This window comes from Dermacentor variabilis, chromosome 6 (genome assembly GCF_050947875.1).
Source record: "Dermacentor variabilis isolate Ectoservices chromosome 6, ASM5094787v1, whole genome shotgun sequence".
In the NCBI taxonomy this organism is placed as follows: Eukaryota; Metazoa; Arthropoda; class Arachnida; order Ixodida; family Ixodidae; genus Dermacentor; species Dermacentor variabilis.
Genome location: NC_134573.1, coordinates 73,765,418 through 73,826,365, shown reverse-complemented (window position 1 = coordinate 73,826,365; position 60,948 = coordinate 73,765,418). Strand labels below are relative to the sequence as shown.

The 60,948-nt window shown below is 47.5% G+C and overlaps 1 protein-coding gene across 1 annotated transcript; it reads right to left on the bottom strand.

Annotated features, from left to right (window-relative positions):
- Positions 1-747: 747 nt before the first annotated feature.
- LOC142584219 (uncharacterized) lies at positions 748-36,212 on the bottom strand. The gene is made up of 5 exons (XM_075694377.1): positions 36,019-36,212; positions 27,079-27,230; positions 14,628-14,695; positions 14,085-14,168; positions 748-963 (listed from the first exon to the last, which is right to left on the bottom strand). The coding sequence occupies exons 1-5, from the start codon at positions 36,154-36,156 to the stop codon at positions 830-832; spliced, it is 576 nt and encodes a 191-aa protein (XP_075550492.1). The 5' UTR covers positions 36,157-36,212; the 3' UTR covers positions 748-829.
- Positions 36,213-60,948: the final 24,736 nt, after the last annotated feature.

The window sequence follows — 60,948 nt, the reverse complement described above, 5'->3', positions numbered from 1 at the left end:
TGGGTGGCGATGGATGGAAGAGTCTGCTGGTCGGCATCCGACATGACGGAGGGTAGCGTCTGAGAATGGAGTTCCAGGACGGTAGAATGGAACGTTACCCCGCACGGCTCCACCACTTATAAAGGAGGCTTATTGGGGCTCGTAGCGACCGCCTGTCCTAGGATACACCGAGCAGTTTTCGAGCTCGAGCCTCTGCTGCGCGCTTGATGCTTCCGATGCTGCTGACTCTGTGCGCACGTTCGTCATCTTCCTTGCAGTATTTATATTTGCATATATATGTATATATATGCATACACATATATAATTATGTGACTATAATTCAATTTCAAAAACTTAGATTCCGATGACTGCGAGCAATATGCCATCGGTCACATTCATCTATAAATTGTGCCACTATAAAATTTCGTTGGAGGCATTTGGCACCCCTGGTACAAGGGCTACGCACTCAACTTGGCACACTTCACAGTAGGTGGTAAATCAGGTGAAATAAACGAAGGGTATAGGTAGCAGCCTCTAGTTGGGGTGTTTTCTCAACACCTTAAATTTTTCACACATAAACACCCTTGTAGGGCTTGCAGAAAAGCACTCATTTGAAAAGATGAACATTTTAAACGCTTAAGGTGTCGTCTCTGCGACTACCCGATTTACACCCTTTTGGGTGTAAGAACTTTTATTGTGCAGGTGGTCCCTTTATTGCTTTAATGCTTTCGTACATTGCAATCCTGTGCCTCGAGAAGGTTTAGCAGGTCTTACGAATGCTGCGCAAGCTGCTTTTCATTATTTAGTAAGAACATCTACGTTTGGCAATAACTGGCCGTCGCAGAATAATTTATTGTAGCTCGCCATTTGCGCACATCTCTTTGTCATACAGAGAGACGCTTTCTCCGCAGATGTCGGCGTACTGCTGGAGACACTCTTGAGAAATTGAGTCCTTAGTTTCGTCGGACACCCACAATGTGCATTCTGAAAGAAAACAAAACACAAGGTCGTTTAGAAAAGAAGGGTGTTTGAGCCATGTATTTGAATACTTAACCAGACCGCAGTGGGGAAGCAACTCTCGATCATTGGTGGTTCTGAGCAAGGCGACGCTGAAAGAATGCTACCCTACTATGTATCAGTACTACAGAAATTATCCCCTACGAGCCACAAGGAAACTTCAGATAATAGGGGACGACTGTGGGCTGACATTGCTTGGCCGTCTGGAAATTTCCTTCGTAGGAACAGTAGCCGAAGCTGAACACCTGGCTTTCGGCTTACTGCTTTTGCAGCAGCATTTTGAATTCCTCTCAGACATGCTCTGTGTACATTGACTCACTATATAGGTCATATTTTGCGAACTCGTGCCAAGTATCTCTTGGAGTAGGGCATCGAAAACATTGCTACCACAATTGCTGCTGAGATATCGCAGATTATTTCACGAACTCTTCCGTCTCAGACACTGCCACCTTCCGAGTTGTACCACATTTTGGTGCCGTCCGTGCCAAATGCCTCTTGTCTGGACCAATCAAACTGCTCTCTAAATTCGCACAGAGTTCTCAGTCATAACTCCCATTTTCATGGATGACTCTATTGCGATGCGAAATACGCACTGTGATCTATGCTGTGATAAGTGGACAGATTGCAACTGTTTTTTTATCTCCTCGACACCGTGGAAAACATATTGAATGTCCCATGTAACGCAATAAGACGTTCTGCCTTGAGCGCTAAGTAGATGTCTTGTTAGGGCAGCTCAGGTACTCGAGCCTGCCCTTAAGAACAATGACGGGCGTTGTACTCATTGTTCAATTACTCTTAAAAATAATATTGAGCAGAAAGCTTAAATAACGTAAATTTGGACATACTGGCTTTCCGTTACTGCATCTATAGCGCACAACACAAAACAAAAACTGAGTGAAAACCGATGAACACGGTCGCTTGTCTTCGTCGCATAGCGCCTGTCTTCATCGACTTTCACTCTATCCTTAGGTTGTGTTGTACACTACAGACTCAGTTATTAGGGGAAAGCTTTCGCCAAAGTTCGATTCCTGATGTATGCATGGCTAAATCTGTCGCCATGGTCTGACCTGTATTTAGTGTCAGCCTTACTTACCCATTTTGGAATTCTTTTCGCATACGGAATCATTTATTACTCTTGCTTCTTCCTAGGCAGAGCAGCACCTTAAATGTCACACGCACGCCTGCGCAAACCCCTACCTTCTACTAAAGAGCTTTCACTTCATAATATCACTTTACCCTCGTTTTTCTCTTCAACGTTATTTTAAGCGCTTGTTACGCTTTTTTTTCACTGTGCTTCGATGTCGCTGCACTGGCGCCGTAAGAAAGATAGTAATGGCCGGAATAATGGCTACACAGCCATGGTGGTATGCATGCACGCTGCATAGAGGGGGGACGCAGTGTTTTCAAGTGATATTCATCTTTGTTGGCGGCTTCAGTTTTCCATCAGAGAGGAGCCATTTCCCGATTTTCCCTAGACGCCGTGCGAGGCTTGTACTCAATCTGCTGCGAATAAAGCCTTGGGGCCGAGTCGCATTAAATGCAGGGATATGTGGCTCTCAAGTCGACAAAAGGTTTGACAGCAGAGCGCTGTGATATATTTCTAAATCCTTCGGCAGTGCCGACTTGTTTTTATACTAACGCATCAAATGACTCATTGAACGAAAACTCCACCATCCGGCGTTTGTACAAGCGAAATGGCACCTAAATTCCCGTAGGCTACGACGACGCTGCACGAGCGCGCCTCGACAGAGCACATCACAGAATAAAGGAACACCCGCAGTAGTGTACCAAGTGTTACGTAAGGGGAGAGGACATCGCCGCTATCGCTTTCAGAAGTCTGTGTTATTCGCACGCTTCTTGTCCGCGCAAATTCTGGCATGTGTTTTAACTGCGGCTTGGTAAGGCTAAATAAAAACGCTCCAAGAGTCTCAGCGCGCTTGCTTGCCTGCCAGGAGTTCATGTCTCGAAAGACCGTTCAGCGGCGTTCAGTTGAACTTTGAAGCCTTCGAATTCACAACTAATAGGAAGTGCATATGTGTCCTCGGATTTCTTATTTCAGTGAATTGACGTAATTGCACTGAGTACTGAAAGGATGTCTGTGCTTGATGCATGAAAGAAGACGAAGAAGTGGGCTAGGGAAAGAAGCGAGGGTGTGCGTAAGTGTTTGGGAAACAACTCAAGACGAATCATTAGAAGCCAACAAACACTGTCACCAAGGACAACATAAGGGAAATTACTTGTGCGAAGATGGTGGGATCGTTGCCCACCTGCGGCAATGTATTGTTTCATCCGCTTTCTTTTCTAATAATTTGTCGTTTCTTTATTTCATTTATTAATCACAAGTCATTTCCCTTATGTTGTCGCTGGTGTCAGCGTTTGTTGGATTCTTATCATTTGACTAATAAAAATCAGGCCTCTTGGTTAGCCCCCTTTCTCCTCGTTTATTACATAATGATGGTCTCGAATCTGGCAACAGTGATGCCTTCAGGTAGCATGTGTGGGTTTATTGACCGGTTGTCTTCACCCAAAAAGATCACGTTGTCGTGACGCCTGCGTCAGAAAGGATGTTTGACGTCCAGCGCCAAGGTCTGTGAGTGGTGGCCCTGGCTAACACTCCCAGGGTTCTACAAGGAAACATAAATACCCAAGAATGTGGACGGGGAAACGGCGCCACGGTAGCGCATTCGGTAGAGCATCGCACGCGAAATTCGAAGGTAATGGGATCGTTCCCCATCTGCGGCAAGTTGTTTTTCCACCCGCTTTCATTTCCATTAATTTATCGCTTCTTTATTTCAATTTTTATACACAAGCAATTTCCCCTTTGTTGTTCTTAGTGTTGTGGCGACGAGCGACCACGTAGACCGTTAAAGTCTCGGGCTCTCGCAGGAGAGGAAGAACCGACAGTCCGTCTCTTAGCGTATCATTCTTTTTAATAATCTCCTTCGGAACGCTAGCCCGTGCCGGAGCGCCAGCCGCTCGAGCCTCGTGTAGACGCGAGCGTCTACGTCATCCCTCGTGCGACGCCGATGCTGCTGCCGCTACAGAGGGCTCCCCCCCTAGAGAGGAGGAAAGTTCGACGAACGATGGAAAGTCCACGTGACGCGGCGTGTCTTGGCGTTGGTCTTGGGTGTCACGTGCACTGGCGGCGGCGAAGGATGCAGCAGGGTCGCGTCGCATACTGGTGGAGCTGATGGCGTGGGTGCTTCTATGTAGGCGGGTTTGAGACGTTCCAGGGCAATTGTGTCTGATCGGCCGTTGACATTCACAACAAACGTCGTCGGACGACGCTCTAGAACACAATATGGCCCGGAGTAGTGTGGTTGCAAAGGCTTCCGCACGGCACAGTTACGCACGAAAACGTGGGTAGCAGAGCTGAGTGCGGGAGAAACGTACGGGGACCTTGCTTCTTGTGAACGTGTAGGCACGGGGCGCATCTGGCTGAAGAAAGCTTGCAGTTCGGCAACGTAGTCGGCAGGTGATGGCATAGGCGTTTGGGGGGTGGCGACAAAGAAATCGCACGGAAGGCGTAGGTGGGTGCCGTAGACTAGCTGAGCACAGGAGCAACCTAGGTCACTCTTGAGTGCGGCTCTGATGCCAAGTAAGACAAGGGGCAAATGTAGGACCCACTTCTCCGGCGATTCATGTGCCATAAGGGAGGCCTTGAGATGCCGGTGAAAACGTTCAACTAGTCCATTGGACTGAGGGTGGTAAGCAGTTGTGCGAAAACGTGTCGTTCCGAGTAGTTTGAGTAGCTCGTTGAAAAGTGCTGAGTCAAACTGCCGACCGCGATCTGTGATTATTGTGGATGGGCAGCCGAACCTTGCGATCCACGTAGACATGAAAGCTGCTGCAACAGTGGGCGCTGAGATGTCAGATATAGTAGTAGCTTCTGGCCACCGTGTATAACGGTCGATGCATGTCAGTATGTAGCAGTAGCCTTTCGAGGGTGGGAGAGGGCCGACGAGGTCCGGGTGTATGGTGTCAAAACGAGCATCCGGTGGAAGAAAAGACTTGGCAGGCGGAATGGGGTGACGCTGGATCTTCGAACGTTGACACGACAAACAGCAGCGAACCCAGTCGCGAACTTGGGCGTTTAGCCGAGGCCAAACGAAACGACTGGAAAGGAGCTTCTGTGTCGCGCGTATGCCAGGGTGCGACAGGTTGTGCACGGTTTCGAATAGACGTCTGCGAAGGGATGCCGGAATGTATGGTCTAGGTGTGTCGTTAGAAGTGTCGCAGACGACGGATGTACCATCTGGGGTCACAACGACGTCTTCCAATTTCAGGGACGTTGAAGAATTCCGGAGTGTACGAAGTTCAGTGTCGTCACGCTGTTGACTGGCGAGTAAGTCGGCCTCGATGATGAAAGGTTCCGATGTCAACGTGGAAACGACATTGACACGACTGAGGACGTCGGCTGGAACGTTGTCGGTGCCCTTGATGTGGCGGAACGTTGTTGCAAACTCGGAAATGTAGGAAAGGTGTCGAACCTCGCGGGGCGAGTAACAGGACGCCGAACGATTCATTGCGTGCACAAGGGGCTTGTGGTCCGTCAAGACAGTGAATGCACGGCCTTCGAGGAAATGGCGAAAATGCTTGATAGCCAGGTAAACAGCGAGTAATTCACGGCCGAACACGCTGTAGCGGGACTGCGCAGGCTTCAGTTTCTTGGAGAAAAAAGCAAGTGGATGCCACGCATTGTCGATGAATTGCTGCAGAACGGCACCAACGGCGTTGTTGGAAGCGTCGGTCATGATGGCAGTGGGTGCGTCTGGCTTTGGGTGTCTAAGCAGCGTGGCGTCGGCGAGGGCAGACTTGACTCTTGTGAAAGCGTCGGTGGCCTCTTCAGTCCACTGAAGCACTTGTTGGCGTTTGTTTACCAGGAGGGCGTCTAGCGGAGCCGTAAGTCGTGCGCACTCGGGAATGGATCGGCGGTAGAAATTGACGAAACCGAGAAATTGGCGAAGCTTGGTGAGTGTGGTCGGTCGGGGAAGGTTTTCGATGACGCGAATCTTGGAAGGCAGTGGTCGAATGCCGTTAGCGTCGACGATATGACCGAGGAACTCGAGTTCAGGTTGACCGAATTCACTCTTGGCGGCGTTGATGACAATTCCTTTACTGGCAAGGCGTGAAAACAACAACCGCAAGTGGTGAAGATGTTCTTCTGCCGAAGAGCTTGCGACGAGAAGGTCGTCAATGTATGCAAAAACGAAAGGCAAACCTCGGGTGACGGAATCGATGAAACGCTGAAAAGATTGGCCCGCGTTTCGTAAACCGAAAGGCATGCGGAGAAATTCGAAAAGACCGAAGGGTGTGGTGATGGCGGTCTTGGGAATGTCTTCTTCAGCGACCGGTAGTTGATGGTAGGCGCGAACGAGATCGATCTTAGAAAAGATCGTCGCACCGTGCAACGCTACCGTGAAGTCCTGAATGTTCGGTACAGGGTAGCGATCAGGAACGGTGACGTTGTTTAGTGCCCGGTAGTCACCGCATGGGCGCCAGTCTCCCGTCTTCTTAGGCACCATGTGAAGTGGTGATGCCCAGTTACTGGAGGAAGGGCGGATGATGCCAAGTTGCAGCATGTGTTCGAACTCCGCGCGAGCGATCTTGAGTTTCTCCGGGGACAATCGCCGGGGTCGGAAGTAGACCGGTGGGCCGGAGGTGACGATGTGATGGCACACGTCATGTTGTACCGGTTGCGTCCAGTCCGGCAGGCGCGTCAAAGTGGGAAACTCGCGTAGGAGCGCGGCGAAAGGTTCGTCCAACATGGCAGAAATAGGCGCTATGGGCGATGTGCCTGGTGATGGGACGCCGGGAACGGATAGCTGGGTCACGGAGTCGATGAGACGGCGTCGTTGGATGTCCACAAGGAGTCCGTAGTTATGCAAGAAGTCTGCTCCAATCACTGCATGACGGACGTCTGCAACCAGGAAGATCCAGCGGAATGCTCGTCGAAGGCCAAGGTTTAGCATGACGGAGCGTGACGAGAAAACTGGAATCCTGGTGCCGTTGACGGCTTGCAAAAACGACACAGGAGTCGCTTTTCGGTCGGAGCGCTGGGCGGGGAGAATGCTGACGTCAGCACCTGTGTCGACTAAGAATCGTTGTCCCGTAACTCTGTCCGTCACGTAGAAAAGGCGACTTGTGTGTTGGGCCGGACCACTCGTCGCCGTTAGAGGTCGGCCGGCCTGTTTCCCTGCCAAGCGCAGGGACGCCGACAGTGACGAGCGTCGTTTCCAAAACGGCGGTGGTAGTAGCAAACGCCAGGCGCTGTAGTTGAGGTTTCATTTTGAGTGCCCGTGCGTCTTGATCTGCTGGAACTACGGCTGCGTGGGCGATGAGACGCGCGGTGATGTTCCGCTCCACAGATGATGCGTTCCAGGCGCTCACACAAGGAGTCGAGCGGAGATTGCACTGCGGAAGAGCAGGGAAGAGTTTGCAGAGCGGTTGTATTGTCACCCGGAGACGGTGACGTGGCTGCGATGGTTGGGGTGGCTACTTCCATGACTTTGTCGGCCAAAGCGGCAAGTCCGGTAAGGTCCATGGTAGAGGCTGTCACCAGGACCATCTGCACGTTAGCCGGGAGTCGTTGCAAAAACAGTTCGCGCAACAGCGTGTCGTCGATGGATCTCGCGTTGTTTCCGAGCAGCTGGCTCATTCGGCGAAGAAGTTGACTAGGGCGTCGGTCGCCGAGTTCTTCAGCGGACAGAAGCTGCTGGATGCGAGAACGTTGTGAAGCTGCTGTGCGCTGTAGCAGTGCTGCCTTGAGACCGTCATAGGCGGCGGCAGACAATGGGGAGTTCAGCAAATCTGCCACCTCGTCAATGGCGGCGGGCGAGAGCGCTGCGACGGCGTAATGGAACTTCGAGGCTTGAGAGCGGATACCAGAGACTTGAAATTGCGCTTCGGCCTGAAGAAACCACGCCGAAGGATGCTGGTCCCAGTACTGCGGGAGGCGGACAGCGATGGCGGAACAGGAGGGCTCACCGCGTTCTTCGGAAGGGTTCTGGCCTTGAGCTCTCGTAGCGTCGGTCTGGTCCATGGTCGTCTCTACCACAGGAGCGTATGGCAGTATCACGTCCGGAGTCACCAAACTGTGGCGACGAGCGACCACGTAGACCGTTAAAGTCTCGGGCTCTCGCAGGAGAGGAAGAACCGACAGTCCGTCTCTTAGCGTAGCATTCTTTTTAATAATCTCCTTCGGAACGCTAGCCCGTGCCGGAGCGCCAGCCGCTCGAGCCTCGTGTAGACGCGAGCGTCTACGTCATCCCTCGTGCGACGCCGATGCTGCTGCCGCTACAGTGTCAGTGCTTGTTGGCTTCTTATGATATGACTAATAAAAATGGGGCCTCTCGGTTAACCCCCTTTATTCTCGTTTAAGGCAAGAAGAAGGAAGATGAAATGGTGGACGACACGCGTCTCACTGAGATTGTCTGTTCTACAGCCGCTCTAGATAAGAACGCTAGATTGTGGCGAAGCCGAAAGCTCGTGTAGAACAGACATGTGGGTGACATTTTTCGTGGACCAGGCGTCATCAAAGTCTGTTGCTTTCACCCGATACCAAGTGCACAGTGAGCCAGTGACGGACCTTCCTCGCGAAGTCAATTCTACCGGTCTAATTAACGTGGTGCTACAAGAAGCTGCAATCAGCCGCCTAGCGCTGGCGCAAACGGGATCGGTGACAGTGAATCTACAGCTCCAGTCACTGAGCAAACGCGTCCTGAAACCCACACACCGTGGTACCCTCAAACAGGAAACATCTGCCGAAGGAGTCAGCCTGGTCTTGACTATTATAGAACAAGCGCGAGGGCACATGATTTGAGAGAGTGAATTATTGATTGGCTTTGTCTAACCGCTTAATCAAGAGAAATCTGCCGGATGCATTGTTGAGCCGGATGTTTTTGAAGGAATCTCGCATAGTGCGCACTGCTGGCTGTGGTTTTTCGAGTACGCCTGTGGCAAGAATATGTGGAAACCAGCAGACACAAATATTTTGAATATGCACCGCTATTTGGGTAATGTCGACAGAAAATCTTATGATGGGTGCAACTCATTGATCATGGACCAACATGTTGGGAACTGTGGAAAAGCAACTTTATTGCCGATTTCCAGGGCAATGCAGTAGAAAAATGGGATACTGCCCTAGGGTTCAGATATAGACGTGGTCCTCTGCTTGAGTACTGTCTTGAAACGAGTCGCCTGTTGTATTTTGCAGAACCGAAGCTGCCGTCTCCTGCTGCTGAAGCTTTAGTAACGCAGGGGTTGTGGATCAACATCCGTAGTCAAGTCAAGCTCCAAGGTCCAAGAACATTTGATAATCTTCTGGGATTTCTACAGACCTCAGTGCCAACAATTACATTTGCAAGACAGCTAAGTGGCAGAATAGAACTTGATTCTCATAAGCTGAGCGAACACCCAGAGTCGTTGCCATCATCTGATTGTTAAGATAGCTTCATAAATAAACCCATGGGGAGCGTCGATTATGACTGTAATGATGATGAAGGACCAGTTACCGTAGTTCACGACACTCTACTTCCATATAAATTGACCACCGCTGATGACAAGCCCGAGAAAAGAGATATAGTGAGACCGTGTTATTGGTGTCTTCAAGCTTACTGTATGCCCCCATTAAGGTAGATGGCGTTGCAGTGAAAGCCCTCGTTGACAGTGCGGCTTCTGTATCAGTTATCGACAAGAGTCGAGTGGATGCCAGTCCTCTGCTGCTGGTGGAACATTGCGTGTCCAAACCAACGGTGGGTCAGTGACTATATGCATAGCGAATGGGTAAACCTGGCTATTGAATTCCAAGGACGTTCTATTATCTATGACGCATTGGCAATTCTCAATGTCGCCTATAATTTTTTGTCCCGCCCACACATGAAAAAAAGACGTAAGATAAAGCTCTATTGGGATTGCAAAGTAATGACCGAAGACAACATAAGAACACAAGACCCTAGCGTATCAAGGCTGATTTTCAACCACAAAGATATCAAGACAAAATACCCAGAGCTTAGACGCATGGGGAGCTATCCTGCAGCGATGAAATCAAATACCGTTCCTTTAGTGCTCGCAGATAAAGCAGTGGTCCGTAGAGCCCCTTGTAATATGTCAAAGATAAGAAGGTGTGGCTGAAGAAATAGTTCCAAGAAATATTGGACGTAGGTATCACGCAGCCTTCTGTATCTCCATTTACTTCTCCCATAACTATTTCACCAAAAGAAGACGGAACACTCCGCATCTGTACTCACACTGGGCTTTCAGTCGTTAGACTGAATTGAACGCTAATAGCTGACATCATTGAAGAAACTGGTGGTTGGTATTGTTTTTCAAGAATAGCTCTCTGCAAGGGCTTTTACCAGATTACACCAAGTGAAGAAGTGAAAATTATACCACGTTCATAACCCAATTTAACTCGTTTGAGTATAACGGGCTACCATTTGGTTGGAAAAGCTATCTGCGTGGTTTCAGAAGATTATGATGACATTATGAAACTTTACTTGGGCAGATTTTGAAACGCGTACATCGAAGACATCATCATCTATTTAAACACAAAGGTAGAGCACACTAGTCGTCATTGAAAAGGTCTACATAATCTCAGCTTCGCCCAACTCAATGCTAACTTCAAGGAAAACGCGTTCTTTCAAGATAAAGTAGTATTTATTGCTAGGGTTCTTGATGGACACAATAAAAGCAATAAGCAAAAATCGGTAGAGAGAATCTCCGTGCTGATAAAGCCTTATGACGTGCACTCCCTACATGTTTTTATTGCATACCATGACACTTCAGGGCGTTTAGCAAAGATTATGCACTTAAAACAAGTTGCCTCAAAAGTTTACCCCAGAAAGACGTACTTTTCAATGGGACGATGAGTGCGAAGGTGCCTGTTGTGAGCTGGTAAACCTAATATTCTCGTGCCTGTCTGGTGAATACCGGATTTCTCTCTGCGTTTCGAGCTGAAAACGGACGCATCACACTATGCTACCAGTGCAGTTCTGTACGAGAAACTCTCAAACCAAACTGTTCAAATGAAACACCACGTTTTCGGGTACTATAGCTATACGTTGGAACCCGCTGAAATCAGTTACTACACCACTAAAGAGGAAGCTCTGGTAGCCTTAATTCTGTACAGTACTTTCGTACTTAGCTGCAAGTGGCCAAATTCATGCTTTCCACGGACCCTCAAACACTAACTCAGCTTCTGAGTATGACCCAAGGGAGAGGCCGCTTTGCCAGATGCGTGAACTATCTGCAATAGTTTGATATTTCGTAATTTCGCACCATCCTGGCCTGGTCCTTAGTGATGCTGACGCACTATCAAGGTTACTTCCACACGAACCAAGTGAGAATCCAGAAGTAATGCATTATATTAAGCTGCGGGAACGTACAGAAAATTTCCAGTTTATCAATGGAAAGTATCATGTACCACCAACTATAAAGGATTCTTCATCTATACTACAATACACTTGAATAACGCGGACATAATGATTTCTGACGCACGTGTATGAAATTGCTCATTAGAGTCACATGGCTGGGTATGAAAAACCACATGAGCATTTACATCCGCACATGCCACCTCTGCCAGGTGAGAAAAGATATATTCAAGGAATCGGCAGACGTTATGACAAGCCCTGAATACTCAGGTGTCCCGTTCGAAGTAATTGATTTCGAGTTCTCCGTGCTCAAAAGAAAGGAAGAAGGAGTCAAACCAACGCAACTTTTACTGCGTTCTGTTGACGAGTGCTCAAGGACAACTGCAGCGAAAGGTGGTAAAGACGACGCAAACAGCTTTACTGATCTCTGCTCGGCTGAATGTTCTGAACACGAAGATGCTAGTCTGCCACAACGGGCCAGCTTTCCGGAATGAGAAGTTATCAAAGTGGGCACAGGGCATCATGTGCTGCCACGAGGCCCATGTGAAACATCACAATAGATTGTACACAACTGATTTAGGCTGCAGTCCCCATTTTGCCACTTTGGGCACAGCGCCCAGACTTCCTGCAGATCGTGAGCTCGGCCTTCTAGAAAACCTCGACCTCGCTGAAATCGCAAAAAATGTAAAAGAACAGCAGGTTTACAAGCGCCGCATGAAGGGAAACATTGATAAGAGGGTACTGACATACTACCTGAAGACTATGTCCTTGCAAGGAAAGGAGTTGTACCTTCAATTTCAAAATTTTATGGGCCATTTCAAGTGGTTAAGACTGCGTCCCTGCTTAGAATATTGAAGAACGTCTGGTTCACAGGAGTCTCGTGTCAAACGGAGTGTACCTCTATTGGGAATACATTAAAGTATTACACCAGGAGGTGTAATCAAAAGAAGCCCGAAGAGTAAAGTCGTATGTGCTGGATGCACGAAAGAATATGAAGAGCTGGTAGGGAAGAAGGGAGGGCTAAGAGGTTAGCTTAAATGACACATGACTCCCTTCTCACTAAAATTATGTCTTTTCTACAGCCGTCTAGTTACGGGTGCTACATTGGCGGCCTCAGATTTTTTTTCAATAAATTGACGTGATGGCACTGAGTTCCGAAAAGAGACAGAATACGCTGAATGCAACCACTATAAGCTTAAGCGCCGCTCGCAAGCATCTGTAATTCGGTGTGAATATAGGAATACGTGCGTTCTTGTTATTTCTACATCTCTGAATTTGCAACATTGTGTCGTAGCGACGTTTTTCGGGACGCCGTCTTCCTTTAACGGTCTGACAGCATTTTTGTTTTAGTTATGGGGCGTTTTCTTTCATCGTGATTTGATTGCAATGACAGGTTCTTCAAACTCGTAATTCGTAGTTATATACTACACTGAATTTTTGAATAAGAGCCGCATTGGCAAGCGCAATAACATAGCCGCATGATAGGCTGGACCATAACGAGGATGCCTTCGGATGCGTGTGGAATGTGCGAAGTACCCTTAGTCCTTTGGCGCCCTAGATCACGTAGTCGAGACCGTAAAACATCAAATCCGAAACCAGAAGCATGCCGTGAGGGTTAAGAAAAAACACAGGGTAGTGAATGTACCGTGAGCGACCACATGAGGAAATACCGAACTGAACAACATGGGCATGCAGGGTACTTGGAGAGCACCCGAACGTACAGCCTGTGCAAAGTGGCAGTACCCTACGAAATTCTCTTCATGACGCATTCTTGCTCGCTGAAACTTAGCAAATTCCTTGCATGCAACAGCTGCAGCACTTCACTTCATACTGGGAGCCACTATCAGCGGCCACAGTGTCGGTGTACATCCGATACTGCGGCCGCTGATAGTGGCTGCCACGAATTACATAACGGCTCTATTGAACCAGATCGCACCAGGCGTTCCAGTCGAATTCCGGCAGCAATAACCAAGAACGATAGCAAAAACAAAATAAAAATCGTGTTTGTCTCTAACAAAACACCTAGAAAAGGCAGCAGTAGGGAGTCATGGTTAGGAAATTTAGCCAAGTTTCCATAGAACTGTTAGGAGCCAAAAACTAATAATTCGTGTATAATTGGTAAATTAAATCGTAAGATTGAAATTTACAGAAAAAAACGCGGAATATATTTGAGGGAGTTTCTGTCAGACGTTGAAAATAGTTACGCCGCTTTAAATGAAGGTTCACGTAATCGACAGTGATATTGTTGTCTGACGCAGAAAGCATGTTGAAGAGAAATAAAAAAGTATTCTAAAAAAGAAAGATAACGATGATCCCTAATGATAACTGTCATGAACAGTGGTGAAATTGAATTCGTCATCGCCTTTATTCCGTCCCCTTTGCACGAAACGTATTTCGGCCACAATCAAGTATACTTAGGAAATCTAAGCACCAAGCTGTCTAAGAAGAAGTCCTTTTCGGAATAGCAAAGCAAGGTTTGTCACCCGTTATGGTACAGACTTACACGAAATGACAGGTCAAGGTTACTTAAAATGCAGTCAGCGGGAACAAATTTTTTTGAGAGTAGTACGGTTTTAGGCAGCTTATTAAGAATAGTCCAGTATTTTTTATAATGAACGAGATACTTGAAGGTGAAGACAAGCCTGTGAACACGCCACAACAAATATCAAAAATCAAATGAGCTTCTATGAAAGTAAATAAATCAAACTTGCTGCTTACGATATCCGAAATAGTGAGTTTCCATGACGCCACAGGAAGCGTAGTCGGTGTACTGGAATCGGGCGAGGTCAGGATGACTGGTGTCTACGAAGTAAAATCGCTCAGTTAAAGACGCCATTCATTCAGTCTACTCAAACACCGCTAGTGCACTTGCCACAGCTATACATAGTGATTCGCTCCCGGTCTAGTTTTGAGGAATACTTCGACACAATGTAGACTTGTCGAAGCGCATGTAAACATATATATAGAGCGGCCACATAGTCGTTAATGCCCTGTATTTTAACCCGTATACGCTGCGTAATATACCACAAATCATTCAATTGGAACACTTTGTTTAGGGCTTTCGACAACGTATTTAAGGACATTCAACAAGATTCAACAGCTTGGGAAGGTGAACTTGCGAAGCGTCAACAAGAATGCGTGCATAGCAGCCAGCCGACATTCTTTGCAGAATAATTGCTTAAATTACTCAAATATTATTACTGATGTGCGCAAACATAAGGAAGGAACCTGTGCAGTTGTTGCAGTTTTTTTTTCACTCACCAGAGTCCACTACGAGATTTAGTATATCGGGACGATCGGTGGCAGTGAAGTGAAATGGAATGTACTCCCTGTAAAAGAATATAGAAAAGAAATAATTTCCTGCGCTTACTTCACCCGAGGAGTGCATTTCGCAGCGACAAAAATAGAATAGCAATGAATCAAATTGTGCGCTTCTAGGGGTGATGGACGGAATCACCAACTTCTCTCAGTTGGTGATTTATAGTTTCGCAAAAGATATACGTTGAAGTCTAATATTACTGGACATATTGACGCGCTTAAGAAAATTGTGATAAGACGCGCAGAAGTCTTAATGCTTAATGAGTACTCTATACACGCATGATATATTGACGCGCGTAACTAAAACGTAATTAGACACACGACAGTAGCATAATCCTCATGTTGTGTGTTTCTTTTGACATCTTGCTGTTATTTCTTTTTCGCGTGGCCATTTCCCTTATGATAGATAAGTTAGCCCGTCTTCATTGGCACTGTCACATACCGTTTACAAAATGAAGAAGCAACAGACGTAATGCCATCGGAATACATTTTCGCCTCTTCCCGATTGCGTACCTATGGCGAAGTACCCGTCAGTGAAAAAAGAGAAATGGAAGATAATGTCGTCATTAAACTAGTAAATTAAACTAGTGGGTCTAACGTGCCAAAACCACGATCTCATTATGAGCCACGCCGTAGTGTGGGATTCTGGAAAATTTCGACCGCCAGGAGTTCTTTAACGTGCACCTAAAACGAATTGCACGGGTGCTTTCGGATTTCGTGCCCATCGACATGCGACCACCATGTCATTAAACTGCAAAAGAGACGAGAAAAGGAAAGGCCAAGGCCGTGTTACCCCGACTAGCGTCTCGTGGACTACATTACCCTGGGAGAGAGAAACTGAAGAATAGACAGATGAGAGAGATACAGAAGGGAAGGAAAGCCATGGCGATTGCGTGTGTGCGCACAGACAACACCTCGCAGTGAAGGTCGTTCACAGAAGGAACTTGCCGTAAAAGGCAAACCAGTGCCTTCAATGTCTTATGGACCGACGTGCAATGGGGAAGGTACTAAATTAGCGGCTTCAATGACAGCAGCTGATGGGTAAGTGAGTGAAATGTGTCAGAATTGTAGAAAAGTTGAAGAAAAGTAAGCAAACTGGACGAATTTCTCCGTCCCCGCAATAATTTACAGCGACAGCACCTGGAACTCAGAGGAAACAGCGCCATCTTGCTTGATCGCTTGTTCGTCAGCTATTGGCGCCATCTTCTGAAAAATTACGGCCAACGCACTCCGTACATGTTGTTGTTGTTAAAAACTTTAATAAAACAAAGGTGTTCGGTGCACGCAGGCCCCTGGGCCTCCGCACGACCGCGCTCCACTCAAGTGTTTATATTCCGTAGGTCCATAACACTGGAAGCCCGGCCGGTCGCGATGGTCTGCGTTGCCGGGTCCTCATAGCGGAGCACCGTCTCCCAGTCCTCCCACGACGTCAGGTGCTCCAGGCCCCGCGGGGCAGGGGCCGCCGGGCAAAGCGAGAGGATGTGGATGGCGGATGCGAACGGTTCGGGACAGAGGGCGCAGGCAGGGGTGGGGAAAGAGGGATGGTAATGGGATAGGATGACAGGGGAGGGGAGTGTGTGGGTCTGGAGTCGCCTCCAATGTGTTGCATGTCTGTTGTCTAGGGATGGGTGAGGTGGGGGGTAGATCTGACGTGCGGCTCTATAAGCCTGCGTCAGATCGCTGAAAGAATGCATGCGCTCCTTCGTGAATCCCGGATCGTAGGCCACCTCAGCCCGGTTAATAGAACCTCGGGCTAAAAGGTTGGCAGCCTCGTTTCCGGGATTCCCGGAGTGCGCAAGCACGCATATCAGATCCAAATGGCGGGGTGGAGGTGCAACGGACGAGTCCTGTATGCAAAAAGCAGGAACATGGACTCGGCCTCGTGCAAAATTTAGTATAGCTGTTTTTGAATCTGTTATTATGTACCGCGCTTCCGTATGCGGGATGGCAAAGGCAATCGCAGCTCCCTCTGCAGCTTCTGGGGAAGTCTGGGGGGGCAGGGGTAGTGTGATGAGTGGGGAGAGGGAGGAGTCTACCACGGAGGCAACCGCTTGCCCTTCCATGCATGCGGCGTCCACCCATACGGCGTCCGGTTCGGGGCCGTAATAGCGATGGAGCACCTTAGCTCGAGCTCGGCGGCACTCCTCGTGATGTTGTGGGTGCATGTTCCTCGGGAGCGGCTTAATAAGCAGCTCCCGGTGGATGTGGCGTGGGGTGGCGAGTAGTGTAGGGTCGTTGGCCGGTGTCCGGATCCCGAGGAATTCCAGGATGTGCCGCCCAGTAGATGTCTGTGTCAGGCGAATGTATTGCGCCTGTCGGTGAGCTTCTACAAGTTCCCCGATACTGTTGTGGAGGCCCAGGCCGGGTAGTCGGTTTGTGGGTGTGTTAAGGGGTAGTTTTAGTGCTACTTTGTACGCCTTGCGTATTAAGGCATCTAGGGCATTAGTATCGTGTCGGGATAAGTGTAAATATGAGGTTTTGAAAAGCACACGGCTGAGGGAAGGCATGGATGAGGCGACATAGGTCGCGCTCCTTCATGCCTCTGTGGTGGGCTGAAACCCGGCGAACGAGGTGTGAAATAACACCTGCAATCTGCTTGAGTTTTTTCAGGGTGGTGGTGTTTTTACCATCACTCTGGATATGGAGTCCCACTATGCGGAGGGTTTCAACCTCCGGCACTGGGCGTCCGTCCAGCTCGATCGTGATGGGGGAGCATGGGAAGCAGCGATTACGAGGTCTGATGAGTAGTAGTTCGGATTTTTCTGGGGAGCAAGGAAGACCGATACTGGCAGCATAATTTTGGGTCAGGGTGGCTGCAGACTGGAGAGTGTTCTCTATGCCGCCGTCAATGTCGTGGGTAGACCACAGCGTGATGTCGTCGGCATAGAGGGTGTGTTTGAGATGGGGTATGATTGCCAGTTGTCGAGCCAGTGCGATTAAGGTGGTAATAAATAGAAAGGGGGCTAGGATAGACCCTTGGGGGGTGCCAACACTCCGTAAATTAAAGGAAAGGGAGGTGAGTGGACCAAAATGTATCTGAGCCATGCGGTCGGTCAGGAATGCTTGAATGTAGGTGTACGTACGTGCACCTACATTCAGTGGCGAAGGGGAGTCATGCTCGCTTGGTGTTCTACGCGGTCAAAGGCTTTGGAGAGGTCCAAAGCCAAGACTACCTTTGTGTGACCCGGGATAAGGGGATCGAAAATGTCGTGCGTTAGTTGTAGCATGGCATCCTGCGCGGATAAATGGGGGCGGAAGCCCACCATGCTATGTGGGTAAAGGTCGTTTTCCGCAATGTGTTGTGTGAGTCTCGATAATACTACATGCTTGAAAACCTTTCTTAGGCATGAGGTAAGCGAGATCGGGCGAAGGTTTTGGAGTGTAGGTGGCTTGTTGGGTTTTGGGTATGAAAATGACCTTCGCATGACGCCAGGACTGGGGGAGGGTGCCCTCCCTCCAACACTGGTTGAAGTAGTCCGTAATCTGTGTGATGGATTGATCATACAGATTGCGAAGCATGGATTTGGTTACCTGGTCGGTGCCAGGTGCGGAGCTGGTACGGAGAGTCAGGAGGGCCGCTCTGACTTCCGTCTCCGTTATGTCCGTGTCGAGTGTGGGGTTGGGCTGCCCTGTATAGGGAGGCAAGCGAGTCGGTGTGCCTGGGGACGTGTAGGTTTTCTGAAGTGTGTCTATAAGCCTGTCAGCGTTGTCTATGTGTGCGTAGATGAGTCTTGTTACATGGTGTTGTGTTGCTGTTTTTGTCTGCGTCGGATCTATAAGGTGGCGGAGGAGTTGCCAGGCCCGCTTGGTGGACAGGTTGCCAGCAATACCGTCGCATATCTGGCCCCAGTTGGACTGGCAGAGCTCCTCCGAATGTTGTTGGATTTGGGTTTGCAGCGCGGCCAGCCGCTTTTTAAGTGTCCTGTTTAGCTTATTCTTCTTCCACCGTCCTAGGAGGCTGTGATAGGCCTCCCAGAGGTGAGCCAGTTGGGTGTCTAATGTAAGGGTTTCTGTAGGGGATTCAATGATTTTTGTGTTGCGTTGGACGTCATCCTGAAGTGATTTCACCCAGGTGTCAATATCGGAAATAGGGGTATCAGCGGCCCGAGTGTTGCGGAGAGAGTCCCAGCTTATGAGTTTGTGTGTAATGTAAGTGTGACGGGGTTGTTTGTATGAGACAGTGAACTGTATAATGTAATGATAACTGCCTAGTGTGTATTGTGTTCTGGTCCAGGTGACGCCTCCTGGAGAGTGGGTCAGCACCAGGTTCGGGATGGTGTCCATACTGACGCTATTGCCGATCCGAGTGGGCGTCAGGAAGTTGTGTATGGTGAGGTGGAGGTTCTGGAGGAGCAGCGAGAGCCTGCGACCTCAGTGGGTTGTTTTGTATCCCCAGTCTGTATGTTGACTGTTGAAGTCTCCTCCGACTAACAGGGGGTGCTTTCCTGCCAGCCGGTGGACCGATCGAAGTAGGGTCTGTGGAGACGCCATGGGGTGTGAAGGGAGGTGATAAATGTGGACAATAAATATGGATGGTAACGTGTGTTTATGGTGTGTGATTTCAGTGATCACGCAGGGCGTATCTGAAGCGATATGCTGTACCCTGTGAGTGATGCTACGGTGTATGAGTGTGGACGCCCTGGGTTTGTCTGTGGCGTCCGAACGTACCGAGGTATAGCTGGGAAGTGTTGCGCAATGTGCAGCGTCTTGGAGTAAAAGTATTTGGGGCTGAGCTGTGAGTGTGGGAAGTAAAAGCTGCAGAGGTGCACGCTTACCGCGCAAGCCACGACAATTCCAAGTTAGAATTTGTAGGTTATTATTTTCGCGCGCCGCCACACTGGAGCGTGGGGGGGGGTGGAGAGGGGGGTTAGTTGCGTGTCCATTGGAATGTGTTGGTTAGGAGGGGCGAATTGTGTAGACTGTAGGGTGGGTTCCGAGGGTATGAAAGGGCGCACTTGTGTGAAGCGGTGTTCTTTGTTTTCGAGCATCTTGTTAAGCATAACATCCATGCGTTGCTATAATTTCTCCGTGAGGGTTTCTACGAGGTGAGTGAGTTTAGTCTCGAGGCGTGTTTCGAGTTCTTGTAATTTACGATTGAATTTAGCCTCAAGCGTTGCGAGTTTGGCATCTATGTCTGTCAACTGAGCGGGGGGTATTTCCTGTTTGGTTCGCTGTTTTCTCGTGGGAGGTGAGCTGGGCGATTCCATTTCGGGGGGTGGAGTGGAGTTAGGGAGGCCTGATTGTGTCGGGGTTTGGGTATGGACGAGGGAAGCAAGGCGACTTAATTCTAACCTGAGGGCCCGGAGCTCCTTTTCCTGCTGTAGCGCTTCGGTAGGCTGGGTGAGCGGGGGGGGGGGGGTATGTCTTCCGGCGGCAAGGTCGGCCCATGTGAGATATCGAGCGTCCGAAGGGCGAGAAGCTGTGCTGACGGAGCGTCAACGCGGGCTGGGACTGGATCGATGGTGTTGACTATGTTCTGTCTTCTTTTGAGTGGACCGCGGCTGGCGTGTAGTAGGACTTATTCGATTTGCTTTGCATCCACTTGTTCCGGTCAGGTGTCCTCCACTGCAGAGAATGCATTGTGGAGCGCAGGTTGGGGGTCTACTCTTTCATGAGTTTCGCCACAGCTTGGGCATCGGTGGGAGCGGGACAGGGTACATACTTCTGCCCGATGTCCTGGTTTTCAGCAGTTCGCACAGGCGTCGATGTGTCCCCGGTAGACCGTGCATAGGTGAACACCGCCGCCGTAGATGATTTTCCTCGGAACTGGTCCGTAGGCGAAGGTGATAAGGATTGAGCGTGTTTTCCCCATACGTCGGGTATCAATGATGGGGACTTCGGAATTTCAGGCCTGAAGGTCTGCAATGACCTCGCTGGGGGTTTCTTCCCAAAATGCGTTTGTGATCACTCCGCGCACCGCCCCGGCTGGTGGGGCGATGTAGGCTGTTATAGCATATTTTCGGTCGCGAAGTGTAATTTTCTTGAGATTGGCGAGTTCGAGGGCGGTCTCTTGACACGTGGCGGCGATGGTGCACCTGTTCTTTGTGGGATGTAGTCGGATCTGGATGTCTTGTTGGCCTTGTAGCTGCGCTGCTTGCATGATTGTGGCGAGTAGCGAGCGCGGTGGGATGTCGAGAAGCGCGAGCCCTCCTTGTGATCTGCAGACAATTTTGTAAGTGTCGGCAGGCAACGGCGCGAGTTGGCGACCTTTGAACGCTGCTGCTTTCGCAGCGCTCAGCTGTTCTTGGCAATGCTGGAATGCGGGCGGCGATGGTGCTTGCGTTCTGTGGCGTCCCTATACCGGATCCTGGGCATGCGGGAGACGATTTGGAGGCTCCGGTCGTGTTCCGACGGGACGCGTGCATGGATAGGACATGCTTCCAGTCTCGGGGGTTGTATTCGGACGGGTTCAAGTCGTCTGCGGACATTGTGACCTGCATGCTGGAGTCTGGGAAGTGGCCGCGCGAGGCCGAGTGCGGTGGCTGCGCTGCTGCCAGTAAGGAAGGCTGTCGGCTCAGCCGGAGAGCGTCGGATCTCCAAAATGTGGGGTCCTCGGCAAGCTGTCACCTTGCTGCGTTGATTGAGGTAGGCAGTGGAGTTCCACGGTGGGTTCGCTGACCGCTGAACAGGTGTGTGTGCGGAGCCAATGCGGAGCCCTTCCGCCCTCCGACCTCGTCGTCGTCTTCCTCTCTACTCCGTTCACATGGTCAACCAGAGAGGCCGAAACGTGCGGCCCCGGTGTTTATCACTTGGTTAATCCCGATGGTTCATTAAACGATGGCTTGGTAGGCTGCTGGGTCCTCGGTACGCAAATGTTGCTTGAGCTCGGCTGCGCGAGCCCGCTCTTGGGCGCGCGCTGCAGCATCGGCACGGCGTAGGCGAGCTCGTTCCCGGTTCTGCTTGCTGCGTTTCTGGTCGAAGGCTGCCTGATCCTAAAGAGTGCGCATGACGCGTGGTCTACCCATTTCGGAGCCGGAGAGAAACTGCCGCGCGCGCGCTCGGCTACGACGGAGAGCAACGACGTCACTACTGGTGTAGCTAATCTAACACCACCTAGATAACACAAGGCCTTTTCACATTGATCCAAGACGTCACGTTACCTGGGCTGACTGCCATAAAGTCTCATGGGGATGCTCCCGAATAGGCAGCAGTGATTGTGAAGTCAGACCTTTCATCACGCCAGCTTTGTCAATGGAAATTTAGAACGAAGTAGCGTGACGACATGGATGGGAGTAAACAGGCCTTGTGCTATCTAGGTGGCGCGGGCTAATCGCGCACCTCTCTGTCTTCATTTTTTTCGCGCATGCGCATGGGGTTGCGCCCGAATAGTTTTCGGGGTACAGGCGACCGACACACGGACGGTCGGACAGAGGAATCGGCTAGCCACATACAGCTTCGCTATATAAAAAAAAACTGTTTTGGTATGCTGCCTGAATCCGCTACACTAAGTGCTTGCGCAAGCGCCGGCACTCTCAGTATATCGTGGCACACAAAATCCCATGAAAACTGTCATGCGCAAATCCTCCGCGATTGCTCCGTGATTAGCGTGCCTGGCTTCCGAATGCAGATTTGCCAGAGGTGCGTGAGCTCGATCTGCAGTTGGACCAGATGGCCATAACAAAATAAAGCCTACCTGTGGCTTCTCACTGGCAATAAATAAAGAAAGAGCGATGAGCAAATGATACTATCTCTTAACTTATACAGTGACTGAAAGTACCACGGGCTTCAAGTTAAAGCTGGCCTTTTCGAACACAGTTCTTCATGGCCGTTCCGGCGGTGAGCGTCAGCGACTGCGGCGGCGGCGTTGGCGGCGGCGGCGGCGTTGGCGGCGGCGGCGGCGGCGGCGTAACCGAGTGAACGAAAGAGCCTAGGTTAGGCCGTGTTCGTATTCCATAAGTGAGGTTTTTCAGCGCACGAAAAGGGAAGAGAGAAAGTGGCGTCTTGCCACTGTCTCTCGTCCCTTTTCGTGCGCTAAAAACCTCGAGGGAGCGAGCACAGCAGCGAACGATGAAAGAGTGAACGGGGAGCGCCAGATGAAGGACGCGAGCAGCCAATAGCGGAGACGAATGAGAGTGGCCCCTTCAGTGACGCGATCGCGGCAAAGTTGTTTTACGCGGACCCACCCTACGGCTCCATACGTACACGTATGTGGTCTCAGCAAAAGCGCACGCTTTGTACTGTCGTCTGCTCGCGCCAGCACTCGCTCGCGCTTGTTTGGTTCGCTTCGTGTGGTCTCGTTCGCGCTTGATTTGATTGTCATGGTTTGCAGTTGTGTTGTAATCTGATTGTATGCGCGACGCGAATTGTGTAGTACTGTCTTGAAGCCAATCCGCAATAGCGATTACACTAAAACCTTCGACGAGTCATGTATAAAGTGCGACATGAATGTCCCGCAGGTCAGATTTTCTACAATTGCCGACTCGGCTGCATGTATCTCTCAAATTCTTTGCCTCACTATATCGTAAAATGAAAACATCTACAGAGCTGCACTCAAATTTTACAATAGGGAGTATCATAATCGTCCGTGAATATTTTGTGTTTCAGGAACACGAAACCTCTTTAGATGATTGGAAGTGATTCCATTGATCTAGGCATTCTGCCTTGAAACTTGCGCGCTTATCGCAGTCTTTCAACCGCGCATGAGTGTCAGCAGCATAAGAAGTCTCCTCCGGTCGCAGCCATAAGCGGACAGCCTGTTCGGCCTCATCGTTACCGTTGAACCCTCAGCCTCCTAGAAGCTCGTTAGGTGGTCCAAGCAAATCATAGTCACTCGACATAAGGCTGGTACTCAACGACGAGGTATACTTATCAACAGGGATCGCGCAAAGAGCGCATAATGTGGTGCGTTGTATCACTGGCGCGCATTATCCTCGTTGAATTGCGGTTCAAAAGCGAGCACCGCACAGCAGTGCTCGCTTTTCGTGGTCTCATCACCAGGAAGGCAATGATCATAAATGATTCCGCTTTTGTCTACAAAAGTCGTCGCCATTAGTTTCGCTGCCGAGGAGTCACCCCATACGCAATCGTATTCCAGTGACGTACAGCCGTTTCGCAATCGCTTGCACCCCTCAAATATTATGAGGTGGCTTAGCATATCGCCACGGTGCTGAGCTTGAAGTCTTACTTTAAACTCCAGTCAATTTCAGGTGATTGGTGGCGTTGGTGAGAAACTTCACTACCATGCATTGCTCCACAACTGCATTCACGGGCTATTCTGGCCTTTTGTTTAATATGTCACTTCCGGTACTAGGCGACATAAGTGTACCACAGCCGATTGGCATCAAATGTCTCCTGAATTCATGACAAACAGATGGCGCTAGTATGTATATCTATGTGCACACTATGCGCATGTGCTTGTATGTGTATGTTTTTGGACAGGATGGCAGGAGCTCGGAATAATGGATATGCGACATTTGTATGTCCCCAGAATTTTCGGCAAAAGTATTGTGTCCTTGACACACTCGTTCTGCACGACAGTCACTAAAACGCTGTCTTGCTGCTCCAGGCCGGCGTCATGTGCTGCTGCCGTCGTAAACAGAGGCCAAGGAGGCTAACTGATGGAAGCAGCGAACGTATAACCACGTGATAAAATAACGTGGCGTCCAAGTTGGCGGAGTACATAGCCTCTACTGCAGCCCGGTTCGAAGACCTCAACGCACTTTCATGTGGCCATTTGCACGCCGTCATTTGCCAATAGACGGTCTGCAAAATGACGTAGCGAAGCTTTCCTACATACCTGGCGTCCTATAACCATGGTGGACGCGCTCCCTTTAGTAGCACTGTTAAAGCTGAGACACACGTTGATGGTGCGGGAATGGCAGGGTGGCAGGAATGATGTCACGAGTATGCATGTGGACACTTTAATACTATACGATTCCGACGTCAGCCATGTTAGATCAAATAAGGTTTGTGGAGAAATGCTGGGGTGGGTTTTGCATATCGTGTGTTGCAGTACAAACATTCAATGTACAGATAGCTCCGTCGAAGATGGGATTATAGGTATTTTTGGCTCTTACAAAACTGCAGCAAGGTGGCGCCTGTATTCTTGTTGTATTTTGCACATCATACCGCCAAATATTTTCGAAGTTGTCTGTTTCCAAGTTGCATATGAACTCGTAGAACGATAGAGGAAGCTCGAGTGACTTCATTACCTGTTGTTCTGTCCTGCAAAGCCATTAAAGTGCCCTTGTGCCTGCTCTTGCAGTGTTTGTGGGTAACCTATGCGATACGCCTGTCGATATTTCCAGACACGCTAACGAGCGCCACCTAAAACAACATTTCTGTCCCCTTATTGCAGCAGACTACGCACCCGCTGCACTTCCTGCCGCGTCGCTGACTCTGGCTTACTATGAGTAGAATTAAAAAAAAAAATTGCAGATAACAATGCCATTGGCCTCAAACAATTCACACCTGAACAAATATCCGAATATTACGGCTAATGTATTCATGCTCATATATAAAACACTTTAGAGACAGCTTCCTGTTATTACCTGCAATCAGATCCGGTTCTTGTGAGGCACATTGTATGATTTGACAATTTTACCTTCAACAAAGACGACTTAAAGTGAATTTCTGACAATCAGAGGTTCCGTTCTCGACACTGTGTAACAGCTTTCTCAAGCGTGGACAGAATTCAGTGCTGCAATATGAGCAGTGTACGTGCTTGCATATGTGAGGAAAGGAGGCTGCTGTTGTTGCCAGTTCCATACCGCCCAATTGCATTCACAAACGGAAAAATAAATTGTCGCGATAGTACAAATTGGTAGTGGTCAAAATATAAAGGATTTCGATTACACCGAGCCGAACCCGCCTTTGTTACTCAGCGGCTATGGTGTTGGGCTGCTAAGGACGATGTCGCGGGATCGAATCCCGGCCACGACGGCCGCATTTCGATGGGCGCGTAATGCGAAAATACCCGTGTACTTAGGTTAGATGCACGTTAAGGAACCCCACGTGGTCTAAATTTCCGGAGTCCTCCACTACGGCGTGCCTCATAATGAAAAAGTGGTTTTGGCACGTAAAACCCCCAAATTTAACACCAAGCTCAAAAAGGATGTCGACGATTCGCGGCCTGAGCACATATTTCCCTTTGCAAGACTGGACGCCAGTTTTCTTCTCCCAGAGGTTACACGAAAAGCAGGAGAAAATCTTTGTGATCAACCAAGTAATTGTTATAGCAGGTGTTTCTGCCATGAGCCTCCGCCACGAGCTGTCATTATTATACTTCTAGCCTAGCCTAGGCTTAGCCTAGCCTAGGCTTGGAGTGGTGTGTGCACGTCGTTACGCACACTTAATACGACGAAACGAGTCTGCATACTGAAACTGCCAAGAGACCCAAAACTATGGACCACATAGGACTACTGTGGGCGGTTCGCACTCACTTGAAAAAAAAATATGTACAATGACATCTTATCTTGTACATCTCAACAATCATACATTTTAAGGTACGTTGTACTTTGGCTTTGAAGGGACATTAAAAGTCTAGTTTGATGGTCGCATAGGCCATCCATTAAGTAGTACAGGTCTGGAATCTACAGTTTTATAGAAGACTTGCTCCTTACGTGCTTCACCTTATTTCTTTGTCCTTATTGTCACCGATGATGCACAGCATTTTGATTTGCCCACCGACACTAGGGCCGAATATCTGACTAAACCAATGCTCTTCAAACCGACTTCTATATCATTCTAGTCATTCCTTTTCTCTCGTTTTTGAGCTGCATCCTTTTCCGGCAGCCTAGAACGCGTCCAGACATAGTCGAGCTTTGTTATCCACCCATATCGCATCTTGATGCAGCATAGCGAGAGTGCACATGCTGTAGGTCTGAATTCCTCGCCTACCTCGAGGCTGCGGCCGCCGCATTCCGATGGGGGTAGGCTACAAGAATGCTCGTATATTGTGCATTGGATTCTCGGTGAACAATTGCAGGTAGTCGACACTATCCTGGAGCCTCCCAATATGAAGTTACTCATAATCACATTGCAGTTTTGGCACGATAAACTACAGAATGTAAGTTTTCTTTCTTTCTAAAAAAATCAAATAATGGGGTTTTACGTCCCAAAACCACTTTTTGATTGTGAGGCACGCCGTATTGGCGGACTCCGGTAATTTGGATCCCCTGGGGTTCTTTAGAGTGGACCTAAACCCCCATGGAAATGCGGCCGCCATGTTTTTTTGTTCCTGTTGACCGCGGTTAAGATCTACCTTGATCTATTGTTCACAGTACTGAAACAGCAGTGTCTTAGCGCACACCAATGTCTGCTCCTTTTCTAGCACGACTCCCTCGAATTTCGCGTGCTCCGGAATGTTCCATTAGCCTGCATCGGTGTTTGTTGATACAGCACATTTCGCCAAAGCATCGCTTTGGTTATCTGCTACGCTGGGACGACCACTCACTTTTCGCCACTTTGAGCTGCGTTCAGCGACCATAGGTAGGTGGCCGATGGTTCTTCTGCGTCAAAGTTGGTTCGTGTCGCCGTCAGGCACTTGAAGAATGGGTCTCTGTTCACATCTCTGGCGGCGACTACGTAAGGTAAGCCGGAGAACATCTGAAATTTGAAACCAAGTTTTCGTACAGATTGTACAAGACGTGTTGCTAGGAAGCTTTCATTGCCTACTTGCTTTTCCTTTATTACAGTTCCGGAGTTTAGAATAACGACAAGGCACAAAAAGCGTGGCTTCAGACATACGAAACACACCAGTAACGCGTATGACACTTGCAAACTATCCATATACGCGCTGCCCATTTACGGGGACCGAGGAAGGGTCTACTTGTGGGCGACCGTCAACGAGAGAAATACGTGAGTCTTCGAAATATAATTAGGCCAACAGCGTCAGGCGAATATATAACACACATTAAAATGTTTCACGTATCTGCCAACAGTGTCCATCGCTAAGAATTTAGGATGATGTGGCTACCAGTGAAGGAGGGCAGAAGAGAAAGCTAATCACTTGTCCCCTGATACGCCATTGTAATTACGCTTGCTACAAACGACCAGTTTGCACTTAGCGTTTGCATGTATAATATATCATCATCATCATAATCATCATCAGCAGCAGCATGAGCATCATCGCCGTCGTCATCCTCAAATCCCCTGCAGGACAATGTATGAATCTCAATTACCATTGCCTGGCTCCGGCTAACCGTTAGCATACAGCTTCGAATCCAGTTTTATCATTACCACCTAATTCTCTGCCGTCCTCGACAGCGCTTGCCTTGGCATCCACTCTTTAATTGTCATAGACAACCGGTTGTTCTACCTACGCATTATATAGCCTGCATGGGCTTATTTCTTCCTCTTAATGTTGTCTAGAATTTCGGCTGCCCCCGTTTGGTCTGTAATCCACACCACTATCTTCCTACCTATTAAAGCTACGTTTAACATTTTTTCATCAATCGCTGGCTGCGTATTCCTTAACTTCTTCTAAAGTCTCATCTCGAGTCTCATCGTTAACGGACTACAAGTTCTTGCCCCACGCCTTTGTAGTGCAAGAATGCCGTAATTTTGCATAGCGGTAACCCGCCGGTAATGACTTGATAATGCCTGCCGTCTACGCTCCAACCCATTATTATTCTGCAAAAACCTTCTGATGATCAAAGTGCCCTGTCAGTAATTGACCTGGATAAAGGTGCGGTTCTACTGATTCTGAAGACTTCATACAAATCAATTCTCGTTCAGTTACTAGGCTATTGATCGTTAGCTTTATCTTCTCGACGTTATATCCAAACATACCCTTACAAATTGTCTGCTGAAGTCCTCAGTCCGTGGTAAAAAACAGCCCTGGAAACGCGGACAGACTCGTCTTCGCACCTTTTCAGTCCCGAATCACTTGTTGTCATTATTTCCAGCGTTTTTGAACACCAAAATCTTATCTTCAAGCCACACGTTGCTCAGGTATTCGACATAAACCTTTACTCGTAATAAAAATTTATGTGAGAAGCGCAATATGATTATGAGGCACGCCGTAGTGGGGGACTCAGGATTAGGTTTGACCACTTGGCGTTTTTAAACGTTCACCCAATGCACAGCATACATGCATTATTGCATCTCGCCTCCGGCTTAACAACGGATACAGCAAGTACATTTATTTCCCTTCCTTTCCGATTAGGTTGCTCCTCCTGACATCTCCATATGTTTATCAGTTTCATTAAGCAATTATCAAGCACTGTTTTCGCCGAAGTACACGCTTCTTCCCTTTCTATAAGTCAAAGACTGAGAGAGTAAGTCAAATAGGTTTCGCAGAGTGGCTTACTGCTTTCAAAGAACCTACGTTGGAAAATGGGTAATGAGAGTAACGAGGGCGACATGGAAAGAGCGAGGGAAAGCATGGGACTTGAGACATTCGCGTGTGCATGAATAAAGAAACAGTGCGTAGTCAAAGTTGCTCACTATAGGGACGGATGTTTGGTCCACCACAATAACTTGCGAGTCAACGAGCGAAAGACCTGAGAACCGTTTGGACCGATGGAAGGAGCAGAAATTCTTTTTTATTCTTCTTCTCTTTTTTTTTCTAGCCTCGCAGCTCGCGAAACGAGCCACAAGAAACACTTCGCGCCTTTGGTGACTTCATGATACATGACGTTGTGACGTACTCGCAGGTCAATATTGAAAGGTTTTGTGACGGTTGGGAAGCCTGACATAATTGAGGCGAACACAGATGATGGTATCTGGGGTACTGTTCCAGTGGTTGATGTTATAGCCGTAAGGACGCCTTGTATGTACATCCTAGTCAAACACTAAGGGCACACTAGATAAGAAAATCCGCGCCCAATATGGCCATACTTGCGTGTGCAACAATGAACGCCTGTTCGAAGATGGGTTGGAGTCCCAAGTCATTGGTAAGATTGCGCTGGTCATATGTGTTGATAAAAGAGGTACTGGTTGCTTGAAGGGGCATGATATTTTGGCACCCTGCCGGTCTAGTTCCGAGGAAGTAACGACGCTGACCTCTGCACTTGTGTCCGCGAGAAATCATTGTCCAGCAATCCTGTCAGCGACGTAGTATAAGCGGTTTGTCGTGCCGCAATAGTTTTCATCTTGTCGAAAATTTGTCATAGAGCTAATATTAGTCATCAGTCATTCTCTGGAGGAAGTGAGATTCTAGAATTGGACGTAGTGATACCTGCATGTGCCCCATTTTCGATAATCAATGTTTATATTAGTATATAAATTATGAATACAGGTTCTGTTGATGACCTGGTTTCAGCATGCGGAATGTATATAATCATAGCTGTTGATTTCAGTTCTCACCATGTATCATGGCGCTACAGTTATTTTTGGGGCAAACTATTGCGCGACTGGAGTTCTTCAAATGATCCTAACTGCGTTAGTTCGAGAACCCTAAATTATGTATCCGGAAAATCGTATTCGGTGCTAGAGTAAAATTTTTCCAGTTCGGGTTGTGTCATTTTGCCCTGGTCTGCTATCACCACGGCCACAAACAGCGACCGTCTTCCAATAATTTTCGAAATCGCTTACTAAATTAATTGGGTTAATAAGCATGTCCTTACCTTGTTATTTACAGCAAATTTCAAGATTAATTGCTATTAGTTTTAAATAAACATGTAGGACTGAGTAACGAAGTAAATGCACTAAATTTGTGTGACGCGATAAGTGAGAGTTGTAAAAATTCTGATTCAGTACGCATTCAACTAAGCGTGGCACTTATTCCGACTGGTGGAATCCTGAATGCGAATACGAATATAGAAGAAAAGGAGCGTGGAGAAAGTTACTCTATAACCGATGTCCGCGTATTTGGAATGACGATAAATTTCTTGGAGCAACATTAAGGGACACAGTTGACAAAGCAAAAATATATTATAACGCCAAACATTAAAGTTATCTATCACAGTACAGTAACAAAAATCCATATTCAAGTCTCCAAGGTCTGAAAAGACTGTTTCAGTATCAATAAATATAAAATCTGTTTGTTTAACTTCCACTGAATTTGTACAGTCAATGGAGGAGATTGCAAAAGGCTTAAAGAGGCGACTTACGACATTTTTACCCTGTTTATACGCCAGAACCTGAGCAAGCTGATGAATTCATAGCAGTCACATTAGAAGAAGTAATGAAAGTGGTAAAATCACTGCCAGTTTCAGCTCCAGGTCCTGATGACATAACTACAACAATGATAAAAATAATATTTGGGTTGTGTCCCCAGGTTTTGCAGAAATTTATCTATACTTTAAGGAATGCGTGGATTCGTCGGGATTGGAAAGTTGCCAAAGTAATTGCGCGACTTAAAAAGCAAAGTGATGGATATACAGTAGATAAGATTAGACCTATTTCTCTGGCTTCAATTGTTGAAAAGTTAATTGAGAGGGTATTGCATAGTCATGTCTAAAGGTGGATAGGAGACAACCAAAGGTTAAGTGGCTTTCATATAGGATTCAGGACTGGGTGCTCATCTTGGTGTGTTTATGTTAAGTTAGAGTCGAATTTAACTCGCTCGCCGCAACAACCAGTACGCGGCCTTAGTCGAATTAGATATTGCGAAGGCGCATGACAGTGTCGAGCACAGCATCTTGATCAACAGATTTTAAAGAGTAAATCTCCCACAGCATATAATGGCATGGTTTCATAGTTTTTTAAAAGGACGTACATTTTATTGCTATCAGAACGTTGTTTCTTCTCAGTATTACAAACCGACAAGGGGTGTTCCTCAAGGCGCAGTACTCTCCCCTGTTTTATTTATTATTTTAGTAATAATATTAAAAATTTAATTATGGGCTTTTACGTGCCAAAACCACTTTCTGATTATGAGGCACGCCGTAGTGGAGGACTCCGGAAATTTCGGCCCTCTGGGGTTCGTTAATGTGCACAAAAATCTAAGTACATGGGTGTTTTCACATTTCACCCCCATCGAAATGCAGAATCTGCAGAAATATGCAGAAAACTAAAGTAATGTTTATCAGTCTCGGAAGAGAACAGCAGTCTACGATAGGTAACGAGGCACTGGAAATGGTAAGGGAATACATCTACTTAGGGCAGGTAGTGACGGCAGATCCGGGTCATGAGACGGAAATAATCAGAAGAATAAGAAGGGGCTGGGGTGCGTTTGGTAAGCATTCTCAGATCATGAACAGCAGGTTGCCATTATCCCCCACGAGAAAAGTGTATAATTTGCTGCGTCTTACCAGTACTTACCTACGGAGCAGCAACCTGGAGGCTTACGAAAAGGGTTCTACTTAAATTAAGGACGACGCAACGAGCTATGGAAAGAAGAATGATGGGTGCAACATTAAGGGATAAGAAAAGAGCAGATTGGGTGGGGGAACAAACGCGAGTTAATGACATCTTAGTTGAAATCAAAAAGATGAAATTTGCATGGGCAGGACATGTAATGAGGAGGGAAGATAACCGATGGTCATTAAGGGTTACGGACTGGATTCCAAGGGAAGGGAAGCGTAGCAGGGGGCGGCAGAAAGTTAGGTGGGCGGATGAGATTAAGATGTTTGCAGGGACGACATGGCCACAATTAGTACATGACCGGGGTTGGAGAAGTATGGGAGAAGCCTTTGCCCTGCAGTGGGCGTAACTAGGCTGATGATGATGATGATGATGATGAAATGCAGCCGCCGTAGACGGGTTTTGATCCCTTTCGTGCTCAGCAGCGCAACACCAACGCGACTGAGCAACCACGGCGGGTTTACTAAGCAATACTCTGACACACCATGATCTGCAGGTATACGTTATTCGCTTGATGATATCGCATTTTTTTTTCATGTCAAATGATATACATATCCTTTATAAAGCATTGCAGTCGTTTCTGAACCAGATTGGAATGAGAACTACAGGAATACAGATGTCAGTAAATGTCAGTCAACAAAAGTGCAATGATTGTTTCCCCCTTAACTTTTCCTATACGGATAACACTGACGTATGATGATATATTTTCACTGGTACAATATTGAAAATATCTGGGAATTATTCACACCGAAAAGCTTAATTTATGGACACACATGCAACAGATCACATCTAAAGGACCGCGTGCTGTTGGTTTATTTCAAAGAATTAGCCGAAGTGGTTTGGGAATGCGCAGGGCGACTGCTGATGATTTGTTGCATGTATGTCCACCCCATCTTAAGGTTTGGTTTTGAGTGGGTGAGTGAGTGAAACAACTTCATTTGGTCCACAATAGACGCCATTAAACTCAACGTCACCTATCTAGGCCCACTCGGGGACCATCAGGTGAAACCTGACAGCCCTGTCGCGAGCCCTCTGGACTGCCAGGATTTGAGAGGTCTGGTCCTGGGCCCTAATGAGCTTCATCATTTCCACTCGGGTGAAAGGGCAACCGGCAGAGGCGCAGCCTCACAGGACATGCTCGAAGTCCGCATAACCGCCACACAGAGGGCAGTCCGGGCTTGGGAACTGTTCAGGCTACATTGTGTGCAGCGCTGCGGGGCTCGGGTAAGGGCTTGTTCACAGAAGTCAGAGTGACTGCCTGCGCCCTGCACAGGGAGGAATGAGGGCAAATGCAGGAGTCTTCTTGATACGAGCAGAGAGGATCAGGTCGTCCAGGAAAGGACGCGTTACCTGGCGCACGGTCAGTCAAATCTCGTGCAACCTAGCGCGCTCCTCGTTGGGGTTCAGCGAGGCACCGTCAATGGTTCCGAGGTGCACAGGGAACCAGGCCAATGACTGATGTTTGATGCCTTTAGCATTTCGAATGATACGTAGGGCATGGGGAGCCACCATTCCTATCTGACAAGCCCTGACATCGGCCTTGGAATCTGAATAAATCGTCTCATGTACACGGTCCGTCAATGCAAGAGCAATATCAACCTGCTCTGCAACGCTGGAACTAGAAGTGCGGGTGGTAGCGCGGCGGAGGACTTTAGAATAACAGTCGATGATCACTGAGGAGAAGGCTTTTTCTCGAGCGTATGAAGCAGCGTCTACGAAGCATGTTCTATCCTTGTTCAAGCGTGCACTGGCGAACAGAGCTTTACCCCTGGCTCGGCTTCGTCCTTCGTTGTAGGTGGGATGAATATTACGTGGCATCCGGTGTTTGGAAATTTTGGCTCTTACGTCGTTGGGCAGCTTCATATTGTCGGGACCGACGACCGCGGGATTACGTCCCAGCTTGCCAAGTATGGCTCGGCCCGCCGGGGTACTGGAGAGTCTGACAAACTGAGAGAACTCTTCGGCTTCAACCATTTCTTCGAACGTGTTGTGAATTCCCAAACTGAGGAGCGCTTTTGTGTGCGTTCGGACGGGAAGGCCGAGGGCAAGCTTGAAGACTTTTCTGATTAGAGCATTGATCTTGTGCTCCGACACGAGCCAGATTTTCATAGCCCTTGAATAAGTGAGGTGGCATAGCACGAAGGCGTGGATAATCCGGATCAGATGGCCCTCCCCGATTCCGCGGTGCTCGTTGGCGATTCTTCGGATCAGGCCCAGGGCGCTTTCGGTCTTGGAACAAATGCGTTTGAGGGCGGCCCCATTGACCCCACTCGACTCGATAAACATTTCTAGGACCCTGATAGTGTCTACCCGCGTTACTGGGGAGCCCTTAACGGTGCATAACGTAATGTGTCTCTCCGTTGCTGGCTTCCAGGACATTAAAAAATAATACAGGTTTGTTTTACATTTTTGAAGGTCCTGCTTATACAGTACGCCTTTTACAGCGCGGAATGTTACGTCTATGCCCTGGCCTTCCAAAATTTTAGCCAATAATATTCTTTATCATGAAACTCACCTGCCTTCTCTTCAAAGTCGATTTCGTATACTGACAGCCCAAACATTAATGAATGTCTGTTTCTCCATAGAGATGCTTCTCCTATGTATTCATTCAATAGCCGACTTAATTCTTTGCGAATAAATGGTTTCGACTGCATCACCCCAATGTAATTTTTATGCAGAAGCTGCTGGAACCGTTACACGCATCAATTGGTAATGTGGTTTTCCCAAGTTTAGCTACTGCGGCAGTAAGCGCTGAATTCGATTATATATTTCCTAATCACACTAAGCTTCTGCCTATTATATACCCAAAAGGTTTGTTAGATGAACACCTTGAGAACGTCTATATAGATACAATAGCCACAGATACTTCTTTCAGTGAACGCATAAGTTGTCATTTTTTCGACATAATCAAATTCGTCTTTCTCTCTTCGACTAAGCGACTTTACACCAATTGTCTATCATCTAGCTCTACGAAGACTTCCCTCACCTATTTCTTAAGCCATGATCATAAGCGACTCCTTATAAATTTCTTCTGCTCTATCAGTGCCAAATTCATCTACCGTTCTTCGAGAATTTTATTCACCTATCCAGCGACATTTACGCCTCATCCGTTTGGTATGGGTACCAGGACACATGGAATTCACTTTTAACGAGTGAACAGAAGCGCTAGCGGTTGTACATCTTATAAGCCCGGTACTAAGGATCCTAAAATCTTTGGCGTACATGGCGGCTCAAAAATTCTTAAAATAAGCGTTCAAGAACGACATGCCAAATCAGATGTATTAAATAACGCAGGTTTTCTGCACCTTAGGTTCCCGTGGCAAAGTAGATGGTAATCAACAAGGAAATTTGATGTTTTTCTCCACAATGCGTTGCCGAATAGCAATGCATAATTTTTATTCCCACAGGTCAGGCTTGGTACCTTCCCTGCAATGTTCCTATTGCAACGAACCTGAAACTATGGAACATTTCTTTATAGCATGTGGTTTGTTTGATGCGCCCAGAAAACGGCTTCTAGAAGGTCCCCTCGCCAACTTGGATTGGACATTACGCTCCCTGTGATGCTGTCTCTTGGGGTGTCGGCACTGGGACACTGCAATAGGAACGTATTCGATGCGATATTTAACTTTTTAAGTGAAACAAGCTGCTGAGTCAATTTTCTTGTTGCACTTTCTTCACCACAAACACAAAAATATTGCCTTAATATTTTAAAGTTATATAGCCTGAAAATTGACAATAACGATTTGTATTCATTTATGATTATTCTTAAATTACAAATACAATTCAGGTATTCTTTTTTTTTACCCACTAGCGCCTGATTCATGCCTGATCCCCCGTAGTGGGTTGAGCGATATCCGTAAGCACCAAACCAAACCAAACCTACACAGGGGCCGTCTTCCTACAGCGTCATGCAAATAAAGCACTCGACTTAACCCTTAACGTCCTCCGTGTGCCTAAAAATTGTAGAAGGCTGAAAAACAATTTTCCTAAACATCTGTTTTGTAATGTCCGCCATGATTTCTATTATTTCTGATGCACTCAGTTCTTCTTCTTTGTACATAGTGTCCGCGGCCATTTTATAACTTTTAATTAGCACAATATCGGCGTCTTCACCGATGCGCCAATACCCATTCCAGTTTCTCACCTTTATTGCATCCGGCGTCTCGCGTTCAAGCTGATTCGGTCCTGGCGATGCAATCATTGTTGTATCTATAAGACGTATCAGGTTGGCGACCATTGAAATTATCGGAAGCTGGTTTGTTATACACATCGGGGGCTTCATGAATACTGCCGCGGGGAGTGGCACTCAGAGACAGAATTTTCTTAGTAGTAACTATACAAGGCGTGTTGTTGGGTGAGCTGGGTGGAATGCCGAGGTCGTCTTATATGGAATTTTTGCCGAGCTGAAAATATAATAGCCTGTCACTCTCTTCCAGATTACTCAGCCCACAATTATTTTATAGCAGTTCAGGTCGTGTCACTTTGTTGCGGTCACGCCGATTCTGAAAGCTACCCGTTGCGCACAAAATATAAAGCACGGCGCGTGTATGACACATTACACCTGGGCCGCTATATTGTACGCGTTCGAAAAGCCGACGTTCGATTTCGCCTCGCGCGATTGTCCAGGCTGCGCCGATATCGCGGCCTAGGCCAATCTAGTCCAGTCGCGTGAGGCGAAATCGAACGTCGGCTTTTCGAACGTGTACAAGATAGCGGCCCTGGGGACTGATACTGTAAAAGTATTTCAATCTGTTTTGGAGCGTAGCGCTCAGGCGCCCGTTACCGCGCCGAGCATCTGCGGCAACGGCGCAACCGAGGGAATGAGCACAGCGAAAGGCGATAACACACGCGGAGCGCAGCGGGCGGATAAAAGACGTGAGGAGGAAAGCGAAGAGGTGGGTGCAGCGGAACCATGATGCGGAAAGCGGAGGAGGATACGGCTAAAGCGCGAGAAGAAAAAGGTGGTTCGGCGGCGATGGATACGACATGGCGGCAGAGCAGGGCTCGTCATCTGGGAGGTCAGTCGGCGGCGGGCGCTGTGAATCGCGCTTACGTGTCACCCACGTGCTGGTTTTCTCGATATCCAGATTAAGGAGGCTGTCGTGCCGCACTTCGCTCCATTTGTAACGTGCCGCCCGCAACGGATTGTCAGTGCCAGCCAATATATAGCGAAATGAAAACGCGTGCAGAGCTGTGCTCCAATTTCGTGTTACGGAGTATCGTAGTCATCGATGATTTTTTTATTCCAATCTCCTGACGACAAAGTTAGACAGCCACCTATGCAAGCATCGGGTGGTAACTTGCATCGTTGTTCGAAAAGCCCAATCAAACGCGCTCTTAGTTTATAGGAGGTCAGCCTTTTTACTCTCAAAGCGAATAGCGTTGCCTACACTGAACAGTTTTTATTATTTCACTGGCTGACAAGAGGCGACGAGGCCCCCCAAATGGGACGGGTTGCAACGGGTCCGAGTCAAGGTAGTGAAAGTAGATGACAGGATGATGAGAGTGGTGCCGGTATCTGCGATTGGTCCGCTTCTCCTTACTTAGTTTGCAATGGCTGGTCGGAAATGGTAGCATTGTTCTACGGAAAAGTAAAACGTGTTGAAACCACTGCCCTCCCAGCGGCCACATCTCATGACGCCGCTTCTTTCATCCTCCATCACCTCGTTCTGAGACACGGCACTGTTGGTGAACTCTTGAGTGATCCAGGGCGCGCGTTTCTTCCTGAAGTAGTGAAGTATCTCCTCCATCAGCACGCCATTACACATCACAGCATCACCGCCTATCACCCCGGACAAATGGCCCGACAGTACGGTTGAACAGCACTCTCCGCGACATGCTGTCCATGTGTGTCACCTCAGATTATTCCAACTAGGACATTATCCTACTCTTCGTAACACAGCGTACAACACCGCCAAAAAAGCCACGACCGGATTCTCTCCGTTTTTCCTTGTCTACGGCCGTGAGCTTTCCTGTATCATCGACACAATTTTTTTTACCATCCAGATGCTTCAGAGTGCACTATGGTTTCCATCGCCGCTAAACATGCCCAGAAATGTCTGTAGCTCACCCTCTCGCTCACTACCACCGACCAATACCGCCAGGAACTTCGACGTGATGACGGCTGACCTGCGCCCAGCTCCACGCCTGAATCCCTCGTATAGCTCTGGGTCCCACCTACGAGCCTGGTCTTCCAAACTACTTACGAAATTTGACATTCCTTTTCGTGTGATTGCTCGGGCCTACCACATCAACTACATCGTCGAGCCACTTACGCTCCCAAGTGAACAGTATCGTATAGCTCTGGGTCCCACCTACGAGTCCTGGTCTTCCAAACTACTTACGAAATTTGATGGTCCTTTTCGTGTGATTACTCGGACCTACCACATCAACTACATCGTCCAGCCACTTACGCTCCCAAGTGAACAGCGTCGCCGTGGACGTGAAATAGTTCATATAGACAGGCTCAAGCTTTATTAAGAGCGCATCCTTTTGTCGTCGTGGTAGGACGCCAGAATGGCTGCTTTTTCAGCCGGCGGGCGATGGTAAGGAGAGAGAACGGCACTAGAAAGTTCCATCGCCATCGCGCGTGTCGGAGCCAAAATTCGAAGGAAGAAGATCGGCACGCTAGACAGCGCCGTCGCCATCCCATATTGCGCGGCCAGTTCGCCTGTCCAGCTATCGTCGCTGCCGCTATGTTTCTGGCTGCCGCTTGATGACTCCGGTAATTCTCGTCACATTAGCAATTTTTTCTTTGATATTAGGCAGAGTTGTTTCAGTGGATTTTCTTTCGCGAAAGCCAAATCGTTCCTAAACAACTGATTCGTGTTCATCAAGAAACTTGGTTAGTCTTGTTATATTACGTGTTCTGACAACTTCGAGAATAAGGTTAACACTGAGACGGCTTGATTATCTTTGAGGTAATTGATAAGACCACCTTATGCAAGACCGCAACCCTTGCTGTTTTCATAATAGCTGGAAATAGGCGTGTTGATAATTCTGTGTTACAAATACGTTGCAAAGGTGCTTATAAAATGGTAGCATCGAAAATAATTGAAGTATCTTTAATATAATCATTACAAGTAGGAATATTTTATTTAGCTTCTCGAAAAAATAGAATATTTTAATTTACTGCAACGAGACAGAAATATAGAATTCGTACGCAAAATGGATATACAATTCTACGACACTAGTTGAGTGCTGGAAGACGAGTATGCGTCACAAGATAAAAATACGAATAAAAGATGTCCGTCAAAATCTTTTACCGTATTCGACACCATCACTAATTAGTGCAGCAGGGATGCTATTCGGTTTTTGACCAATAAACAATCGTAATGAGTTTCACTTTTATTTTGATCGTCAGAAACAGTAATGAAACTATGCTTGTTATATTCTGGTCGACCTTTCTTGAGGTCACAGTAACTTTTTTCGAATTTCCTTATATTTGTTTAGAAGAGTTACATCTTCTATATTATTAAATTGATGGCACATGATATCACGGGCATAACGCAAGGCAAAAGCTCCTTCATAGCTACCCTTCACTTTTTGTACAGATATGTCATGTGGAATGCTTGGATTTTCTTCCTTATAAAAGTCTGATCACTCAACACGCTCGTCATCGAGTGAAAAACACGTGGACATATTTGATTAAAACTGCAATAAGGAACTGGGGTAGTGCAAGAGTGGTGCGCTTTGCTTTTTGGAACAGGAAAGATCAATATGGGTAAGTAGTTACTCAAATCGACTGCAAAAATGACGGGAACAGCATCACTTTCCTCATCACTAATTATACACAAATGAATCAGTTTCAAATAATTCGGTCATTCTTGTCGGTGAACGTGTAACATTTGTACAAGAGAATGACTTGAATGTGTCTATAAATTGACCAGATTGGGGTATTCTGGTCGTAAGTCAATGTTTAAATCGCCAACCAGAGCAACAGGGAGCATTGCAAAGGACACATAGTCAAAAACGTACCTAACATATTTAAAGAGTGCCTTAGTTTCACTAGGTGTTGGGTAATAAGTTGAAGCAATAACCGTTTCAGCACTCTACGCAGTGATTGATTCATAATGTGCGGTAATGCGAGAAAATTGAGCTGAGACATCAAAAGTAATGTCGTCCTTTATTTACAATACAGGCCCCTCTAAAACCTAATCTGCAAACATCCGAACTATAGCCGTAAAAGAGTACAACATGTTGAACACTCTCAAACCAAGTTTCTGTAAATGGTATGAAATTGTAATCAAGCGATTCTTAAATTGCCTCTAATTTACGTTGCTTCATTCTCAAGCTTTTTATATTTGCGTGGAAAACTGACAAGCAATACCGTCCTTTTGCCAATCTATGCATTAGAGACATAAAAGAGAAAACATCGTGATAAATCACTTTAGCGAAGTCAGCCCACGAAAGCAGGAATCTCAACAAGGAAAGTTAGAGATGTATAAGCGGTGCTAGCTTGTGGCCACTTAACGAATCTTATCCAGATGAGCTTGGCAATTGATGCGTATTGCTCGTTGGCCAGATGTGTTACGTATGAAAAGCTTGCCATCTTTTTACGACACAAACTAGTATAGTGCATTTCCCGAGTCTTTGCCTTCATCAACCATAGAAGTTTCTTATTATGTGGCATCAAATTGTCTCTTAAATGTATCGCCAATTTAACAAATGTAATCTCGTTTTTATTTGCCATCCATTCATCGCGAATGACACGTGATGTGAAAGGAACTAATATTACGAAGGCTTTCCCAGGCTTGGCTGGAAGTTTACGTAAGGGTTCAAAATCGGTACGGGTCAACTCAATGAGGTAGATGAGGTTTATTTGCCACTTCATGCACCCTACCAAGCAGATCCTCATTTTAAACAACTCGCAGTCCCTCAATTTACAGATTATGTGTTCTACTTTATTGTTCGAGCGCAGCGCCCTCTTTACACCTCTTACAACTTTTCATTCTGCTAAGTACTGGGCCATCGTGGGATGCCCGCAACAACGTTTAATGATGAATGTGTTCGCACAGCACCAAAAAAAAAAGCTCATTGTGTTTCAATTTCTTTGTCCAGAGTGGGTTAAATATGGTGTCTGAGAAGCTTGCCCGTGGTAAGATTCAGCGGAAATGGCCGTTCACTTGATTTCACTCTTTATCACATGGGCCCAACGGTTCCTCGATGCAACATCACCTGTTACCGGTTCTTCCCCGACATATAGTCATTTACACTCTCACTTGCACCTCGACCCTGCATCACAAACGCTTACTCATTCTTGGCTAGAATGACCGACCTCCCTTACTGTAATGCATATGTTCACGGAAAATGAATAAAGAACATCCTATGTGACTGCGCTCTAGCACTTGCCCTAAGAACAACCCTAAGGCAGCTAGACAGACTAGCTTATATTGATGGCAAGAAAGGGATCATAGCCCTTGTAAACGGTAGCTGAAGGAAGCACAAGAGCCTGCTGTAGTTTTGTTTGAGGATAGACTGTCTACCCGTGCGAGGGTAGACAGTCTGAGTAGACACACATCGTTACGGTATATTATGGTATAAACACACAACACACAATAACACTAACACATGCACTTAATCTAGATCAATGATGAATACAAAAGAAATAAAACGAACAGTTAACAGTAACAGTAGAAATTAACACTACACAAGACACCCTTAATGGTGGTCATCAAAGCAGAGTTCAAAAGAAAACAAATGATGGTATACGCATGGCCGGGCAGCTGCAGCAAGTCCATAAAGCGTGGAGTCAACGGCAGAGCTTTCCCGAAGAACGGTGGCAAGCGGTTCTCGTTGCGGTGGATGCGATTACTGGGCTGGGCTTCACGGGAGTCTAGGTCTGACGTCTTCCCTCGAGCAGGTTGAGCTAACTTGAGAGAACTACCGTAAGCTTCGTTGCAGACGTTGGTTTGTCGTCGCTTACGCCAACTAGTAACTGGCAGTTCTGACGTGGCTAGGCGCCCCAGGCCATACTGGATGGCACTAGCTCGTTGATGCTTCTCAGCAGATTGTAGGCTCAGTTTCTATTCTCTAGACTGCTTAGTTTGGTCTAAAACTTGCGCCTAAATAACTTAACGTTTCCCTAGTGCCCTGGGTAGGGGGAGGGCCGATACTGGTGACGATTCAATCAAGTTGACCCAATTGTATACTGGCTTCCCGAAAAGTTTCGGCCGCGGCCATATTAACTAGGGGCGAGGGAACGGGTGCTTCCCCCCTACTGATAGAGTTGGCGTACTCGTATTGCACCACACACGCACACTCTTCAGTCCTTGCTGGGCCTCATTTGTCCGTTCATAAGCATACGAGAAACGACGGCAGCCGGTCATACGGTGCTGTCGGTACACACACACACCGACAGCCATTTGTGTGCACGGGATTGCACAGACACCACACACTTCGGCCTATTCGCACCCGCGCATTCTTAGTGAGCTTCTCTATGCACGCGCGGGCCAGATAATGCACAGGGGTTTCTACAAAAAAAAAAGATAATGCACAGGGCTTCCTACAAAAAGCTGTTGGGGCGTCACGGACGCGCCGACGAAAAATAGACAATAATCTCTAAACCTGCCTTCGACGTCTTTATGCCGCTTGCAGACTGGCTGGAAATACCCGTCTGGCTCGCCGATTCCTATTACTACGACCCTTTTGGCGCCCGTTGATAGGTGATTCGCTGAATCGAATAATGCCGCACCATGACACTGCCACCGCTGCACCGGTGCAGCGGTGGCAACGGTGCAGCGGTGAAGGTGCAGCGGTGAAGGTGCAGCGGTGGAGTAGAGGTAGGGCATCCGCCTCGCGTGGAAGAGGATCATGGTTCGGTTAGAATCCCGGTGTCGCGAAGTTTTCCAACGGATTAAAAAAAAATCCGTGTGTTGATAAAATTGCACAAACAGGCATGGAGTGCGGCCTGCTTCGGTGACCAGAACCGGTAACGCACTCCTACACCAGAGCAGGAATGGCCACCCTGGTGCAGTACTTGGCCACAACCTCCCATATAAACACAACAATCAAACCTCGGCCCTCAGTCCCCAGCAGCTGCGAAGCAACTGACCACGGCGGCGGTCAGAACTGCGACGCAGCAGAAGGTGTTAAGAATCCCTGGATCCGGACAGGCCGCCATTGGAGTTTGAACCTGGAAACGTTTACCGCTAGAATGTTATCTAGTGAGGCGAGTCTAGAAGTGCTATTGGAGGAATTAGAGGGCAATAAATGGGGTATAATAGGGCTCAGTGAAGTGAAGTGAAGGACCAATGAAGCACATACAATGCTAAAAAGCGGGCATGTCCTGTGCTACCGGGGCTTAGCGGGGAGGCGGGAACTAGGAGTCAGATTCCTGATTAATAAGAATATAGCTGGTAACGCAGAGTAATTCTATAGCATTAACGAGAGGGTGGCAGGTCTTGTTGTGAACCTTAATAAGAGGTACAAATTGAAGGTCGTACAGGTGTACGCCCCTACATCCAGTCATGATGACCAGGAAGTCGAAAGCTTCTATGAAGACGTGGAATCGGCGATCGGTAAGGTCAAAATAAAATACACTGTACTGATGGGCGACTTCAATGCTAAGGTGGGCAAGAAGCAGGCTGGAGACAATGCAGTGGAGGAATATGGCAAAGGCACTAGGAATGGCAGGAGAGAGTTATTAGTAGACTTTGCAGAACAGAATAAGATGCGGGTAATGAATACCTTCTTCCGCAAGCAGGATAGCCGAAAGTGGACGTGGAGGAGCCCGAATGACGAGACTAGAAATGAAATGGACTTTATACTCTGCGCTAACCCTGGCACATACAAGATGTGGACGTGCTCGGCAAGGTGCGCTGCAGTGACCATAGGATGGTAAAAACTCGAATTAGCCTAGACTTGAGGAGCGAACGGAAGAAACTGGTACATAAGAAGCCAATGAATGAGTTAGCGTTAAGAAGGAAAATAGAGGAATTCCGGATCAAGCTACAGAACAGGTATTCGGCTTTAACACAGGAAGAGGACTTTAGTGTTGAAGTAATTAACGACAATCTAATGGGCATCATTAAGGATCCTGCAATAGAAGTCGGTGGCAACTCCGTTAGACAGGATACCAGTAAAATATCGCAGGAGACGAAAGATCTGATCAAGAAACGCCAACGCCTGAAAGCCTCTAACCCTACAGCTAGAATAGAACTGGCAGAACTTTCGAAGTTAATCAACATGCGTAAGACAGCTGACATAAGGAAGTATAATATGGATAGAATTGAACATGCTCTCAGGAACGGAGGAAGCCTAACAGCAGTGAAGAAGAAATTAGAAATAGGCAAGAATCAGATGTATGCGTTAAGAGACAAAGCCGGCAATATCATTAGTAACATGGATGAGATCGTTCAAGTGGCTGAGGAGTTCTATAGAGATTTATACAGTACCAGTCGCACCCACGACGATAATGGAAGAGAGAATAGTCTAGAGGAATTTGAAATCCCAGAAGTAACGTCGGAAGACGTAAAGAAAGCCTTGGGAGCGATGCGAAGGCTGAAGGCCACTGGGGAGGATCAGGTAACGGCAGATTTGAAGGATGGTGGGCAGATTGTTCTAGAAAAGCAGGCCACCCTGTACACGCAATGCCTCATAGCTTCCAGCGTACCGGAATCCTGGAAAAACGCTAACATAATCCTAATGCTAAGAAAGGGGACGCCAAAGACTTGAAAAATTATAGACCGATCAGCTTACTGTCCGTTGCCTACAAAGTATTTACTAAGATAATTGCAAAGAGAATGAAGAACCCCTTAGACTTCCGTCAACCAAAGGACTAGGCAGGATTCCGTAAAGGCAACTCAAGAATAGACCATATTCACACTATCAATCAGGTGATAGAGAAATGTGCGGAATATAACCAACGCTTATATATAGCTTTCATTGATTACCAGAAAGCGTTTGATTCATTCGAAACCTCAGCAGTCATGGAGGCAATGCGGAATGAGGGTGTAGACGAGCCGTCTGTAAAATACTGAAAGATATATATAGCGGCGCCACAGCCACCGTAGTCCTCCATAAACAAAGCAACAAAATCCAAATAAAGAAAGGCGTCAGGCAGGGAGATACGATCTCTCCAAAGCTATTCACAGCGTGTTTACAGGAGGTATTCAGAGACCTGGATTGGGAAGAATTGGGGATAAGAGTTAATGGAGAATACCTTAGTAACTTGCGATTCGCTGATGATATTGCCTTGCTTAGTAACACGGGGGACCAACTGTAATGCATTCTCACTGACGTGGAGAGACAAAGCCGAAGGGTGGGTCTAAAAATTAATCTGCAGAAAACTAAAGTAATGTTTAACAGTCTACGAAGAGAACAGCAGTTTGCGATAGGTAGTGAGGCACTGGAAGTGGTAAGGGAATACATTTACTTAGGAAAGGTAGTGACTGCGGATCCGGGTCATGAGACTGAAATAATCAGAAGAAGAAGAATGGGCTGGTGCGAGTTTGGCAGGCATTTTCAAATCATGAACAGCAGATTGCCATTATCCCTCAAAAGAAAAGCGTATAACAGCTGTGTCTTACCAGTGCTCATTTACGGGGCAGAAACCTGGAGGCTTATGAAAAGGGTTCTACTTAAATTGAGGGTGAGGCAACGAGCTATGGAAAGAAGAATGATGGGTGTGACGTTAAGGGATAAGAAGAGAGCTGATTGGGTGAGGGAACAAACTTGAGTTAATGACATCTTAGTTGAAATCAAGAAAAAGAAATGAGCATGGGCAGGTCATGTAATGATGCCGGAAGATAAGCGATGGTCATTAAGGGTTACGGACTGGATTCCAAGGGAAGGGAAGCGTAGCAGAGGCCGGCAGAAAGTTAGGCGGGCGGACGAGATTAAGAAATTTGCAGGGACAACTTGGCCACAATTAGTACATGACAGGGGTTGTTGGAGAAGTACGGGAGAGGCCTTTGCCCTGCAGTGAGCTTAACCAGGCTGATGATGATGATTACGCTGCCATAACGGTATCGTTGTTGGCATTGACTCCGCCGATAATTTTAACGCTGTATTCAACTAACAGCCGCATTCTTCAATCTGGGTATAGGGTATATTTGCGGCTCGTCGTGGCCTGATGTTCAGAACTCTTTGGTTGAAGCGTTTCGCCATTTTTTGTTCACAGCAGCCCTACATCTTACAGTGAGGTCCCAATTTCTTTTATTTGACAGCGACATTCTGTCATGTCTAATACTCTTTCTTTCGTGGATAATCATGGTAACATCGCGTTGTCGGGACTGTAGCAAGTTTATTGAGCGTACAAAACTACCATATTTGCTGTTTCAGTCATTCAGTAGTACAAGGTCCAAGCATGTGCTGGCCCAATGTGTCAGCAGCATGACATTTCAGATGATCTTTAAACATAACGTTTTCGGGTTGCTGACGCTCGAATGTAGGAATAAATATTCCCCTTAGCAATTAGCTAACACACAGAAGACATTGTTGCGGCGCAGCGAATCGTCGTATGGTGAAAGTTCGATTTTGTTACCACTTTTGCGAAAATTAATGGGCCACGGGACTCTTCAGTCGCTGGATACTCATATTATATTATTGTGATAGCAATTATATACATACTCAAGGCGCATATCTGACGTCGCCGTCATGTTCCGTATGAAGTCCAAGGGTGACACAATTTTGTCAGCCCACGCCGCATGCTGTATGTGCGGGTGATAGCGCACATACAGCCGACGATGGTGGGTCAGTCGTGTGGGCGCAACAGAGAAAAGCGGAGAGAAAGCGCGCCGCCTTCCGTCGCGCGCGATGCATCCGGGTAGTAAAGGGAGGGTGGGCGGGCCTCAGGATTGTGTGAAATAAAATTATGGTGTTTTAGTGCCAAAACCACTTTCTGATTATGAGGCACGCCGTAACGGTGGATTCCGGAAATTTCGACCACCTGGGGTTCTTTACGTCTGTCTAAATCTAAGTACACGGATGTTTTCGCATTTCGCCCCCTTCGAAATGCGGCCACCGTGGCCGGGATTCAATCCCGTGACGTGCTCAGCAGCCCAACAGCATAGCCACTGAGCAACCACGCCGGGTGCATTGTGATCTGTGAATTTGTGATTGCGCAAAACGTTTATTTGCCTCCTTTGATGCATCATACAGGGTGTTTTAGCTAACTTTAGCCAGAGTTTAAACATATGCCGATGCACTCTAAGACGACACGACCAAATGCATGGTACTCATTTTGGTATGCAGCGTGTCACGTTATTTTTTATTTTCTTTAATTAGGTAATTAGTCAATATTAATTAACTAACTTCTGCAGCAACGAAGCTAGGAAAGAAATCCTATTATAAAGTTGCAGAGCGGTTGGCAAAACGTCCGAATATACAGTTTCTATCTTTCTATCTATAAAGTATTAGTGTTTTTCAGCTCACTGCGGATGGCCCCCGAAATAAAAAAAAACACAAAATGAGATGCCCGCTTGCGAGTCGTGATTGCACTTCTCCCAAGCGTTCCGCGAACAAACAGCCATAGGTGCGCTGCCGCTTCAAAAGTGACAGGGCAGCGGCGCAAGCGTTGGCTGTTCGATTTAAGCTAGCAACCGTTATCTCCTGCGCTGCGTAAAGCGACTGACGGACGGGGTGGCAGTGATAGGTGGTATTTCCAGGCAGTGATAAACAGACTATCGTGCATCGGCTATTACAGCGCGATCAATTTCGTGATGCCTTTTTCCAACGAGGAAAAAGCAGACATGATCCTTGCCCTAGAAGCTGCAGGCGGACAGAGACGGCAGGCTGCAAAAATATTTAGAAGCTGGCACCCGGGAAGGCGACCGAGCCTAATGACAATATTCAACACCTACGAGTCGCTGAAGCAAGCCGGCAGGCTCACAACGAAAAGACAGAGAGATTCACTCATAAGTAATGAGATTCGTTCCAACGTTTTGTCTTTCATGCCAGATAATCTACACGCTAAAGCGCACAGCGTGAGCGCACAGCTCCGTGTGTTCACCTCAACTGCCTGGATAATGTTGAAAACAGCTGTACAGCACCCTTATCAGCTGCGGTTGCATCAATGCCTGGAGTCAAGGGATCTCAAAGAGAGACTCGACTATGCGCACAGGATTATGATTCAGGAGGAGCAGGATTCTGACTTTCTCACCAAGGTTTGCGGACTGACGAGGCGAACTTTTCCCGAAATCGCCAAGTAAATATTCACAACGCACGCTATTGTAGTGAGCAAAATCCCCACAGGCTAGGAATATCCCGACATCAATATCAGTGGTCCTTTAATGTATGGTGTGGAATATATGTCAGCACATTCATTTGCCCACTGTTTTTTAACAACACTCTGACTGGCAAGAGGTATGTAAGTTCCTCTAACGCCCGGCTGAAGACTTCTGCTGCAACATGCCACTAGCCCGACTTGACGCAATGTGGTGTCAGCGAGACGGGGCCCCAGCCCACAGCTGCAGTCAAGTACAAGCCTGGCTTGATTTTACCTTCTCAGGGCAATGGATAGGAAGAAACGGGCCTGTGATGTGGGCGTCAAGGTCACCCGACCTCAACCCTCTTGACTTTTTCTTGTGGGGCTATATTAAGGATCACGTATGTATACACGACGGAAACAACGACTCCAGAAACCTTACAGGAGAATATAACTGAAGTCTGCCACAGCATTTCGCTGATGGTGCTCAAGGCAGCGACAGCAAGCTTTCTCAGAAGATCCCAGTGTTGCATCGCTGCAGAAGGTGACCTCTTCGAGCGCTTGCTGCGAACGCGCATGAAATAGAAAAGCAAATTCATTGAAAGACAACGTCTGGTCCGTTAGGATACCCTTATTCTACCAGTTTCAGCCTTCTGAAAACTAATTTTTTTTTATTTAGAGATGTTCAATTTGCTTACAGCTATCGCGAAATGACGTACCTGTTAATTCGGTCAGCAGAAGCAGCGATAACCGCTGTGTCTAGTTATCGCTATAACGAACTGTCGCGAGGGAAGCACATCGCTAGCGCAAATGGCACAGCGAATGCCTACATCGCTGCCCTGTCGCCTTTTAAACGTCAGCGCGCCTATGACTGTTTGTTAGCGGAATGTTTGGGAGAAGTGCAATCACGAAGCGCATGCGGGCATGTCACTTGGTGTTTTGTAATTGGCCGGCATCATCAGTAAGTTGAAATATACTAATACTTAACAGATATACGGAAACACAGAAACTGTTCATTCGGACCTTTTGCAAACCGCTCTGCAATATTATCATTAGATTTCTTTCCTAGCTTCGTCACTTCATAAGTTGGTTTATTAATCTTGACTTAAAATCTAATTAAGCAAAATACAAAAAAAATAGCGGGGCACACTGCGTACAAAGGTAAGCAACATGCACTTGGTCGCGTGGTCTTAGAGCGCATCGGCATATTTTTTACCTCTGGCTAAAGTTAGCTGAAACGGCCTGACTTTTGCTTAGACTTTTGCTTAGATACGTAGATTTATTGGATACTTATACGTATATGCAGGGGCACGTTTTTGCTTTTTATCAAGCTTTATCTTAGGATTTGTGTTTTCCATTGTACTTCGCATTTCTAATGTTTATTTTGCATAACTGCTCCTTTTTATATGTGATCTATGTTGCGACTACAATTTCGGTGCAATTACAATACACGACCGTTGACAGCAGCTCTTGCGCAGTACATTGGAACGAAGTACAGCGTCATTGAGATTTCTTCCCGGCCGTTGCATATGTACAAAAATGTAAACATGGTTCACGAATGACAAAGTTTCATTAAGATATTTGTCCACAACTTGCTCATTTCACTGCCTTTACATTTATCACAACCACGGTATTCAATACTTTCGCACTGACATAGTTTTAAAGTTGGTGTGCTATTTTCTTTCTTATTAAACAGCCAAAAAACGTGGAAGCATTGATATCCGTTATTTCTGGCACAATTCTTGGGACATAAGAATATATTCTTTTATGAAAGAATACATATTTCACTTGTCTTGACAGTATGTAGCGTCCAAGAATTCGTTTGCAGCATCTTTGGCAATGGGAATGCAGTTATTATTCATGTATTTGATCCTAGGCAAATTCTGTGAAGAGGCCGAGCTCCAACGTTAGCCTCCCCCGAATGAAATTTCTGGCTACGCCACTGGTGTTGATATACCGCGAGCTCAGCGGTTGCGAGTAGTGTGATGTGCTATTGAAACTCGTGGCGTTGTCGTTATGCCGTCGTTGTTGGCAGTGACTCCTTCAATACTTTCGACATTCCGTACCACGAAGCGTAGCATCCTCGATGCGTGAGGTTCATCATCATTATTATCGTGCAGGTTTGCTTTGCGCCGTCGTTGCCGTTTTCGTGAGCATGATGACGTTCACACACCGTTCACACACCGCCATTTTGCCAAGAACAATTCCTCTGCGATGCACATATTGCCACTTCCATCCGCTAAAGTATTACTGCATTATTAAGCTCAGTGGTGAGCTTGCCAGCCTCTCAAATGCAATGAATTAAAAAATACCGCATGAGTTAGGTAAGAAAAGTCAGCCTGAAATGACCGCGCACGTGTCACAGCGAGGTTGAATGATCCCATAAAGGTGGATTGCATTTGTACTTAACGTCTGCTGGTGCACTAATTCGGAACGTCTGCTGGCACGCTGACCTGGGCGATGGCTGCAATGGAATGTAATCTTCAATTAACTCTGGACAATGCGTTAGGTGGCCTGGTCACGGACCAAAAGGAAATGAACGCCGGCATTGTGACAATTTAATTAAGCCTCTTGTCTAGAAAAATCCGCCTATCCAGAAGAAAAAAACACGGGCACTATGACAGGTATTATCAATGGTATCAGCAGCAGTGGCCGAATTTTCTACATTGAAAGCCTTCAAATTATCTCCAATGTCCCTTCGTACATTAAATACAATCTGGGCCTGCTAATTTCCTTTTGGCTGTGTGTTTCATTTATCAGATCGCCAAATCCCTGCTATCCTCGAGCATGTCTTCCTTCCCCTGCCAAATTTGTTTTCGTTCCTTCGTGCACGTTATCATAGTAACTCCATAATGAGTATGACACTATGGAAGGCTACGTTTTTGCCACGACATCGTTTAACAAAGAAGTGAAGAACAATTCATGTAGCAGCTTCAATTGTGACGCTCAATTTGTGCCCGTATAAAAGTACACCATGCTTCCCAAAGCACGAAACGTATGCCATGGAACCGCATTTCCACTTACGTCGGTTGTTCTCAAACACATTGAAGCTGGTTGCAGCTTCAGCCAACTAGGAAGTTTTGTTCGTTTGTTTGTTGTTCGTTATAGCTTCATTGTTCATTGATAAGATAAACTGAACGTACGGAATAAAAAAAAACATGCCTAATTGTTACACCTACCATTATTTATTCCCAAGAATTCGAAAACACTATACGTGTAGGTTCCGTCAGTAGATTGTTTTTGGTTTGGTCATCTACCGTCCTTGCGCATAATCAAGTCTGGTGTGCTGTTGCGAAGCTGGACAAATTCTATTCTGCACTTTTACGTAAAATTATGCCAGTTTGTGACGGACTATGACTATTATATATAAGGCGTCATTGTTTTTGCAGCCGGTAATGTGTGCGGAAACAATCATTTATTTAATTATTTATTTAAGCGTGTATCTGTCGCACTACAGTGCAGCCACACATTTGGCACATACACTTTCTTTTTTGCCCTTTCGCACTGCTAATACGAACAGAATAAAACAGGCGAAAGTGCAACGCCCTTAGGAAAGCATTTTTTTAATGCAAAGTTTTTTTTTTGCCTCTCATCCTCCACTTTTCTGTTGCCGGCTGCTGTTGTCTTGCTTACTATGCAACTTGGATGGATGGTTATATGCCACTGGGCTGCTGTCTTGAGCAATTGCCGTCCAGGGTTTTGTGCAGACCAGTGCTGGGTAGAGTTCATCGAGAGGTCACCCGGGGCCGCAGGTAGCCTAGACAATTGCATTCGTGATCTGCAAAAGAAACGCACGTTCGCCCTCGGGCCGTTACCATCATTCTTCCATTGTCAATTCCTTGCGCTCATTCTCACCAGCATTATTTGGTTCTCTTTGACATTTGTTTTGTGCAATGCCGCCATCACGGTTGCGTCGTCGACATTCTATCACGGTCACTCTATCGGTGTCATCTTTCTCTGGGTTTTTGTCTCGAGTGGTATGCAGTAGTGGCACCAGCCCACGGGGCGCAATCGCGTGTGCGGTTTTAGAATTCCGCACTGCCTTTGCCGCGGACGCTGTTTTGACAAAATATTGTTACAAAGGGTCACTGGAAGGAAAAATACGCGGGAAGCGTGAGGGGAGAAAGAGGAGAACGTCGTTGCTCCTACGATTTCGTTGGTTATTTGTGCTTTGGTGATCATTAAAGCAGCCCCTTAGCACTCTTTTGAGACCGTAACAATTTGGTGGAAAGTGCGTGGTAAGACGAAGACTAACCCAACGACAGAAACTCTACTCCCTGGACTTCGCCGCAGCCACCGCCTTGACAGACTTCCGCCTTCGCCGGTCGAAATGATGTTCCAAGTCCAGACCACGGATGTGGTGGAGGGGGCGGGGGTGAGGCAACTCCTACGGGTTCCTCGCCATACTATTGAGTGCCGCCAAAATTCGGCGGGACCTCAGGAGAAGACGTCGATGAGTGGCTCAAGAACTACAAGCGGGCGAGCAGAAGCAACGGTTGGGACTCGGCAGCGCAGCTCACTCATGTTGTGTTTTCGCTAAGACCGCTCTCATGTGGTATGAAAACCACGAGGCCATGGTCACAACTTGGGATCGTTTTGTTGAGGAAGTGCAGAAGTGCTTCGACGATTCTAACGCGCAGAAAAAACAAGCGGAGCAGACGTCGCCTCAGAGTGAACAGCTTTCAGGGGAGACGTGTATCACTTATATAGAAGAAATTTTGAAGCTGGGCAAGATAGTAAATCCCACGATGCCTGACGAGGAGAAGGTTGGACACGTGCTTAAAGGCATAGCCAAAGACGTGTACAATTTCCTGATTGGCAAAGAGAAGCTGAATTCCGTGTCCGAAGTAATGCAGTACTGTCGTACATTTGAAATGCTGGAGATGCGACGGATAGCTCCGAAGTTTCGCCGTCTGTCGAACGTCCCAATAGTGGCCAGTGGCCTCCCTATCGCCGGATTCCATATAAAGTTATCACACACACACACACACACACACACAAACACACACACACACACACACACACACACACACACACACACACACACACACACACACACACACACACACACACACACACACACACACACACACACACACACACACACACACACACACACACACACACACACACACACACACACACACACACACACACACACCTCACTACCTACGTTTAAGTGCTGTATATAAACAATCACGTTTGTTTATCAACGAGGTGACGCTCGCGTTAATTCATTGCTGTGCTTTATTACACGGGATAAGCCCCCAATAATTATCTGTAGTGACGAATTAGTGTAGGGACAGTAGTCACTACTGTCACTGCATGAATGTTCTTTTTCCGTTTTACAAGTTTCATTCTTAGCATATAACAAGCATGGAGGCATCTGAAAATGAGTGAGAGATGCACCTGAGATGCACCTGCGAGACCTGGTGCTCCTTCAGGAGGCGGCGTGTGTTGGTTGGTTCATCAGTGTTCAAATAGTTCAAATGAGGAAACTAAGGTTTGCGCTTCGTTTCGAGTCGCCGGAACGATGCATGAATAACACGCAGAAGCCAGCGCTCCGTGTAGCCACAGTGATGCAACGAGACTGAGCGGTCGCGCTGGTTAACGCGCGAACGGCCGGCGAAGAGAAGATGAGGCGATAGACGGAGAGCCGTCAGGGAAAAGGAGCACGTATCCAGTAGGGAGAAATAAGCGTGGAAGAGAAAAAAAGAGAGAGAGCTTGACGACACCGCCACTTTTATTGTGTGTTTGATACACTTTTAGAGCGCATTTCTTAGGCGCCCATCCCTGTGTTGAGCGCTGGGGTGCCTCGGCGTCGTCCATGGCGTAACCGAGCGAAGGCGTACAGCGAAAGATGAAAGAGCGAACGCGGGGCATAGCAGTGGGTGGAAGACGGCGAGACCGAAGAGAGCGGGAGGAGGAAAGCGGAGGAAGGCGCAGTAGAAGCACGAACAGGACAGTGGAAGAAGCCACATTGAAGCACCACCAGATGACGCTCACGTCCGTGCGTCCGCACGGACGTGAGCGTCATCTGGTGGTGACAATCTGCATACGGCAATCTGCATACGTTTCTGTGTAGCACCTGCACCATGTGACCAAATTTGACCCAAAACTCTGGCTAGGTATCAGCCAGCTAGCCACCCTGACGGCCTTTAGACACATGGACGATTTCCTGGTTGTGGTGGGTGTAGCAAAGGAATGAGTCACGACCTACGTAGCGGACAGTGTAGTAGTGTTTCAAGGAGGGTTCCCAGTCCTTGACATTCTGCATGGAATTACCTGTTAACGGCCGCCTCGGGTTCCTCAATTTAGCTATGTATTTTAACCAAGACCAATAGATATGTTGAGAGTATATGCCATTGTCTCACAGGCATTTTATCAATTGACTAATCCCACTCCAGACTTCTGCGACAAGGTATTGCTTCCCTGTTTGTAAAGGCTGATATCTTCAAGTCGTGTGCACACAGGGTTACCACTAGCTTCGACATCAGATAACACGTTTGATTGGCTTAGAATACGCTCACAGCTTGACAGTCGCTCTGAGCGCTTTGCTCCTCGACATGTTTGACAGCACTGCTAGTCAACTGCGGCCACAAAGAGCCAAGAGATGCATTACCATGCCGTACCTGCATGTGTCTCGTAACCTCAGGAGGGTTGAAGAATAAACACCATGTGCATCGCGTGTTCACAGCCCCCTACAAGCTTTCTCGGCTGTGCACACTTGCCGCTGGGCAATCCAAGATGCCGCCCTGCACAATGAGGCATGCAAACCCCTTTGCCCCTCGCGCCACCGAAGTCGTGCACAGGGTCCCGCTCAGCTGCGGGAAAGCGTACACAGGGCAAGCCGGGCATTGTTTCAAAGCCAGAGTGAGAGACTGTAAAGCAGTGATTTGGGGTTGTTGGTAAGACATCGTGAGGCTTATAGCGCGATAGTGCTCTGCAGGGAGTGCAGCTGCTCTGTCCTCTTCGACGATCTCATGGCTATTAGCTGAATCAGGGGCAGGCTGGAGAAGGAGATAGTTGAGGCAGGACGGCTAAGCGCCGCAGCAGATTTGTGTATTAGTGTACCGTCAGGGCTTCTCACAGGGAAGAAATTAATCTATTTGATGAGTTGATGGATTAAGGTGTACAACTTTCTACTTCACCGCTACGTCATATGTTTCTCAGAGTCTTACCGTTAAACATTTGATTCCACGCGCCAAGCTTTAAACTACGCTTGAATAACTCTGTTTCAAACGAGATACCTTTAGACGTTTGCATGTCTTTTGTCTTCTTCTCGGCATACTATCTTTCTCATGGTCAACTGTCTTGCATTCTTAATTAAATTGCACGTTTTGGCCACAGGCGAAGGATTCCCCAAGCAGACACAGTAGACAGTTAAGGCGCTCTTTAAGCTTCAATAAACTCAGTCGTGCATGAGTGCCTTTCCAGTCAGTGTCTGTGTTCTTTCCGTCGGAGTTCTTTTGCTAGGTAGGTCAGCACCTTCTACCGTCAAATGTTGTACCAATTTCTCCTGTGGTTCGCGCTTCCACTGGAGGGACCCAGGGACTGCGCGAATGCTGTCTCGGATGACGTTGCAGCATGTCTACTGCGTGCTCGTCGATGACGTTGCGCTCCGTTGCGAACACAAGGTATTAATGCTGGCGCAGTGGCGCATGGCTGCGGATGTCAATCTGGCGAATGGCTGCGGATGTACGTCGTAAGCATTGTTGCAGGCCGAAAGAAGTACGAAATTAGAAAAAATTAGCTGAGGAGGTCGACGATCTGCGCGTGCTGACCCGGATTCTGGTTGGTATTATTAGAACCCGCTCTGGTTGCTTAGTGGCTGTTGGGTTGGGCTGCTAAACACGAGGTGGCGGGATGGAATTCCGGCCATGGCGGCCGCATTTTGAGGGGCGCGAAATGCGAAAACACCACTGTAATAAGCTTTTGGGGCCCCGCTAAAGAACCCCAGGTAGTACATATTTCCAGAGTCCCCGACTGCGACGTGCCTCACGATGAGATCGTGATTTTAACGCGGAAAAAGCCAAATGCTTTTTTTTCATTATTAAACCGAGCAAACATTTTGTCACATGACGGCTGAGACGCAGGAGCAGGGACAGACATGGCATCAACCTGAAGTGGAGCCGGGCCATTGGGCACATCGTAGAGAAAGTTCCAGCCAAATTCGTTAGCAGAACCAAGGTAGTCCCAATGCTGTAAGCTTGATGAACACGAAACCAGATGACAAACTCAATGTGCACTGAAAATCTGACGAATGGGAAGAGGGGAAAAGAGAAGCAGCTCAAGTTCTGCAACAGGCACAGTCGATAACTGCGTGATCAGATTAGAAGTACCAGCATAGGATGATGGCACGCGAGCAGCGGTGCAGAAGAACGGATTCAGTGCGGTACAAACTGTCTTGTGTAGCGAAAGGGACGTTTTGTGTTCCCAAGGGCTCTATTGGAGCAGCGCTTGCTGTTGTACGTAGCGAAATGGCAGAACACGATTTTGCCGCTTTTCGCAGTGTACGGCGAAGCGGGTGAGCAATTCCTGACACAGAAATCATCGTGTCTACAAGCGCCATACATTTGGCGTAAGCTTCAATGACGTTCGGAGGGAAGGAACGACGCCTTAAGCAGTTGGATGAGATCGCAGTTCTGTCCTCCGGAACTGTGCTATTAATTTACATCCAGTATGGCTGGAGGGTTAGGATACTGGGCGACAGTACACGTCGGCGGGGAGCAGGAGACCGACGAGTGTTGAATGTTCAGGGAACGCGAGATACGGAATAAAAGCGTGGAACTGGTGGAGAAAAGTGGCATATCAATTTGTTCATTTCAATAGTGTCTTACAATAAATGTACACGGAGAAGATGGTCCCGTACTAATAAACCGAAATCGAACCTCCCGTGCACACTAAACATGTTTAATGATAGCAGCAATGACAGTGCATGAAGATATGGACTCTTGTGAAATATCATGATACAATATATGCACATGCAACTTATGGCTGTGACCAACATAGTAAAAATGAGAAAATTACAATTGTATAATTGTACAACTTGACAAGAAAAACAGTAAAAATAAAAAGTCACAGTTCCGCCCGAAAGGCGAAGATTCGATTGCTATAGCAAATTAGTGGACATCTTTAAGAAGTAAGGATAGTAATCTTATCGGCCGTAAAAAATTGGAAACATTCGCTTACTAACTCAATTAACAAGCATGGTGTCAACGGCCAGAAGAAAACCTGAACAAATGACACTCGATGAGCGCGGACTCGCCGTCAAAACGACGGTGCGAGCAAGCGCGGTAGCAGCAGTGACTGAAGTCACCTTCGTGCGGCCCATCGCTTCAACGCGAGAGCGGTGAAAACACAGCGCGCACTAAGGTATGAGCTGTCTGCAGATGCCTTTCAAAATACGGCATGCGTGAGCGCGCGCGGACATGCAAGGTACGTACTTGTAGGCGGAATCAAAGCGGCCCCTGCTCCCTCCCACGCTGTCTCCCCGTTTTCTTGCTTATATGGTGTATGAGATTGAGCCGTGATCATCAGTTTCCCTTGAGGCCGGTAGCAAAACGCAGAGTTGCTGCCGGAGCACAATGCTGGACGCCTTGTGTCCTTCCCTGCCGTTCCCCGAGGGCCTGCGCGACGGAAGACAGCTCGTTTGCTCTCCGCTTTCTTCCTTGGCGCGCGTCCTGTGCTTTCGCTCGAACATACAGCGTACGACGCGTGACGACGGTGTTATCACCCTTGGACTTTATGCGCAACATCACGGCGGCAGCGACGGCGACAGCAAAAATGCCCCTGCAGTGTCCATAGAATTGCTACAGGAATAAAACGAAATGAAAGGAACTATGTAAGTATAGTCCGGGATAGCTAAATTAAAGCATTGTAATTCAATTTGAAATTGGCGAGCTTCTGTAATTTAAGCCTGTAAGATAAACATTACACATAAATGAGGAGAAAAAATGTGATTACTGTGAGCCTTTGCTCGTCGAGACGGTAGGTAAAATAAAATTCATGTTTTCTGCAAATCTTACGTTGTTAGCATTAAGAAGACATGCAACTGGCCTAACAGTTACTGGATTATTGTCGTATCAAATACTGGAAATAAAAAATGTCAAAGTCATATTTAAGATTTCCTATGAAGTTATTAACGTGTTCTACGAAAGACGTGTTCTACGTTAGCGTGCGTGGAGCGGAGTATGGGACACGAGTGGTCGGAGTGGTAAAGCTTAAAGTACGTGAACGTTGGGGTGATCAAAGTGCTGAGCTGGACAACCATGAGGGTGCATACTGGGACAAGGAAGAGGAAAGTGTGTGGTGGAGGAAGAGTCTTTATTAGAATGCCGGAGGTGTTTGTAGTGCGGCTTTAGATTGATATAACAGTGTGCCTCGTCCGCTATGGGGGGGGGGGGGGTGCGGCCAGAGGACTTATTTATTTTAATAAATTATTTCAAAATACTGCCTTCTCCATACGATACATAGCAAGGGGATGGTAAATACAAAACTTAGAAGGTACAAGAGCACGTTTGTAGTATATAAGAGGTTAAATGGTCACATGAAACAGGAAAAACGGGCTCCTGCGATTATACTTGCGGGCAACCTCCTTCTTAGCTGACATTAGCGGTAGTCTCACATTACCGGTAATCCAGGCAACTGTTTATCCAGAATGGGGGTACCTGGGACCAACACCACAGTGACCAAAGTAGGAGAGAGGAGAGAGAGGGCGTTGGAAAGGTCATGAAGATTTTCGACGAGTGCTGCCGCGAAGAGCCAGGGTTGCTGCCATGGAGCTCGAGCGAATGCGATACCGAAGAGAGGGAGGGAGAAAGGTTAGTTCTTGGCTTGCGTGAACAATGACGGCTAATTAAAATCATAGGGGAGAGGTAGGAAGAGAAAAGGTGCCAGCAGTGGAATGATGGGAATGTCAAGGGAGGGGGTCAATGGGGAGCCATGAGTTTGGAAATATGCTGCGTGAACGTAGCAAGTGACAGTGTCGGGTGAGAAAGGATAGTGGGCTCGTGGACATGACCGTGCTATCGTGGTCGTCCGTCATGATGATGTTGGGTCATGTTAGAGGGAAAGTGGAGACAGCGGGTATTGCTGGGAAGGCGTCGCTTACGGGTGTGTGAGGACAGTCAACATGCCGGATACCAGCCGCTGCAGTAGCCACTGGCTCTATGCAGAGCTGGATAGGCGGCCCAGTCGTCGTTCCTTGCGGAGGCTCATGAGCTCTGCTACGTGTAGTTAGACTGCGGATGCTTGTATCTAGAGTTGTAGGGCAGCTTTACCGAGAGCGTTGAAAGTTGATTAAATGCGGTGTGTTTGTGCCTACGTAAGTGTGCAGTACGCCAGGAATTAAATGGTTTTATTGAAGGCAAATACTTTTGCAAGTGGAGTGCAAGTCTTGAAGTAAGGAATCGAAGGCATGCGCATGTGCACAGAGTGAAGTGCGTGAACTTGACACCTCGAAAGCTGTAAGTTCCACGAGAAAGAGAAAGATGCCTTGCGTAAGATATCTTGGGGGGGAAGCGGATCTAATTTTTCCGAAGGATGTGACTATTTCCGAGAAGATCCGCGAAGCGTGCGAGTACTATGAGTTGCATGGTCTTCCCGTCAAGGGAAGGTGAGTGGAATGGGATGCAGGTTGCGGAGGTTGGCGGGCTTGCCGGGGTTCGATATGAGAGTGATGATCGGGAAGAGTGCCAGTGATCCAGTTTTTGTTTATTTGGATAAAAGAACTTGATTGTCCGAATCAGGCTCGCTCTTCAACAGGGATTAGGCGATGGGGTCCAGCCCCGGAGTGGTTCTAGCCTTGTTTTTAGCCAAGGCTTGTTTCAGCTAGGGCAGAATGAAAGGGCTGTACAAAACGGTTTTGCGTGGCCATGTGTATTCAGAGTAGAGGGCAGGTAGTGGGGGAGTGGTGTATATATCGGTGACCTGTGGAAGGAGGGAAGTGGTAGCTCGGAGAGATACTTTAGGATTGTAGGGAGAGGAGCAAGTCGAGGGTCAAAGAGGACTTCAGAAACACCCAGGCTGATTTAGTGTGGAGGGAAGAGTTGAGAAAATCGCATATGTGGCTCCAATTTGTTGTGTCAAGGCGGAAGCAATGATTTAGTACGTCAGTCTAGATCATGTCGAAGGTGTGCATGAGGTGGATGTTGTACGGTAGGGTACGGATGCAACTAAGCAGCTATCTACGGCCTCTCCAAAGACGCATGAAGAGCCGGTCAGAGCGGTCGGATGGGGTGTTAGCCTCGGTAATGGTGGTGGCCTTGGGACCGCGTTCGCCGCAGCTAGTCCACCCAGACATCATAATTGAGAATTGACTCCTGGATTCGCAGGAAGCAAAAGATGTCCCACTTGGCCTGTGTCGTAGATTTGTGTTTGGTTGGTGAGTGATGGACAGTTTAATTTCAAATATGTATTGGTCGGATAAGAGGGTGCCCAGAAAGTTTTGCCAAGTCTCTGTAAGATTCTGGCAATTGTGTAAGGCCCGGTTAGGCGTTGTATGGCATTGTGTCGCGTGCCCACATCGTGTGCCTCTGACTGCTGTATTGATCAGGGTATATGAATGCTGCAGATTGTGTGCGTGAAGAAGGCGACAGGGTCTAGATTGTGTGGGTATCCCCAGATAGCATTCGGAGTACTGAAATCTGCAACGAAGATAATGTTACAGTATTTGGAAAGGGTGGTACAAAAATGAAAGCACAGGGGATGGAAGAATTTAGGAGATTGTAGACATTCAGAAGTGCGAGAGGTGGGCACGAAGGGTCTGAATAATAGGAAAGGTTTGTTACACATGGAACTAACGTGGATAGAACGTCTTCGTCTTCATAAGCAATGGCACGGTGAATATGAATGGAAGACGGAGGCGTGGCGTGGTCGCCGTGCATAGCTCGACAGCCTGAGATGCCCTGGTGTTTTATCCTCTTG

Coding starts and splice junctions, on each gene's coding strand:
- LOC142584219 (XM_075694377.1), bottom strand. CDS start 36,156: ATGAAGCCCCCGATGTGTATAACAAACCAGCTTCCGATAATTTCAATG. Junction 27,231..36,018: donor AGACGCCGGATGCAATAAAG/GTGAGAAACTGG, acceptor TTCAAATTTCAG/ATGTTCTCCGGCTTACCTTA. Junction 964..14,084: donor AACTCACTATTTCGGATATC/GTAAGCAGCAAG, acceptor GTTTTCTTTCAG/AATGCACATTGTGGGTGTCC.